This window comes from Ascidiella aspersa, chromosome 4 (assembly GCF_963924565.1).
Source record: "Ascidiella aspersa chromosome 4, kaAscAspe10.2, whole genome shotgun sequence".
In the NCBI taxonomy this organism is placed as follows: Eukaryota; Metazoa; Chordata; class Ascidiacea; order Phlebobranchia; family Ascidiidae; genus Ascidiella; species Ascidiella aspersa.
In genome coordinates this window covers 13,032,674-13,101,239 of record NC_139450.1, presented here as the reverse complement: position 1 = coordinate 13,101,239, position 68,566 = coordinate 13,032,674, and the positions used below count along the sequence as shown (strand labels likewise).

General features: G+C 43.6%; 2 protein-coding genes across 2 annotated transcripts; both read left to right on the top strand.

Annotated features, from left to right (window-relative positions):
- Positions 1-6,091: 6,091 nt before the first annotated feature.
- LOC146147979 (transcription elongation factor SPT4-like) lies at positions 6,092-9,175 on the top strand. Its single transcript, XM_083387410.1, has 4 exons — positions 6,092-6,272; positions 7,078-7,184; positions 8,120-8,175; positions 8,280-9,175. The coding sequence occupies exons 1-4, from the start codon at positions 6,201-6,203 to the stop codon at positions 8,405-8,407; spliced, it is 363 nt and encodes a 120-aa protein (XP_083243536.1). The 5' UTR covers positions 6,092-6,200; the 3' UTR covers positions 8,408-9,175.
- A 15,200-nt stretch (positions 9,176-24,375) lies between these two features.
- LOC146147978 (uncharacterized) lies at positions 24,376-66,133 on the top strand. The gene is made up of 16 exons (XM_083387396.1): positions 24,376-24,829; positions 25,596-25,793; positions 26,130-26,213; positions 27,026-27,088; positions 33,974-34,256; positions 34,708-34,894; positions 36,450-36,614; positions 44,582-44,669; positions 49,765-49,926; positions 54,970-55,312; positions 58,068-58,144; positions 61,188-61,289; positions 61,657-61,778; positions 63,220-63,301; positions 63,649-63,893; positions 64,302-66,133. Exons 1-16 carry the CDS (start codon positions 24,473-24,475, stop codon positions 64,807-64,809), a joined length of 3,066 nt encoding a protein of 1,021 aa, XP_083243522.1. The 5' UTR covers positions 24,376-24,472; the 3' UTR covers positions 64,810-66,133.
- Positions 66,134-68,566: the final 2,433 nt, after the last annotated feature.

The following is a 68,566-nucleotide window of genomic DNA, read 5'->3' as shown; positions in this document are numbered from 1 at the left end:
GCAACGCGATGGAACACGAGCATAAACATTTCCCTGAATCAAAGTTTTCAATGTCGCAATACTACTTCACAGTCGCGGATCTAGGAATTTCGTTTAGGAGGGGCCATGCATTTTTTTCATATATGACGTCACAAAGTTACAATTTTATCAAAATGGACTAGGACATTCTAGAAACATAACTAGATTCGAGGGAAGCTCGAAAAATGTTTGTATTTACTTAAAAGAAATATAGGAAAAAATACAGTTTGGGGGGTATGTCCACGTAATCCCCCCTACCTTGGATCAGCCCTGCTACTTTACGACTTCGGGAAATGCCGTATCACACATTAACTCGACAGAGTAAATAAGTAATCAGCGCACCTCGCAGTTTCTGCTTTTTTCTCTGTCCTGGCGCTGAACGAACCTCCTGCATAACTAAAGCTTCTACAACCAGCTTACCACATGTCTATTAATATATATACGCAAAAGGCCACTTTGGCTGGCATGGTGAATATTTTTCGATGTTATCGATGCTTTGAACTGTTAAGGGCTGTTGAATCTTACGTAACGCATGGGAGGCGTCTCTAAAAATGCCTCGAAGCGCTCTGGCATATTATATCGATATGAGGCAGTGGTATTGGACGGCGAGTTTTTCGCACGCGTACTACAGTATCCCAATATAATGCAACAACATTGCGTGCGGGTTGTTACTCGCGACACCTGATCTGGCCGAAGTTCGCCCTTTCGCGCCTGTTTGCACTTTCTGCAACTCGAGCCATTCGTGGGCGTGGAGGGATGCTTGCGAATTTTCACTGGCCTACAAAAAACGCAAAAAATTGAAGACATTAGCGAGGCTCGTTTAAGCGTGCCTGACAAGGCTTCTCCCGTGAGGCATGTTTCGATTTATTTAGCAGAAAACAAATTACTGATGATCTCGTATTCAACTTCCTTATCATACCACCATTGCTTAATCATGCTTCATAAAGCTGCGATCAGGTCAGCAGTTGGCATACTTGACGAAAAGAGCCTTTTTACGCTATTGTGCTATGTTATTCTTTTAAGACTGTCGTCCGGATGGACGCGGCAAATATTATAACTCCACAACCTTTGTTTGATACACGTTAATAGGGTATTAGAGTTATTCTGAATCCGGAATATCCGTTTTATATAGTTATTTGCTTATTTCGGGGAACATTTATTGAAAACATTTTCCAAGCTGTCTGGTGATTGTTAACAAATCCTTCCAACGACAACACCGGTAAACAGACAAGGCCGGGTCACTTAATGTACCTTTATTTATTGCATATTATTGGACAAAGTAACTAAGTTTACACTGAATATACAAGCTATGCTGAAATTAAACCCATGTAACCCTGTTATATATACACCGATAGTTCCGCATCGAAAGAACAGGTATTATTAAATTTACCGGAACCCTTGGCTCACCCTCACTCGTCGATTACAAGTGGACTGTTTGCCTTGCTTTTAACGGCTTAATACCAAACGCTTGCAAAACCTATGCTGCATCCAGAGCACTTGTTCTACCCTTCACCTATCAGTATCTGACGCTTTTCGTGTTCGTGCTGAAATCGCCTCGCGTTGCGACCAAGCATATCATCCGTCAACACGGCGCGGCCCCTTTCCTCAGCATTCTGCGGCATGGCCTTAACGCCACAAGGCCTCGAGCTCCGTGTACAGGTGAAAAATATAGACGCCGCGACACGGCCTATTGTTGATCGGGCGTGCGCGCGTGTAATGGCTCGGAAAGACGCCTCGCCTGTTCTTGTCCAGCAAAATAATAGGAGTCTTGGGCGCTTGATTCTCGGTAAGACCCTACACATTTGGGCAAAATGATAGGACATCGACTATCGCCCCCTATATTGCAAATTAGCACGCTCTCTTCACAAGTCACGACAGAGGCACGTTCTGGTTAAAGCCTGTCTCGCGATGCAGCAGTGCATTTGAATGCAAATGGGCGCATCGCACGACGAGATAGCTGAATTTGGTCTGCCACTTCCCGGAAAAATAAGCGAGAATACGTTATTTGTGTGGTTTTCCCGTTGCTGTCGGGAACGATCAATCGCAAATTGTGTTTACGTTGCAGGACTCACAGTAATGTAGACAATCGTGAAACGCACTACCGTAAATGCTACGTTTCCGCCCTCTGTTAATGGCGAGTTAGTAAGCTTAGCAAAGATTTCTGAGATTTACCAGGATGCTGTTCAACTTTCTATACTGTTAGGCAAAACAAACAGGACTTTTCCACAAGCACCTTAACCGGTCTTCTTATTTTGCCCTCCTCGCAACTATATTTTGTCGTTTTCGCAAATCTGTATCTATAGCAAAGTGGCGCTTTAGAGACGCAAGTAGCCATTTGGTGCTTTCCGTACAGTTATCCACTAAGCCACAACTCGCGAAGCGGAATGAGACAATTTCGTTCCAACAAAGCAATGGTTTCCATTGCCGGATATACAAGGAAACTGTGCACTAAACATTATGTAGGTAAGAAAGTGACCTACATCGATATGCAGGCAATTTAGAAAATTTCTTAACACCAAACCTTGACTCCTAAGCGTTATATCTGGCTGGTGTTCTAGCAGTTGGTATTGTCACTAAATAAAAGTTTTACCATACGCCTATGGACGTTCTAGACAACATGTGCTGGTGCCATATTCCCCAAGGCACCACATATGCTACTACAGTACAGCTGCAACAAAACCCGACACCAATTCCTATGAGCATCACCTATGAAAGTGTTAGTGTTAGACTTAATATGATGAAATAAAAAGAACATATAATTACTTAAGCAATATTGCAATAAGCAACTGTAGCAAACATTAGTGACGTATCATACGTTTAACTTTGTAATTCCTAGACATTCTGTACAAAGATACTTTTCGTCTTATACGCTGTTATATTTGTTTGCTAATTTTAGCTTCCTAAATAAAATCACTCAACTATCTATTATACCATTCAAATTGAGGCAAAGAAGCAATATTAAAGATTACACAGATATATAACACCATACACCAAATTATTACTGCGTCAAGTTTTTTTTATATTTCTATACCTTTAATTAGATGTAGGATTAATTGTCTTATTGGTTGAAAACTGCGGTAATATATTCAGATGATTTCTTTTACTTGACTTATTTTTTAAAAAACATTAAAAAAACGTCCGATTGCAGAATAAACAAAGAAATACATTTTTTTAATGAATCATTTTGACTGGAATCCCTAAATAGCAGACCAACCAACGCCATAAGTTTCCTCGTGAAATTAATTAAAGTGTCGCAAATCAAAGATTTATAATTTGGGAAATTTTTTGTCACGTTTTGTGAGAAGCAGCGTTTTGTTTTAAATTGCTAATGGCTTGTGTTATTACTACTGGGACAAAATAATTTTGTACGAACATACTGCGTTGAAGATTTAAACGTTTCAAATGTGACATTTTGGAACATTACTGTAAAGCTTTCGGGCTAATATTGAAATAACCCTACGAAAACATAAACATGAGTAGACTGTGTTTAACGCAAACCAAAGTTTAAATCATTACAAATTAGACAAGTGGACTGACCTGTTAGTACTTAAGCACTCATTTTCAAAATTTCCTAAAATGCAAAAAAATGAGAACCAAAAAATAATTTTATTCAAACCATGACCGATTCTAGACCGTTTTATACAACATTTTAAGTAGTCGAACCAGAAGTTAGCTGAATATTGAAAAAAAATCTCTACCTTAAACTTGTTTTTACGATCAATGTGTGAAATTCAGGACTTTATGGTAAACCTAGGCTACTTACAAAAGTACCTTACAACTTAAAGAAAACTTACATGAAATATGAGTTACTATACTTTAATCCAGGGACGGACAACTTCTCCAGTCGGCGGGCCTGATATGGGAAAGTAAAGTACTTGGCAGGCCGGATTCCTAATCTATATATTAATTGTAATGACATGGCCTACATGATTTGTCGAATAATGGCGGCTAATACTGTGCTCTTTAAACACGACAACGCTTTCGTTGCACAGCAAGCATACTGCTTTCTTGCCGACTTGGGTGAAAAAGTTCTTGGGCATCCAATCCTTGTTAAATTCGCAACTTTACGTTTTTTGGGAAAATCCAAGGGAAAATATTGATTGTAAATCTAATTTGGGAACAAAGAAATAATACTCAATAATAAACGACATAATAAAGCCAATTACGCAGCAATACCCACGACAGAATAAGAACTTAATCGTCTGAATAAAAGACATAAATCTGTCGGAATAAGTCATAAATTCTTCGGAATAAAGCCTTAAAGGCCACAATAACGCCTGAAACTGTAGGAAAAGGGTATGGGACGATCGGGAGCTATGGGTATGGCATCGGCCGTTTTGGTGTTGACGTTTGGGCGCCCTAGTTTGAAGGGCGCCGTTATGGCGCTTCTGTTTGGACTCCTGATTTCTGGCCCTGTGTGGGGTTATTGGTGGGCAATGGGTGGGGACGTGGGGTTAGAAAATGGGTTAGGGTTGTGGTTATCAGGGTTAGTGATGGTTAGGCAAAATGTTTTATAGCCGTGATTCTGGTCATTTAGGTGTTACTACGACGGGTTTATGACTTTTTCCGATTTAGTCAGTATTACGACTGATGTTGTTTTTATTTCGATCTTATGGCTATTTTCGATCTTATGGCCTCTAGTTTTAACCCAGAACAAAGAACTAAAGAATAACTAACAACCACTATTATTTGACGTAGTAATCAAGTAGTGGGGGATTGCGGCAGACTGTTCCGCCGGGTCCGGCCCGCGAGCCGTATGTTGCCCGCCCCTGCTTTAATCATTTATAAAAATAATAATTCTATATAGATTTACACTAAGGTTAATGTCGTGTTACTTTAACCAAAATCGGAACTTTATGAACCAGTTGAAAAACATTTTAAATTGTTTTGAATTAAAACTGTACCTCAATTTCAAAAAATCGTTTAAAACCCTAAGCCAAAAAAGTCAAACGGTTCGACTCCCTGGCTTGTCTTGTCTCTTTTGCTGAATTCTGCTCCATAGCGCCACTTGACGAGAAATGCTCAACTAGATTTTCGTTTTTTGCACAATATAAGTTGTATTTTAGGTACAGAAAACTAACTTGTAAGTGTTTCATGGTATGTTAATCGAGGGATGGAATACGGTGCAAATTACAAACATTTATTACAAGGACAGTTTGTTGACTTGAAAAAAGCAATATTCACATACTTGTCTTTGCTATAAAACTAAAAAAATGATGTGATAGTGACTACAGGGGTAAATTAAGAGTTAAACCGGTCAAAATGTCGCAAACTGCCCTACTACTAACCGAATTATCGATCAAATAGTTGTGCCACACTTTCCATTTTCGCCATGTTAAAAATTTGCGACTTCATTTAAGTCGATCCACGCGACTCCTAGTGGCGGAAACCATCCCATTATAAAGAAATTTTGTTAACACCGTAGAATTCTGACGTGATACTCACCCGATCCGTCAGAAATCAGTGCAGTTCTAAGCAAAAAGGTCTACGACAATCAGTGCATTCAAAGGATCAAAAAGTCCGACTTTTAGACTTTGAGGTCTTGGACAATGCACTAATTTGCATTAACAAATGTGCATAAGAAAATTAAGTTTAACAATACTTGACCCAACCAAACCCAAACGCTAACCAGCGCCCTAACCCAAACAATGTGCGATAATTTAATAATTATAACGCTCCAGGCCCCAATACCTCAATTTGTGACGTAATAATCTTAAATACAATGGACGAGAAACCATCTTATGCCCATCCGAGTTTGGGCCTTTTTCCCCAGCATTTAAAGAATTATTAAAATAACGCACATTATTTGGGTTAAGATTCGGGTTAGCGTTAGGGTTGAGGTAAGTCAAGTGTTATTAATCCTATCTCATACTTTTTGTTATCTTTTCTGAACTTTTAATGAATATTTTTAATTTATCTACGCCGGGAGTTTACCTAAAGGTCCAAATCAGTGCATTGCCAGGACCTCAAGGTCTAAAAGTCTAGACTTTTCTGCCTTTGGATGCCCTGATTGTCGTAGACCTTTTTGCTTAGAAATGCACTAATTTCTAACGGATCGGGTGTGATACTTATGTGTAAATTTTAAAGAAATAAAAGTTTTGTCTACGAAAGGTTTAATTTACAAATGTTCATTATTTTTTGTTTAAACACAGTTATTGCTTACAAAACCTGTGAAAGTAGTCATGGCTTCTATGGAAACTGTACCCAAAAGTCATCGCAATCAAAGAGCCTGTTTGCTCTGCTCTCTTGTTAAGGTTATCTTAGTTAGCATTTTGTATTTTTTAGCATTGTACTTTGTACCCAAACTACTTGGCCAGACATCTCGTATAACAACCATTGTGGGCAAAATATTGCGCTGGTCTAGAATCCTACCACTTTTTTTGTAACATTATTAAAAAGAGTTGTAAAATAAAATCGCCAGGCAAACACAAAAATTTGGAATAGTGTCAAGACCCAGAGATCTAGGCAAATACCTACTTCATAAAATATAAAATTCTTTGGGTAGTGCCTATTGACTTAATAGGAATAATTGTTTTCACATAAACCTTGAATGTAGGTCCTATAAATAAGTTGATCACCAGTGCCCGATTGCATTCCAGTGCCTTCCCGCCAGAGATATTTGGCGTGGAATGTTTGCCCAAAATCACGCCAGTGACGTCATTTGGCGTGAAACATCTCTGGCCTTGAGAATTTGCCTAAACAAAATAGTTTTTTTTTGGCGTATATATTGTCCAGTTTTGGCGTAGGATTTCAGCTGCAAAAATATTTGGCTTGAATCTTTGGCGGCTACAAATTGTGGAATGCAGTCAGGTCACCAGAAAAAAAACATTAATATTATATGTAGGTACATTTGCAGGCTTGAAATTTATGGACTAAATGTTTTGCTAATTTATCTTTATTGCAAAATACTTTCAATATGCCATCGCTGCATGTTGCTTTATGACGTTTTAAACTTCACCACTTTTTGCTGGCTTTTACATTCTCTTTGCAGTTTTATATATATATCAACCGGGGCTGTATAGTATAGGAAACTACACATTTATCATGTTTTCTTTGCAGACCATTGACCAGTTTGAATACGATGGTTGTGACAACTGCGATGAGTTCTTGCATATGAGAGGGAACAGAGACATGGTTTATGACTGCACAAGTTCCTCATTTGATGGGTGAGATATATTTGAGACTTTATTGACAATACAGGGTTTTCTTTGGAAAATGAATAAAATTCTGTCGTGGTTTAGGCAACTATTGTTAGGATTCCCTGTTGGACATGTTTCATAATTTAGTTATACATCTGGCATCATTATTATGTTTGGTATAAAGAAAGTTGCGGAATGGCTTGGAGAACCAGACTCATTTCAAAAGAAACCATTGGGGAATCAATAATATATGTGGCTAATATATGTGCAACATTTTTACACCCCAATTATAAAGTTGTTATTGAGCTATGTTACTCTGAATTTCTTGTATAGCTGATATCTTTAAATATTGTATAGCTAATATCTTTATATGTGACATGTTATCAGGTAATGTTATACATAATTCTGAGTTTACAATAATTTTAAGCACTAATAACTTGGCCCAACACTACTCAAGTGTGGCCATAAATGAGCCTGGATTTCGCTTTTTGAAAACAAATTAAAGTTATAGAAATTAGGCAGGTCTTATCCCAACAGCCAACACCCTAAGTTGTTTTTGTCCATTGTGAAATATTTTACCATGATAACAGACTGTATTTAAAATCTTTGTATATGGCTGTATTTGTCTAATTCTAAATAGAGGAATCAGGTGGCACTGTATAAAGACAAATTGTATTTAATTCTCGACAAACTTTCGCACAACCAAAGTATAAATTTATACTTTGACCTGATGAAGCACGGTTGTGCGAAAGCTTGTCGAGAATCAAATACAATTTGTCTTTATACAGTGCCACCTAATTCCTCTGTATTTAAAATGTATCTTGTAAAGATTATAATTAATCGCAATTAGCAAATACACAGAGACTACCTTACCTATAAATATATTTTTGTAGGCTTTGGCTTCAAATTTGTACAGTTTTTTCGTAAAGAGCCTGTTTTATTTTTTTGTCGTTTTATTTCAGCTTCATTTCAATGATGAGTCCAGATGACAGCTGGGTTGCAAAATGGCAAAGAATAAGTATGATAAGCTTCTGTTTATTTGTGCCTACAGTATCTTATAATTTAGACATAAAACGTGTGTTAGAAGTATGAAAATGTCACTGCAACAATTTTCTTTTGCAGAAAAATTCAAGCCGGGTTGTTACGCTATTAGTGTGACTGGAAGATTGCCCTCTGCAATTATCAGAGATTTAAAAGCAAGTGGCGTCATATATCGTTCCAGGGACACAAGTCAAAAAGCCACAGACTGAAACAAAGTGTATTGTGTTTTGTTTATATACAAAGGACATGTCCACCTTGCAACTGTGCTACCATTCAACCAGGATGTGTGGCATACGACTTTGGCTTACCTGACACTAAAACATCTCCAATGGAAGGTTTCTCGCATATGTCCAACAAGGCCCCCACTAACGTTGTTCACTCAAATCTTTGTTGGCCTTGTTTGTTTTGTTGACATGCATTGCATAACATTTTAAAAATTATGTTTTTATGGTGATTTGAAAGATTTGCGGGTCAAACACTTTACAAGTTTCAACAAAAAAGATTACCAAGTATCTGTCAAACAGGGTCGCACGTAAAATAATCTTATCGAAACAATGAAAAACTTTCCTACCGGAACGTATTTTTGCAGAGATACCGCTACAAATTTACGTCATAACGAGACATCCAAACTAAGTAACCTTGGCAATCCTGAGGTTATCGTTAGATGTCGTGCACAAAAAGCAACTGGAATTTTGAGTTAAATACATTAAAGTAGATGAAAGCCTGGTAAATAATAAACTGGAATGGCCTAGTAAAAAACAAAACTTTTAATTCAAGAGTGTGTATTTTCGAAGTCACCTGGCCGATCAAAAATTTTTTAATTTGAAAAATGGACGTAGTTGTTATTTTATTTCTCTGATGTCTCGCGCGAATTAAAATGTTCTTACATAGTGTAATTTTGTTGCGTGGCCACAACCGTTGGATCTTGTGTCGATCACCCCTAGTAAATTTCACTTGCACGATGTTAGATATTTTGACATGGCAAGTTTACAAACGTGAAATAAACCTTACAACATTGTTAAGTGCAGACGCCAGACAGGTATAGCTAATTTAAGATTTGTTTCTCATATTTTAATACAATATCCTTCTCAAAGAATTAAACAACCAAATATATATTTTTTTCTAGAACGCGCATGTAATGCGTTTTAACCAGGTGACAGTCTAACTTACACCAAAATGTTAGGATCAGGTGGAACAGCGGTTACCAAACTGGAGTACGTACAGCAGTTTCAGATGGTCCGCAATGAGAATTAGTCTTTATGTTTTGAAACGTTAGGTTAGGCTTTAGCCAACAGGGCTGCCATTATCAAAATAAAAAAACACATTTTTATCGCGACAATGAATGCCTATCTTTATGTCCATTTAACAACACCAGACTTTAATCAACGTAAAAATAGTTAATTTTTACGCCTGCGTGGCGTAATCGCTTTCACAAAGCCCACAATATTTGCTTGTACACATTATAATCACAATATGGGAAGTCCACATAGAATTGTTTGTACTTCAGCGGTGTTTCTAATTCATTTCACCCAACAATAGTTTCAGCATTTTCAATCATATTCCATTTGCTGCAAAAAAAGTCATAAACCCACGGACAAAATTGTGGTAGGATTTCTACCAGCGCATTAACCAGCATCGAGCCATGGACATGGGCGCCCGCACGGGGGGGAAAGGGGGGCACTTGCTCCCCTGGAATTTCAAAATGCGATTATTAGTATTATTTGTAAGTGTAATATGTATTACTTATAAAGGTTAAAAATATTATACACTATCCATTGCCCCCAGTGGCGTATCCAGGGGGGGGGGGAGTTCTTACCCCCCTTTTTGTAAGTGATATTATCGTTTTTTGGGTAATTGGGTCACGCGTCTTAATCTAATGCGAAACCAAAATTGAGCACAAAACGCCGTTTTCGTCTTTAGTTGGTCGACCGTAAACGCTGGATAGTTTTTCTCTTTCATTATTTGTTTAGGTTTAGGTTGACTGATTAGCAAGTGTGTATTCGACAATTGACAACGCTAAGTCAAACCTTATTTATTTTATACTCGCTAAAAAACGTCGAGTTATACGCAGTATGTTGCTCGTTGTTCGGTCTCTGCGCTAATATCCGATGTTGGTGTAGCATCGACATTTGTTTAACTGAAGCAGATTCTTAAAAGGAGGTATAATGGTGACTGTCGCGCGCGTTTCAAAACCTCCATTTTTAAGTAATGATAGTTAACGCAAAATTTACTCTTTAAGCATACTCTAAGACCACGTGCTGTGCAATGGACACAACTTATTTCCCCTCAATCGCAGCTTGTAATTTAGCTGACTTGGCACAGATGTTGCGCTGATCCTGGCATAATAAAACCCGGTAAAAACGATCTTCGTTTAGTATTGCACGTGGTGAAAGCCATGCTTGTAATTTAGCGCTCGTTACGTTCATGGAACTTGAAAACTGCGCTTCTGGTCGAATTATGTATTAATCTACTACAATTAATCACTCATATTTCATGGTTTTGGTTTATTTTTTCGCCTGAAGTTAACGATTGCACACTGTGGTTTCGCAGCTGGCGCCTGATAGGATTGTCGACGACGCACGTGCTCGCTTTTGCTGGACGTATTTGGCTGTTTCTGATTTTTTTTATCACGTCTTGAAATCACCATTCTATGACGTCATATTGCTACTGTTTTATGACGTCATTATTCATTTACGTCAGACGAAAAATAGGGGAATTCCCTAAGTTGAGAATTCATTACCCTCTTTTTGATTTTCTGGTTACGCCCCTGATTGCCCCCCCCTGGAAAAATTTCTGCGGGCGCCCCTGTCCATGGACGATCACCAAACGTGAACAGGGTTTCCACATTTGGTTTGAAGAAGGGAATTTCTCATTCAGAAACCGTTTTTAACGGTGGTAGCCGGGGAATAATTTAAAGTATATTACTTGATTTCAAGGTCATAACATACAACTAGATTATTTCAAAAACCACCATGAAGTAGCCATGAGCCAAGTTAGCGAATGTTTCTAAACATCTGCCATCATTATTATAGTGTTTAGTTATGCTTTAATATTCAATAATAAACCGTGTTTTATGTTGTCTTTCGTGACATCATAAAGCATACATAATGCGTGTACTATCAGCGAATCGTTTGCATAAGTTAGAATTAGAAAGTTGTTTCATTAGATTTAGAAAGAGTCGTGAATGCGCTAGTGCAGTGTTTCTTCAACAGGTGAATGGTTCACCCCCGGGTGAATAACATTTTTGCAGGGGTAAACCAAACAAAAGGGCGGAATAAGGGTGAACCGTCAGAAATCGATGATAGATTGCAAAACAACCCAAGTCATTTTGTGCTTTTATATTTAGACGAGATAGTTTTATCATATCATGAGACAAGGGTGAATGAAATCTGGAGATAGATGCTAGGGGTGAACAAAACTAAAAGAGTTGAACACTAGTGAAGAAGCACTGCACTAGTGTACTACAAGAAACCTGGGTCGACTGGCCCTGTTAGGGCAAAAAAGTGTTTTAAAGTAATGTACAAGTAGTTTAATCATTATTTTTGCAATAAGTTCTGTATTTTGCTCTTCGATTGCTCAAAACGCAAAGAATTTCAATTCAAAGTGACGAGGAGTGTGAATCGTCGACAATCGCAAAGGTTTGTTCGTGGCTAACGAATAATAATATGGAGAGATTGTGCATACGTTAGTAACAGCACTCAGTCTTTTGTTCGGTGCCAACGCAACACACCAGCAGTTCTGCTTGAACCGACGCGCACAACATGCGTCCCACCTTGTAAAGACCCTGTTTGTTAAGCTTACCACTAGAAAAGATGAAGAAATGCTACGGCAAGCAAGTAAACTAAAAAAACTCGTGTTGTGTGGCATCTTGGCCGGAACGGCTTTCGGCCGATCGGTGAGAAAGTCTCGCGCTTTTGTTGCGGGCGGCGGCGTGCCGTGATTAATCGCCGGCCACCCCTCTCCCGTCTACTCGAAGATTTTAATAAACCTTTGATGACAGGCGAAAATAAATAACATAACTCTCGCTTTGAAAGGCCACAAGCAAATGCGCGCACGGATCGCGCCCAGGATACGACAATAGATGTGTTTTGCGATCGGGCAAGAGCAAATAAAGTCCTTTTCTCCGCGGTTCCGCCCGCTACGGGCCGACGCTTCAAACGCGACTGGCGATAAGCGCCCCGGTTGTGTTTTTTCCCTGTATTTGTGGCATAATGCCTCGGGCGAAATATCACACTCGATTTCCATTGTCGCCCCTGAAAGCGCGGCCATTTGCGGTGACCGGGGGTGATTAATTGTCTCACGGCCTCCCGCGTTTTGCCCGGGATGGTGTTTGCGCGCACCGGCCTTGTTTGCCGTGTTTTTTGTTTTGCGGGGTGTGTCGCCTTCTCGGGGTGTTATCGCCCCAATTCACTCCCCCTCTCGCTGAACCCCTCTGTCCCGTCGCCGCTGTTGTGTACTTGCGAGACAGATAAAGGGAACCGGTGTTCTGCCGATTTGTGCCGAGCACGTGTTTTGCCGTCTAATATCGGCCGCGGCTATTGTCTTCGGCATATCCCGTATATTTGTTCTTTTGCGGTTTTAACGGCTAATAAAGGGCACTTTAGCTAATAGCTAGCCTTGTATATTGTTGAGTAGGGGAACGGGAATATGGAGATGTATGTAGTTTGTGGCAAACGATAGACCCCTAATTGTTATATTCAAACTTAGTTCGAATTTATTTTGTTTACCGTATATGAAAAAACGTATTCGGTTCACCAAATTAATTTATTTTCTATAAGCCCCTGTTAAAATTTGAAAAACTTTATTTGAATCGTTCCTGGCGCCAGCTACTTTCAAATGAATCAATTGTTGGCCTGTAACATGCGGAAACGAGTGTTTTTAGCACAAAACGAACCGCTATTCAAATTCCAATCAGTTCTAGTTTACCGCATTGTTTCGAAGGTGTTTTGACAACGCTGCTGAATCAGGTGCTGTGGTGACGACGAAAGAGGTAAGGGTCATCAAACAACGCCCGACGCCTCTGTTTCCCTCTTCCCCCCAGTTACCCAAGTTTGTGTTTCAACAGCGGTTGAACTTCGCCCGTTGCTTAAATTTGCATTCTTAGTTTGGAGGAACGTCATACAAGGATTGCAATAAATCTTGACGCAAGTACGCGTTGTTGATTTCGGGGATGTGCGACTGAATAAACACGAAACTGTATTTTGACTATAAAGTTGTGTTTGAACGAAAGAAAAATCTTATGTTTTTTGATAATGTTTTGAATGAGAAAAATGGTGAGAAGACTTTGTTGAAACACCATAATAAATTAAATCTGTCATATTTAACATTTTTTTATAGAAAGATATAAATTGGTGGAGTGCCAATGAACTAAACCGGTATAGACCTACATGTTTTATATGCTTTTTCCCATTATGTGCATTAAGAATAATGGTGTAGTCAGATTGTACGACAGACTTTAAAACATTAGCCTATTATTACTCTATTTGTTTTTTTATATTTGTAACAACCCTTTGATAATTGCAATTATCAAGCAATTTCCGATTTGCTCACATTTTTAAGCATGATTGTTTTACTACAAAACTATAGAAGGGTTCCTGAATGGCAGCTTCTCTCTGTAGCCTTTATCACGAATGGCTGGAAGCCCGACAACATATTTTAAACCCATTCACATAGTTTATCTGTTTAAAAGTTATAATTATCCTGCTTCGGATAAACGTCACAGCAAAAAGGAAGCCCAGGAGCCCTAAATAGCAACGCTTTCGGCGCTGAGCGTCATCTACACTCGCTTTTGACGGCACAGGGCCTGCGATGTGTGTGGGCAAAGAGGAGTCTCGCGCCACAGACAACGTGGCCGTATTGGCCGAGGAAAGAAGCCTGCGTGCCCCTGGCGAAAGATATCTCTCACAGGCCCTGGCGCACCCAGCCTTTCCCGTCTATCGTCGATTGAAGCACCCTTGACGATCGTGGCGCGTCGCTGTCCGTGTTTGTTTGTCAACTGTTGGTGTGAGAGGCGCTCGTCATCGGGCTCAACTCGCCAGGCGACAAACACAACTTGAACGCTACAGGGATAAAGAGGGAGAGAGCGGTGCACCGGGGAAGAGCGCGTGTGTGTCGTTACCGCCGTTGGCCGGCCGTTGGATCGCGCTCCCTCCCTGCCTCCCCCTGTATCGCCGCCGCATCAACTTGTCAACGCTGTTACAACACACTTGTTTGGAATACATCGACGCGCCCCGTTTTTCCCCCGCCGGCATCCATCGAGAACAAACAAGAAAGCTCCCAAACACAGCAGCCGCAGCAGTAGCACACGGCAGGCATCGTGCCGATGTGTGTGCGTCGTGTTTGTTAGTTGCGTTTTGTACTTGGGCGAGGCAGGCGGCCAACAGATCTGGCTGGAATCGAAATGGCCACGTACGGTCGATTTTCACTAAATCCAGACGATATTTGCTGTTGTAAAAGTAAACCACGTGAAAACCAGTATTTGAAGATTGCGTATTTTTATTTGTTCCTCGCTGAAAGAAAACGACAAGTCATTATGGATGACGCGAACTAAACAGGACGGGCGGCTAATATTCCTTTCCCTGTAAAATCAACACGATGAGTAAGAAAGCTAAACACTACTTTATGCGATCTAGAAAAGGTCACTTCTCCATTTCGAGGAATAGATTCCGCTAAAACTGACCGTAGTTAGTCACCGTTAGTTGTTTTATTTTCACGAGGAAATATGCCTTTCAGTCTGCTACCCTGGAGAAATGGCGAGTCGATTAGAAGTACAAGCGTGTCGGTTAGAAAAAACATCTGAATGCAAGTTAAGGAAACCCTTGGATCGTAAACAGCATTAGAACAGGTATAAAAGTTGGCTTTCAGGTATTACGTAATTCATTAATATGTCGAAAATGTGTTAACATGACTATCTAAGATATTCACACTGTTACATATAACAAATTGCCCTGGTTGTTGGTCGTCTGCCCAGGAACACGTGGTATCCATAATCTTATCGTGACTGCAAAGCACAGTCTGGCTGTCGTCATTGTCGCGCCAATGCCCTATGACGTAATTCCCGTGATCGAGAAAATGTTTTAACGACGCTTTATGGGTAGCTAACTTTCGCTTTATCTTGTGTTTAATAACAGTGTATTACAGTGTTTTAGCGTGTTATCATTTGTGGTCTCATAATGTTCTTAAAAAAAAGTTGACTCTGACTCTGTTTGTCAAATAATTTAGCTCTTGTTGCCTCTTTCATTGGTTTTTAGAAATTTGTCTCACGACATCGTCACTAATAATGTTGAAATTTTTTTAGCCTATTTATTTATATATTTTTAGTTTTTACCTATAGTTAAAAAATTGCCATCGTGTTGCGATCATGCACTCCTGTTATTTCCTTGAGTAAAACGTTTCATGTAATGCTTTTTACTGCAAATTGCTATATTATCGAAAATCGCACCAAAACCGTTTAATGAGAAATGATGCACCCATTCAGTAAAACAATAGGTGAAGATGAAGATTGTTAAGGGTTGATTACCAAAGATTAAAAAAAAATATTTTATTTAAAGCAATGTGTTGATCTCGCTGCTCAGAATCTTATAACTGTCTGTGTTTCGCTAAATCCACAAAAAGTCATTTGGTGCTCAGCGCGAACGAAAATTCCGGTTACTCGTTTTCCAGCGCGATTAAGTAAGCTCTCTCGACGGAAGGTGACGGAAAGATATTATCGGCGTTAGTTGCCAATGCCTACAACATCGCGCTTCTCCGTTGTGAATGTGGAATGCGCGTTTTCACCCTAGCTCGTCGCAGCGCGTTGATCCGTAATTTCATTAGGCGCCGGGACAATTGTTTGCCCGCCACATGGAAGTTTCGCTCTGTGAAAACAGTGTTTATAAATAAATAATGGTACACAGCTCTGTGCGCGCACCGCACTACCGTCGCTATACACTGCCACCGCTATATATATATATATATATAATGTGTGCTTGTGTTGTCTTGTTCTGTGTATGTGTTGTGTGCCGACGAGGTATTTTGCTCTCCCAATGGCCCCTATTGATCGGTGTGAGTTGCCTGTTTCTATAGCGGCCCTGTTGTCGCCTGGACGCGGCCCGCCTGTATATGGAGCGCCGCCACCCCCACGCGGGGTTTCTGGGTAAACAAACGCCCCCGATTCGATAAAGGCCCCGTCAAGCGACAACGCTGCGCACAATAGCGCCGCGCTCGATTTGCGCCTGTTTACTTTAAGGCGCAGCGGCGAAACCATATACACAGGTGTTTACGGTTGTTTGTTTATTACCGCGATGACGTTTCGCCTTTATGACGTCCCGTCGTTCGATCTTGCCCCGGCGACTTGTCGCAATATTGTCACGATCAACAAACGAGGCCATTCAGGGCGTTTTAACACGGGCCTCGAGCGGCCCGCCGAACGCTGGGCAAGGCCCATCACACACACGAGGCACAAAGGAATGCAAACGACCCTTTCATGTCCCCCTATTGTCCCGCGTAACCTGCTGTATGTTTGTGTGTGCGAGTGTGTGTGCTCTGTATATGTTTAACCAAGAAAATGCGAGTCATTTTTCGTTTGAGGCGCAACTCGGGTGACGAGAATCGAGCCCGAAAAAAAAAACGGTCGTTTTTATCTGTTCCTCGTGATTGTCGATTTAGAGACCTCCGGCATTGGAGTAGATCGGAGTTATTGCACGAAATTGCAATTGGCTGATACCGTTTTAGGCAAGAGCCATAATCGGAAAGTTGAGCGCGCCCTCAAATTGAAGCTTTTCATTGGCGTTAATATTTGCAATAAAAAAGAAACACGAGAAAGGGTTCCTGGAAAGTTGATATTTTAGGAAAAGTGAGTTCGACGAGTAGTTTTGTAGATACAATATCAAGAGATTTTGTTTGCAAATGCCTTAAAAAACATACGGAGGTCCATAGTGATTCTAAACTTAGAAGCTGTGTTTTTGTTCAAGAAGGTTTACAACGTATTTGTTGGCGCAAATTTTGGTGACGTTTTTCGAAAGCTGGGTCATGTGCCTTTGAATTGTACGTGGCGGCGCTTGTCGAAATACGCCACAGCACACACACACACCTATTTGCACGGTTCAGAGTTTCGACAAACTTCCGGATGCCACACAAAAACGGAAAAATTGCCACTCGCACAAACAAACGCGCGAAACAAAAACGGTTTGCGGCGAAACCTGGCGTACAAAGATCGTCGCGCGGTTGAAGCGGAAGTTGACGCATGCGTTTTGGCTTTAATTGAAACGCGTTTTGGCGTCCTAGTTAACGCGCCTGTCGGTGTGTAGGTACGCAAATAAAATCCACCGGCCTGTGATTTTGACCGGTGTCCGTTTACCTGGTTTTGTTTGTTGATTGAGTTTAATGCATTTTTTTTAAGTTGGTCATGGTCTAGCAGAGGACCCGAAAGCTGTGGGATTCAACTTGGTGTTGCACTTTACCGAATTGAAAGACGCGAGAGCGGGCGCATCTTGTTTTGGGTGATTTTTAAAGCTATTATTCAGTCAAAATACCGGTATGTGAAAAAAATGCGTACTATTTTTAGTAACCTGACTGACATTCTGGTGTGGATGGTGTCAGGTGAAGCATTAGTTCAAAGTAATATTTAGATCGGTTTGAATTTACTATTGAGAAAACCAAAACGGCTCCAATTGCCTTTGACAAGTCTGAGCATACTGAAAAGTGTACCGTTAATGTTGTTATTTGCCTTGCGCGCTATAAAAGTCCTCGTTGTACAAGAATTCGCTGATAAACCGTTCTGCGTAAAAGCGCTGCGTATTTTACGTTTTCTTTCGCAATAAAACAGGCAAGTAGTACAATATCAACCACTAAGAATTCCCGTTTTGATAATGGGCAGTTTTATGGCGCCGCCGATAATAAAACGTACCTCGCAAGGTTCGGAAAAATTCAGCAAACTACGAGGCAGTATGCAAACTAACCATTACAGGCGTTGGTATCATCGAGGAGAAAAGCGAAACAATGCGTCTAGTTTGATTGACAAGACCACATTTTAAAACACACACAAGTAAAAAAAATATCCGTTTATAATTGTTTTTATGTATTTCGTTGTTGTCACAGTCATATATCTGTTTCAAAAAACGAACTTTAAAACAAGGAAAATCCATTTTACAATAATATGGCGCCCCGAAGCAAGATATTGTGCACTCTATAATAACATCCTGGCGATGGCAAATATATTGCATGAATATTTAATGCTAGAGCGCGCAGTAATATTCTAACTTATTATCACATGGTTTCATATGCACACATTCAATTCTTGGTGGATTATGAGGCTATCCTTTTTGTTATTTAAGTCCCAGGTCTAAGATCGAACTGGAGCGTCCCCATCCAGTGTATATAGACTTTTGATAAGATCTTCATAGTTTCTTTGTTGTGTACGGCAGTCTGATGCAAGCCCGTGAAATTGGCAAGTGTCCCACAGGAGTAAATACTGTATGCGGACAACGTTGCCGTGCGAGGTTGACAGGTGAATGCCTGAATGGAGCAGGGGGGTTCAAACGCGACGAAACTTTTGTTTTTATTTATGATTCGTTCTACCGTATAGTGTCGTTAATAATTATGATTTTATTGAGCCTGTCGATTGGTGGCTTTTTATGTTGTTTTGTTTGAATGGCCCAATAATCACAACCTCCATTCTCGGGAGGTTTAAAATTTGTTTGGCTGCACCATGTTTGCGTGACAAATCGCAGATTGCTGCCGCGCATACATATACACACACAAAGCGTACTTTTTCGTTGCATCCGGACGACAATACAGGCCGCATAATTTCCCATGGGTTTAAAAGCGGTACAAAACTAGATCGGGCCGCCTGTAATATAGAAAGTGCGTCATCGCGACAATACGCCTAATGTATTGCGATTGTTTATTCAGCTATGGAGGCTATGTTCGCATGATATACACAAGAGTCAAAGTAATATTGATGGAACTGCGGATAAGTTGGAAAGATTTTTTTTTACTGGAAGACACCGGACAAATTCCAAACGTTACGTTTTGTGAGTGGATTAAAAACCTTGGTTTTCATTATCTCGGGAAAGTTAATGTGCACAGTGGCGATATAAGACGGTCAACGGATAAGTATTTTCATAATCAAACGTACTCTGCCATTGCTGAATCCACTTCAAGGAGGTAATAAGTTAAATCTAATATAGTGATCATTACCTTTAAAGCTGTAGCAAGAAAAAAGCAGTGCAGGAAAACCCTCTGAACGCCGCAACCAATTGAGGCCATGTGATGTTGTTTACTAGAAACGCTTACACTAGATGATTAGAACGGTGTATATTTAAACCGGCGGCAGTCCATTTGATGTTGCGAGCGACGGTGACATGCCCTCAGAGTCGAGGCTAATTATATGTACCGGGGTGCCGCGTTTGTTTGTTTATTTGTAACTTCCTAAGTAGATCGCATCTCGCCCACCCTCCTTCGCACTGCCAGAGGCGGCTAACGCTTGGACAGCTTCGGCGAAAAGTGGCAACGTTCAGAGAAGGGCTTGTCAAGAAAGGTACGGGGATCTGTGAAGTGCGCCGGGTTACTTTACCTGTTTCGCATCGTCCATCAGAGCTAATGGTTCGCCATGACACACGCGCGAACGATTAAGATCTGTCGGTCGTCAAAAATCAATAAACACACTTAGGCCGGCGCGAACTTATTTTAATCTCACTTTTTTAAATCGATACATTGGCAACAACAACAATGCTATCATTCGCTCTAATGTTTTGTTTTATAAGAGGAACGCTGTTTAGCTTTACGAATTTAGACGCGTCCGCCAGATGTCGCAAGAGAGCAAATTTTGCCCGCGTTTCTTGGCTCATTTATGCTCGTTTCGATTCGCCAACATACAAACCGACAATCGTTTACGAGGCACATTAAACGAACTAACGCGACGTGGCGCCTGCCGCGGCCCAAACCCGCCCGCCCGCCGCGCCTTTTCCCATTTCCAGAAGCGCCAGCTCTTAAAGGAAAACAATATCCGCCGTCGGGTGATTTTTCTGTCACTCGAACGATACACTTTGCTGATCGCAAAATCTGCACTGCGCCTGACCCCATGTTTGTCGACGCTCGGCACTTGTCGGGAAACGCAAATCGGTAGATTTGACATGAGGCCGCTTTTCCAGTAATGGGAAACGCTGTCGGACCGCAGCCAAGCAACAGCCATCGCTTTGCATCTGCCCTATAAATTTGACCGAGTATTATAAATGAAAACAGGATTGGATGGGAGGTGAACATTGTTGGGCCATGATTTTAAAGTTAACCTTAAAAATTGAGTCACGCGTATACTTGTTGTGCTTGTAAGTAAAATAAATAGATCAGGGCTTCATATCTTTTATTTACGCTTTAACCCATATCGAGGCAGTATTAAACTTATTTGTATGTTAATGAACTTTAAAAGTATCCAAAAATTTTTTTGAAATTAATCTTGGATTGATACTTTAATTATTCCTGCGTTTCTTTTAAATTAATTTATAAAGGTATTTAAAACAGGCCACGGTACCTATACCTGTTTTTCAAAATTACATTCTTTGATTGTTCGAAAAAAGTAAGTTGTTCAGTTTACCACACAATTAAAAGTGCAAACCGTGTCCTCCGAAGACTCTCGCGGACGCTGTTGGCTGTAAACGACGACCGACAACAACAGCAACCAAGCAACCAAGCAACCGTGCCGAGAATCGGAGCACTTAATTTGACGCCGCCCCGGTGAAGATTGATCAACAAGCGAGCGACCAGCAGCGGCCGTCGTTGTCTCCGTCGTAGATTTGGACTCGACGTTGGGCCTGCAGTTAATCGCGGCGGCAAAGTGGCTGCGCTGTCACGCGTTCCAAGTGCACGCGAAACCGCAATTTGTCAGCTTCGATTGCGTGGTGTTGTGCTATGTTCTGCAGTGGACACGCAGAGGTTACTGAATGTCATCGCAGCCTGGCAATTAACTGTGTCGCTCCGACTTCATGGCAAGGCGAATATGCGGGTGAACTCTGGCACCACCCAATAAATCGCGGCGCCCACAACTGTCTTTTCGGGCGGCCGGCCATTGAGTGTCGGATTAGGCTGTGGGGATGCCTATCCGCCCGCAGACATTTTTGGCTGCTCACCAAAAACGTATTGATGACTTCTTCCATTTTGGGGTGTTTTTAACTCTCGGCCGCGTCTCAGAGCACTACATTAGCAAAGACGCCGCTTGTTTCGCGCCTTCGGTGCAAACGAGCGTTAATGACGAACAACAAGACTCGGGTTGCGTTAAGAGGCGCTTGTCACAGGCGAGACGGTCGGCTGGCCACGCTGGGCCGATGCCTGTTGACAGGCTGGTGTCGGGTTACTGATCTGAGCTTGAAATTGCCCATTGCGGATGGCGGCCCGTCGCAGAAAGCCGTGGCTGCCTCGGAAAATGCCAGAATCGGGCAGCATGTATGGCCGTTTTAGAAACCACCCCTATTCCGTGTTTTCGCAACAGCTTTCGCACCAAATTTGGCACCACCATTTGCGATTGCCCTGTTTATTTCTGTTGTTTGATTTTAAACGGGCTAAGTAAATAACCGCAGTTGCATCTCGTCACGTGAACTGGCCTCTCTCAGAGGATGGCAGGTGCGCCGAGGCAACCGTCCAGCCAGCGCGAGCGACAGGCAGTCGGCCGCACGACGAAAACTTGTATACACAGCCCCCTTTTTTCCTTTGTTAGAGCGACGCGCTTCCAGTGCGGTGGAAACGGGCGCTTCCAGTGCGTCGTTTGCCAAAACGCTTTGGCAGCCAGGGCGGCGTAAGAGGTAGCAATATGAGCGACGCCAGCAGCAGCAGCAGCAGTAGCAATAACGTACAGTGGTATAGCCCTTGTGGTAGCGTAGGCGACTAGGCGTGCGTTTCGCGGCACGCAGTGCACGTTGCAACCGATTGGTGTGCGCGGATGCAGAGAAGTGCCGGCGAAATGCAAAGGGATTGGTGGCCGTCTCTTTAAACGCGATTCTTTATGTGGGAAATATTTTTCCTACCAGACACCGGTAAGGTTGCTGCGTTACGGCGTCCACGTGTGCACGAAAGACCGGCGGAAGCGACTGCGGACCGTTAGCGATTGACTGCCCTGCTGTGCCGTATCAGATCAGCAGTAAGTCAGCGAGAGGGGATTGATAGTGGCGGAAATGAAGCATAAGTCTACAAGTCTAACCTAGATAAAAGGGTATAAGCGTAACAACGTTTATACAACTGTTAAGTTAATGTTTTTTTTGTTTGTTTATGAAAAGTTAAACCACTTTGTAGATTACAGTGTTTTCTATTTTCGGACATAAACACTTTTAAATGTTGGCATACTAAACGTTATATGTGTTAATCTCGCGAGCAACGTTGACGAGACTGATACAGCTTTGTGAAATATCATCGGATGTTACTCGTGCGGTTATATACGCATTTTCAAACAAAGCCCGAAATAATCGTAGTGAGTTGCACTGTGCGCGCCCTGCCGCCGGCACGCACTCTAATATATACACGCGCCGCCTCTCGGGCGTTGCTGTGTATTGCCTTGCCACTGCGGCAGCAGCCGCCCGCTATAAACGTATCCTGTTTACTGGTTCGCCCGCGTGTTCTTTTGTATTAAGGTCAGTTTTCCTGTTTACCAGAAGCTCGCTTCGCGGGCGTATCGGGCGCTCGCCCATCAGCATCAAGCAGCAAATGTTAATGGCTGGTTATCTGTCCTTGGGATCTGTCAAGTCTTTGTTGTCGCAATACGTTGAGTTTGGACGCAAAAGAACCCTCGTTCGACCGTTCTGTGTTTTCACTGCAGAAGGGGGTTCAGCCGCCGTGATTTATTTTCGTCTCCGGGCACTGCAGCGTCGATACGCCGCCACGCCACTTTAATTCGCCGCGTTTTTTCCCACGGATTTGAGGCCCGAGGTCTGCCCCCAGCACTGATATAGATTGGATTGGTGATTTAATAAGATCTTTATGTAAACTGTAGTTTCCTCTTTTTGAAGATACCTATTCGCTTAGCAGTGGATCGATTGGCTGCCTGGTTAATTGGAAACGGACCAGTTGGCAGTGTGTTGGGTTAAAAAAACGTGTATTTCCGCGCGTGGTAAACAAATATTAATAGACAATTAAGGCAAATTTTGATATATGGTATGAAATCAATGTTGTCTTGTTTGTTTACTTGTGATAATGAGTCAAACAGCCTTAAAAGCATAGTTGTGCGTTGCTTCTATTGTTTACAAAATCATGGTGACGTGTTATAGATTAGTCATCTTCGGAAGGCAGTGGCGTTGTTCAGACACTCGGCTAGTTAAAAAAAACATATTTTCGTAGCGATTTGGCCTTACAGAAGTGCTTTGGTAGAAATAGGCAATGTGATACAGGAAGAAGAGTAAAGGTCAATGGCTAGGTGTCGCTTGAAGGCAGTTTATAGCCACCGTTTTCCGCAATTTGTTGAGTGGCACTTACGGTAAAAAACGTCGACAAGGGTGGATTATTATTATCATTCTCGCGCCTGTTTTCGTTGCGGTTTCTCGCCCAACAATCTAAATCATCGGCAAGCGAAGAAAAGCGCGCAGATTACGGCTTGACGTTCGGGCCTCGGATTTCAGACCTTGCAATTAGGCCCGGAACGGAAGGCCTAAGTGTCGGCCTATCGCATGTCTGTGTGATCAGGCCACGTCGCGGCATAAATTATATCGAAAACGCAACGCGAAATTGCTTGCGGTGTCCCGCGCTTAACACTGCCCGGGTCCCGCGGTGAGCTATTCGCGCACCGCAGCTGGAAGACACAGGGAGTGGCGGAGATTTTTTTCCTTTTTTGCGGACATTTCTAGTGGTCAGAATGCGCCCCGGAAAGTGTTTAGGGTTTCGGCACTTAATTGTCGCTTTTCGCATGCCCGAGAGCAATGCTTGGCAGACTAACGCGTTTGGCCGACTAGCAAAGGTTTAATCGACCAAACTGTGGATTATCCCTAACACCTGATATGACTCGGCGGAGGCCGGTACGGTATTGCATTTGATTTTTTTGTCGAAAAGCGATCAGACGTAGGTCATATTCCTAATATGGCATGTCAAAGATTTTTAGATGGTCTTAATATATAGCAGTAATTGACAGCTCTGAATATATTAGTTTTATTGTGTGCTTCGTACAAGTCAGCGCTAAAGCAGCCTAATACTGATTTGTCTTCATGTTTTTGTACGACAGGTCTCGTAATAGCTTTCGTGTTACGACACACTCCTACATATAGGCTTTGCCGTGTGCGAACACATAAGGTGTGTAATGCTGATGCGAGTGCGTCCTTTTGAGAATGCAAAGTCCTGAGATCGGCAACGAGCAGCAGCAGCATCGAGCTAGTCCCGATTCCACTTCCCCAGCGACCAGAGATCATCGTCTCTTCCAGCTCGCCAGGCTCGAAGAAGCCAGCATAAGTCATCGTCGTCAGCAAGAGCACGACCACAAGAACCATAAGACGAAGGGCAATACTTTAAACGCTAACGGAAACAACAGCAACGAACGGCGTTCGCACTCTCCATCCTACCTCAGCGCGTCACGAGATACACCCGAGAGGGGCAGCCTCGTAGCGGATTACTTCGGCAAAACTGCCAAGTCGCGAAGCAACTCCTCCGACCACAGTCTGCTCGAGATCTCTAATTGGCAAAGACAGGTAGGCCTATATTGGATAATTGAGTTTTCGAATCGTGCTGTCGGGCCGGATGGATGCCGTTGCCATTTTTCTTTACTGCAGATAGCGTTAGGGATATTGATTTTGAAGCATTATTTTCCCATTGCGGGCCTTGCGGCGCCGAATGTCATTGCTTGTTTGTTGATTGTTCTCCCGCCAAATGGCGCGAGGTAATATTTACCCCGTATTGAATGTGTTAGACGATTTTGGAAAAAAGCATGCCCGCAACACATATGGCTTTCGATCCAGCACGTTATCTAACATAAAGAAAGGCTCCGCCTCACCATTTCGACGACCTTTACTTAAGGTGTGCTTCGCAGCCGCTGTTGAGATATATTGGCTACAATTTGGCACTTGAGGAAAACACAGTTAGCGAGCAGAACTTCAAATTACATATAGAAGTCAAATTAAAACTGCGATCCTCTTACGGTATAGGATTATAATTGTGTATAGGTTATCCACATTACCCCTATGATAGATTGTCAGTTGTTAAAAGTTTTGAGCGAAACCGAGTAGCAAGTTAAATCGTTGTTTTTTTGGAACTAAAAACAAATACTCAATGCTTTTTAATAAATCACTTGAAACAGTATTAACGACTCGGTCAACAATATATGAAAATCTTCAAATAAACATGTTAAAACTAGCAGGTTCGCCCTGATTTTAAATTATTTTCATTGTCCGGATTGGAACATATTGCACACAGATATTTCTACAAAAAATGTGTTATTGAACGAAACTATCTTGGCAGGCGATGCAGTTGGCCTTCCTCCAACATCACCAGGCGTCCACGTTAAAGCAGCACGACAAGCAGAGGAGCAACGGATCGCCGCCAAGTCCGGTGGAAGACTCCAGCAACCCTGGAGCAGCCCTAAACAAGCACGCCATGGCAATGGCGATGGCCGCCGGCGTGATGCCGTCACACTCTTCTTCCATTTTGCCACATCAGGTGTGAGCATAATGCATGTGTTTCTAAATTGCTTATTGCCAATTGCGCGTTATCGTTATGCCAGTTCGAAGCTTGAAGCGATTACTTGAGAAGGAATGGCGGGTTTTCCATGCGAAGCTCTTGGAAAACGTCGAATTAATAATTAATTAATCGTTTACGACCTTTTTTTGTTGAAGAATTTTTTTGTTAAGAAGTATTATTCCTTTCATTTGTAAAATTCTCAGTTAGTGATTCGGAAAAAAGGCTAGATGCCGCTGGTAAATAACAATATTGCCTTAGCGGCGTTGCATCTCATTTAAAATTAATGAAGTATTTTGTAACCTGTTGTTCACGTAGATGCAACAGCTGCTGTCCCAGCAAGTCTTATCACCACAGCAACTGCAAGCCATGATGCAACAACAAGCGGTCTCTGCCCATCAGGTAAAACTACAGTCGTTCAAATTCGATAAATTTAGAATATCTTAGCTTGTTGTCGAATAACTATTTTTAAACCTATATCTTTTTTGAGCCAAAAAACTAAAGTCGGTTCGTCAATCATCATACGAGACAAAAATGGCAGGGGTTACGGGTAGATGTACAAACGACTGTTGAACATTTTGTTTGCTGTCACGGATGCTTTACTCACGTAAGTGGGGTAAAGTCTGTTGGCGCAATAAAGCGACCATCGGGTGAGATCGAGAACAGCACATTACCGAGCGTGCACTAGACATTCATTCCACCCTTAGTCCAAGGGTCGAATCCGTCCAAAGGTAACTTGCGTATTTGGCCGCGCTACAAAGCAAACCTGAAGGGCTACTGGATTGCTTCCAAAGTATTTTCCATTGTTTTAAACTTAATGCTTTGGTCGCGCCAATTCCTGCTGGCAATCGCCCAGCCTCGTTTTCGCGGCGCCAAAATTGGAAGGTCAGAGTTGGCCTTGTCACAATAAAGACTACGACGCTGCATTCAATTGACCCTTTGCTGAGGGTTAAAGTGTCCGCTTCCGCAATCGCGACTTAATGATCCGGCGTCTGCTTGTTTTTGTCCATATCCGTCCATACATAAACGGTTTGCTCTGGCGAGTTCACGCCGGGACGCGCAAACGGTTTTGACGCAAATGGCACGCCTGTGTGATAAAAGTGGCCTTTTCTGTTTGACCACCATATCAATATACCGTACATCCGCCAAAATTATATGCTGTCTAATGACGTCGATTACCAACATGCTAACCGCAGGCTTTCTTCTCTCTGCAGCAGGCGCAACTCCAGGAGTTCTACAGGCAGCGGCAGAAACAGATCCAAGACTTTCAAACGCAGGTTGGTGCCTTTCTACCATTTTTGCTTGATTGAGCTACGTTTCCAAATTACGTTAAGCGTACGCTGCATTGTAGACTGATCTATGATCTACAGCGATAGGTTCAGTTTGACGCAAACAAAATGACTTGAGAATCTGCGTCGCCTTGTTTCGCTTGTTTGCCTACTTTGGGTGAGTCACATCAAAGCATTAAAATGTCGGCCAAGGTGAAAACTCTCGTTGGGTCGGTTGCCTTGTCGCTGGCTCTTGTGTGTACCTTGTCGCGCACTGAATGGTGATAAATGGCGGACCGCTGTGTGCGACGGCAGATAGGCCGTGGTGATTTGCGCCTGCCGGTCACACTTGAATTTGTTTGGCGATTTGTTGATGGAGAGGGCGCGAAATTGATCTCTATAGCAGGCTGTTGCTATCGTATTTAAACAAACAGCGCAGGCAGAGTAAACCCCATGGACCACCACTGTTCCACAGATAGAGTGTTCTGCAAAAAATCCGATAAACCGACACAAAAAGACTTATCAACTGGCCTAAAAGGCGCAGTCGTGAGCCTGCGTCGAAATACGAATACCACGTGTGCTATGACAAATTAAGGGTATTAGCACAGCATAACCCCAATCGCGTATTCTTTTTTATGCTGATCGAATCCTTGGTATTGCTTTCGCCAAACCTGGGCATTCGCGCCACGCCGACGAGAGCCTAATCCCCGGTCATGCTTTTGTAGCCTTTGGGTTAAGTGCCCTCGTCCATCTTTGTTTTCAACTTCAACGGCAAAAAAACACAAGACTCTCATTTACCGCGGCTATCGTCCTAAGCCATCGGCCGCCGGGCGACTAATAAACGAGGAAAAGGGGCGGCTTGGATACCGGCAAGGTCGCGCCCCAGGGGACCTATGTGACCCGGGGTCGAGCGCCTTTTAACACTTCAAAAGTTTCGGCGGCGAAATGCAACTCTCGCTCGCTCGTTGGTCAAACTCTTTTGTAAGCTGTGTTTGTATTTATGGTAACGGACACCGTTACAGTAGCGAGCCGGCCAGTCCGCCACTTGCATCATCTACAAGCACAACAAGGGTGCTAGGTTCCTGGGGCTCATTTGGGGGGTTGTGGGGAGAGTAGCCTACCGGGAGGGGCGCGCCGAATGCTTTGGGATCGATCTTGCTCGCCTCCGCAAACAAAGATTATTATCGATGGAGAGACGCAGTGCCGTGACCGGGACCTCGCCTGCAGTTGTTCTTAGCCTAGGTCGAACATAGCTACGTCACCACCAGCCACCCCGGGTGGGGTGTGGGACTTGACCCCTAAATTAGACCGCTGTCTAGGGTTTACCCACGCCCGAGCACCGGTCAGCTCAACCCCCAGCACCTCTGACCCCGCTGTCAATCAAGGGTAAGTGTCTAGTGCATGGGGGGGTTGCGCTCGCGTTGCCGCGTTTTAGTGCCTTGTCCAGTGATGGCGATCTTTGCTTCTCCAGTTCCCGCCCCTAATTTGTTTTGGAGTGGTGGTGGACAAAGCTGCCTTGGCCAAACAAGGCTTTCGCTGTTGTGGCTGGTCTTTGCGCAAACGTGCGATCGTCACGTTGATTAATGCAGAATTAGGAGGTATTCCCAGGAATTTTTAGGAGTTGTTCTCAGGAGGTATTCCTGCGTTGTGAATAGTTTCTTTCTTTCATTGTACTGCATTTCATTAGGTTAAGTTTTTCTAAATAAAGCGCAACATTTAAAGGCTTATACTAGAAGTATGATCGCTGCAAAACATACGAATTAAAATAATAAAATTAATCTCGTTCGCTTTTAAATGACTTCCCCGTGAAAGAACGTTCCAAAATTGTCGAATTGCGCCCGATCGCGTATTGCTGAGTATTTCTGCCATTATTTGTGTGCGCTATATTTGCAGCAGTTGTTTATTTGTGCTCTATTTTCGCTTAATCGAAGCCCGCTGACAAGCAATACGTCGAGGCCGCGCGTTTATTTATATAAACCAGGTTCCTGCCCTGTTCCATGAATCGCGATTGGCGTCTGGTTCGGCATTTGACGCCTGTCAAACTATGTCGCGGCGGTTAGGGCTGCGTAATGCTTTGTCAAGCGGTTGAGAGACAAGCCGTACATTGTTGTTTGTTTCAAACCGATCTTGTTTTGAATATTAACTTGTGTATTTTCTGTTTTGTGCAATTTTGACGACATTAAGTCTTCTTAAAACAGGTTTAGATTCCGATTTAATAATTTTATTTTGTATGGACAAAAAATTAAGGAAAAATACGTAAATTAACTGTATCAGAACTAAAATAAATTCCAGTCATCAAGTCACGCGTTACCAAAATTATACCAAATAAAAAAATTGCGTTGGCATTTCAGCCTTGCCTTTCATCCTACGTATTTCCATATTTATCCTTTGTAATGGGAAAAACCGCAATACACCGACAGCTCACTGCGTCAAACAAGTTTACCGGTGTTTACGTTTGCGCAGACGTTCCCAGAAGCTCAAGCCGAATTTATCGCATTGCAACACAATCAAAACGCCGCTCGAATGATTCCAATTAGCGCGTTCGAGTGGAGCTATTTAATTTTGTCGAGTGCCTTTTCCACCGCAATGACGACCACCGCCAGTAATTGCTGCGCCACCGGCTCAGCACATCGCGGCTGTTTTGTTTTCGGAATGCCAAAATGCCAAAACGGGCCCACGCTCGTTTTGCCTTTGCTGGAAACAACAACCTAAAATTAACGCTCCGACCAAGACGCAAACTGCTTTAAGCAACATTAAGTTGTATCGTGGTAGAATCCAAAACCATCGGCGGCAGGTTTTAGCCAGTCGATCACTTCCCCGCTGACGCGTATATTAACAAGTAAAACTCATAGTTAAAAACAAAAAAAATCAGGTAAAACCTATTGGTAAAACATAAGTAGAAACAGGATCAGGCGTTTTGTTTAGAAGGAAAATATATTTCGCCAAGTGGCATCGTCAGTTCCTTATTCGAATGAATCATTCGAAATATATTTTCCTTCTAAACAAAACGTCTGATCCTGTTTTTACTCATGTTTTTACCTGTAGGTTTTACCTGATTTAAGCAACGTTAGTTGATTACCAATTCCAGTTGGAATTCACATTTCACGGCCCTTCTATAGCTTTCGGTCAATGTCCTGTCAAATCCGCTCGTGCGAGACCTCGTAGCGATTCGCGTCAGCGCGCGCGCTTACGCAGTCGTTAAGAGTGCGATAGCCCGACTGATATGACCGCCGTCATCGCGGTTCCGTTTCTTTTCCTGCGAAAGTGAATCCGTTTCCTAGTGTCTTCGTAGGTGGCGGACGGGATTGCGACCGGAACGCTCGCCCGCAGGAAATTGGATTCGCCTCTTGCCGCCTGTCTATGTGTATTTGTAAACATATCTCGGCGTGTGTCGACAACAGGTGGCCGTTTTTTAATAAGCCACCCCGAACAAATCGCTTTGAAGCCGTGGGCCGTTAACTTTACCCGGCGCGCGATCGCGTGTCGATTTCTGCAACGCCAACTTTGGATAGGAGGCGTTTTCATAAAACTCCTTTTGCGCGCTGTGCTTGTGACACGTGACGCGCATTTCCCGCTGTTTGCTTGCGCTTGATTGACGCTCGTCTGGAACCGATTGCTGTCGCTACTTGCAGGAGTTTATGTGAGGTAAATCGGTTTCTCCACACATATTCGTTCTGGCGAAAAAGTCAAGCTCTCCAAGTGCGATTCATCCGGAGAGCGAGCTTCGTTGTGTGCAGTATTCTCTTGTGTTCGCCGCCGGTCGCCTTGTATACATGAGCGTGCGCAATGTTGTTCTAAACAGCGCTTCTGGGCGTTTGCTTACGCACACACACGCCGCAAATAGGGCGAGCCGTCAACAAGGCACACACACGCACGCTCGCACGCGCTTTGTTTTGCCAATCGGCGATGCTGCTTGCCGTAAGAGCGAGAGGCTCCCGGGGCCGAGCCGGGTCGCGTCGTTTTGTTTTGTTTTGCTTATTTTTATTGCCCGCGTCCCGGGAGCGCGCGATGCCGTTTGTTTGTGACGGCGGAAGGCTGCCGCAACGAACAACCCCACGCAGAACCCGTGACGGACTCTTTGTTCCTATATCCACGAGGTCTAGAATATTGCTGGACTTTTTTGCCGCGTTTGATGTACAAAGGCACCTCGGAAACTTCACGCGGACTGGATATTGCTGTACAATGTACAAACAGGCAGCGAAAGGTTTCGCCCTACCGCCGTAAGTCCCCCCTCATTATGCCTGCAGCAATTCGGGAAGGCACGAGCTTGTCCGTTCGGTTTCGTAGCCTTTGAATGGCGGTGCCGCTGCAACCACTTCGATTGTGCTGTTCGAAACGAGGCAGCATCGGCGTAAACAGCACAATACGCCGCTTCGTCATCCAGTTTAGGATCGCTTCCTTTCGCGGACGCGCGCTGCCGTATTGTTACGGCCCTTCGTTGCAACACAAATGTGTGTATTGTTTACGCATCCACAAACGATGCCGTTTTGCATGCGCTACTCAGCGACCCGTACATCATACGCGGTGTTGTCTGCTGGCACACAGCCTTGTTACATTGATCACCCTTATGATGATTTCGCAAGTTCGGCTAAAATGACGCAGCGCAGTATTTCTACAAATACGTTTATTCCAACTTTATTCCTAAAGTTATGTTTTCTGTAAATTGCCAGGTTTGGCATAGCTTATTTAGCGATGAAACCGGAAAACATACCTTGCACGCCCTGTTTAACAGTTTTAAGTGGAACCGAGAGCTGCTAAAGGTTTAATTCCGCTCGAATCTAACCCGTGAATTGCGCACCGGGCGGCAATTACATGAAATCGCCAGCATCTTGATTAAGTCTGTCAAGGAGCTTCTACAAGATGCCACCTCAGACTATTGACGAATTTCCTTCGGCACTCGAGTCTCGCAAAGTAATTGTTTCCGACTTTTCGAAGAAGTCCGAAGTGGCCCGAAAATCGCTGATTCGAAGGCAAAGACACTCCAGGCCACTTTATATTGCGCTAGAGTTTAAGCGTACGACGTCGCGAATGAGACCGCCGATATATTTTAAACTGCTGGGCAAACTGGTGACACCACTATCTGAGGATAAATGTTAACTTCTTGCTTGATTTACATTTCTGAAGCTAAAAGTTATTGTTGTATTATCTTCGATTAGGTGTAACATGTGTGCTTGAGTCGGATTTGTACACTTACCGGTATAGGTTCGACCCACGCAAGTACCAGGGCCCAGGGTTCTGTCTTGCTCTGTTTTTTTCGCCAGCCGAATTAATCAACCCCGGCAATTCGTGTTCGCCGCTCAATTGAAACCTAGCACATCCATCATCGCGGCGTAGGCACTACCGCGCGTTTTCGTCTATTATAGTGCGCCAGAACCGACTTCCACATTCTGGCTGCGTTTGTTTTATGAGCCGGCTTGGAAAACAAGCGTCACGCGGCCTGTTTGTCAACATTCGGTCTGCCATTATACGGCCGCGTTATTGACGACCCTTTTCCGTACCGCCCTTTTTTAGGCTGCTGTGGCGCGTGTTCAAATGGCAGTCGGCAATATCCCGAAATTCTATATTAGGAACAGCTACCGTGTATAGTATAATTCGGTAGTTAAAAATGCGGAAGGTTATTCTATACACTAATAAATTTCTAGATCTACAGTTAGAATTCATTTCTCTCTCGTCAAAGAAACCCACACTTTACTTTTAATCAACGCTTCTCCCAACATATAAGGTCCACCATCGCACTGAATAGCATTGCGAATCGATAGCAAAAAGTTTACACGTTCGTTACAGTATGCGAAAACGTGGCCGCTGACTTGCGAAGTTCGGCGTTATCGACCCATTTTAAACGTTCTCGTTGCCAGACGCAGCTTATCGACCGTACCAAATTGCCAGGCTCAATAGCGACGTCGCGAATCAAAGGCAAGCTTTAAGCGGGCGCCTGTTTACGTCTTGGTTATCCGCCGCAAATAGCCGCAGCAGCCGGTTACGGAAAATCTCGATTTGAACGAAATCCCAGTCGGGCTGTCGCGACGTGATTTTGTGGTCCACCTTGCCAATAGTGCATTTTAGACTACAAACAAGGTACCCCTATTCCGCTTGTCAGCTACATAGTGAAATTCTATCCGCCACAGCGTAATAACTTTTGCGTCATTTCGTAGTTCGTTTTCGTTGAAGTGCCGAGAAAGAGTAATAGCGGCTGGTGCCAAGTCAGTTCATAGCGGTTACGCATGCCATCGCCGCTACTGGTCGGCGTATACGTCTCATGCAAAAATAGAAACCTGATCCTATATGTTTATCTTGTGTTTAGCCTTTATCAGTAAAATGAATCGATAACTAAACAAAGTTTTTTACTTTTTTTGTGCATCTCACAGTAAGAAAAATGTTTGGTGTTTGCATTTGTCTGTCGCAGCAACAATCTGCTTTCCATAGTAGATCGCATAGTGGCTGTGTGCTACTTTACAGCAATTGGCTTGGTGCGGTTGTGGTCTTGTAAATACGAGATGAAACGCAGGGATAACGCGTGGTTTATAACTTAAATGCGCTGTAATGAGAGTGTTGCAGGCGACTGCACGTAATTGTTCTCGACCCGCTTTAAATATGACATTTTCTTGCTTTGTAGTTTTAGAAGGAAAGATGTTTAACATAAGCGTTTTACATATAAACGCTGGTTTTAACGCCTTGTAGGGTTAGACTACAGCCTACAACTGCTTAAAGTCGAAAATTAACATGAAAATATGTCAATTAACAAGATAAAAAAAAAACATATTTAGTCTAGTGTTACCAGTAATGAAAGACTTCCTACGAACCAACGGCATACTTTAGCATGTTAACTGTGTCTATAAGAGCCTATACCATCGTTAAGTCTGTTCGCTGCTATAAAGTCATCCTTGTCTTTTACAGTTGCCTACTGCCAAGCAGCAACAAAAGCACCAGTCGGTCAGTAATTCTTCGAACAACAATCGAAGCAACTCGACCGGCGATTTGAACGCAAAAGACCAACAGCAGCAACAACAAATGCAACAGCAGCTGGCACTCCAGCAGCTCATGCATCTACAGCAAATTCAGCAGCAGCAGCAACAACAACAACAGCAACAAGCGGCAGCGGCGGCCCTACAGCAGCAGGGTTTAGCCGCTGCCATGGCTATGGCACAGCAGAACAGGCAACAACAACAAGCCAGTCAAGGTATCAGATCAACTTATAATTTTCTTTTTATCGGCGGGCAAATTAAGAGCTAGGGGTTGCTTGGAACCATAGGAATATAAGTCACCCGCATGAACCAACGTGTAAACCTTTCGCCCCCTCCACCTAAATAAACACAAAAAATAAATGAAAAAAACTAATCGATGCGTACCAACGCATTTTTGTGTTGCTTACATCGACAAAACTGATGCGCTTATCCAGCTCAGTAGATGTGGGAAATGTGTTCCTCGTATATAAACATTAAATTTCCGCAGATCTTATCTAACCAAAGCGGCAAATTTATTTTTTAACTTTAAACGAATTCTTATGCCTTTTTGAAACGAGCCTGGCTTCATTTATTTTTATGAAAGCGCAAATTTAATTTTTATTTTATGCGGTAACAGTACGCTAAGGCTCCAATTCGACGTTCACGAACGACCATTTTTTATTGCAGAACTGTCGCCGACGGATTTGCAAAACCTTCTCCTGAAGCACATGACGGAAAGCGTGGTGGCCTCGCGCCGAAACTCCGCGCAAGGAGCCGCGGAGAAGAACCTTACTTTCAAGCCTTACCAGGACACAAGTATAGATGACAACAGAGACTCGGGAAACGGCGGCGAGAGCATGGAAGTTGATCGAAGGTATTTTACATGAGATTACAATATATTTTAAAATAATGCAAACAGAGCCCTGGTAGGAAACTGGCTCTAAAATAAGGATATATAGAGAGATAAAACTGGCGACCAGTCAACTATGACAAAATATCATTATATAAAGAGCGACAAGAAGTTCGATGTAATTGCGAACCGCAACTTGGTAATCCGTGACTTACATGGGATAACCAGATTACATGACATGCAAGGTAAAGCGATTTGTGTCAAGTAAGGGTAAAAAGTCAACAAGTTATTGAGAGTGGCCCGCGTAATGGGTTTAGTTTAAACGAAACTGTGATTCGTTGCCAAATGCCGGGTGAACGCGTTAAATTTACGGTTCTCCGGTCAGTACACTTGTCTCATTACAAATGATAAAACGATTAAGTTGACATTCAACACAAAAATGTTTTAATGTTTATTCCACGCCTTAAATACTTTTTTCTGAATTAAGCAATGGAGAAACGAATTCTCGAACAGCCGTAATAGAGCGTAGTTTGTGTGTAATCATTATATGCCGGAGAACACAAGTTTAGCTGTCACTCAAGAAGGTTCGTTTTTAGTTCTCGCCGGTTGCGCGTGTCGGCGATGCGCGCTTGTAAATAACTAAACAGGATGGTCCAAAGTCTGCTAAACAAACCGGGATTGAACTTCGCGCTGTTGTCCAAACACAAGCAAACAACCGGTGGCAAGCTATAATAGAGAAAGACTCTTAAACGGCTTGGGATGCGAAAGGCCGTGATCGTGGCTTAAAAGTACTCCGGATGATGTAATTGCGTATCTTTTAGCGATCGACGTTTTTTACCTTGAAAGAGCCATTGTCTCACCCGTTTTGTTAAACTAGATTCCTGTATAAGGTAAAGAGAAATAACTGCCAAGTGTGCAAAACCGAAAATCAGGCAGCTCCTCTCTAGACCTTGTATGTGCTTTTCCCTGGTCCAACATTATCAGTCCTCAAATGATTACGGGCCTAATGATTTGGCCACGTAACCTGGCCGGTTGCGTCAGTCAGTTTTGCCGCGGGCTCGGTGCCATCGCGGCCCGCTTTACCAGTTGCGTAACGCGGCGCGCCGGTTTGTTGCCGAAGATCAGGGCGGCTACAAGTTGCGCTCACGACCGTTGCGCCGCGCGTAAACAGTGAGGCGCTGCAATATATCACGATCTCGCGCCCACCAAACAAACAAACAAGCCCGGGCGCGAGAAACGCGCTACAGAGCCGACTGGCGCTCCTACCGTTTTCTGTTCGATCATCCGAGGTCGTGCGCTCCTGAATAGAAATGCTGTCTTTCGCGGTCACAGGCGTAAACAACATGCACAAATATGCCAGTAATTTCTTGGGGATAACAATGGCACTGGTGCTGCTAGTTAGGCGTGAACAATGCTGCTTTAAAACTGGATCGACGTAATCATTCACACAGCCACGTGCTACTCTAAGAATTTAATTATAATGGTAAACTTGTTTTTGCTGGTACTATTCAAGCCACTTGTCCTACAGTTATTGTGTGTCTCCTTACACACTTCCAAAACATGATTGTCAAAAACGCAGGCATTCCGCGCGTCCGGCATCGAGGGAGAGCAGCCCGGAACCGAACCGTCAACCCTCGAATCGCGAGAGCAGCCCTCCGGCAGCCGCTCGACCCCTTTACGCCCACGGCGTGTGCAAGTGGCCTGGGTGCGACATGGAATGCAGCGACTCTTACTTTTTCAACAGGTGAGCAAACGTTTATTATTCGATGTGAATCGTAAAGTGCCCTTTCTTTCAGCATCCCAACCCTGTCGTTTTTTATAATACGTTGATCAGACGTTTGGTTAAGCCACATAACACGCGTTTTTGTTCGGAAATTATTCACCAATGTACTTCATGTCATTTTCGCCGCGAATAGGCGTACATCTGAGAGCTGTATTGTAGGTTAAGGATTAAAATAATCTGAAAATTAAAACAAAAAAGAAAAAATTAAAAGAAAAAAGAAAAATGACACTTGGAAACATTTATTTTGTATTGCATTGGGGACGTTTTGAAACGGAATTACAATGCATCGGCGCCATCACATTTGTGACCAATATCATACATTGAATCAAACGTGGCGTCATGCATGTGTGGAGCCTTCTTGATAAAGTTTTAAATGTTCATACTTTTACTTTTTTGGTAATACATACAAAGCCATAGACTCATAGAGCCATAAGTAGAGCCACCATGCGAGAACTTTATTTCAAACTGTATGTAATTTCAGCCAGCTTATTTGCTTTTCCGCCGCTGGGATACTAAAAAAACAAACACCTCAAACTAGTTTTCTGTTTTTCATAAAAGTTGATATTGCTGTAACTAAACATTCGGCCTTTATTTCGTGTTTATAAAGTAACAAACCCAAGGAGATTATAGATTGCCCGCTGACACTTTGACACTGGCAAGTCACACAAACAAATCTCCAATGAATCATTAAATCAGCTCCACTCCAGTGACAGCGTAATATAATTCTCATTTTGTCACGTTAGGGCGTTGTTCGTGGATTTGTATTTCTTTAGAAACAAGCAAATGAATCACTAAACACGGAAATCTTAATATAAATTTAAGCGTTTAAAACAAACAGTTGATGAATCTAACTGTCATATGATTCATTGAATAAAATCATCCTAAATTACTGGTGATTTTCAACAATCAGGAATTTTTTTGCATTTAGGACTTAAAAGATGTATGTAACGTGATCAAAACAAACCGCAAGGGTAAAAATGTATTTAAATATTGCCGATTAATCTGTTGGGTAAAGTACGATACAGGGTTGTTTAAAACGCGCCATTAAATAGGTATATATTAAGTGGAATAAACGACATAGTCTTAATGGTTCTACCTACTTCCGTTCCCAATATTCAATAGGAGAATATGCAGTGCTCAATAACTAATAAGACTCTCAAGACAAGCGGTAACCTTTCACTAACGAACTGAATTTTTAATTAAATCGGATATCACAAACCAGATTTTGACCTTCATTATGATAGTGCTAATAAGTTATTCCAATTGGCGGTTTGCTGCGATATTTTGTGGTTACCAAAAAATTTCTGCCGCCGCAACCTCGTCAACCCACTGTCAGCTAGTCGCTCATCCTTTTCCGCGCCTGGTAGAGCAAAATGGCCACCTGCGCCGCGCAAGGAATATTTGTTTTCTTTCCCGCTAATTAAAATGTCTACCAGGAAGCAGCTTTGCCGCCTATTAGCGGTTTGCCGAGATCGGGCGCCTGCCCTGGCACAGCCTTAAAACGGAGAACGACTCGACCGTAAAACGTTGGTTGTTCACCGGTGTGTGCTTCGGGTTATTGCAGCGCGCTATAGGACTTTTACTTTTTTGTTTTCGCTCTACTCTGCTTTGTCAAGCATTTTGATAAAAAAAACCTTTCATGCGAGATTTTAAAACGCTCTCATCAGCGGAAAACACAAGAAACTGAGCTACTTAAAATTTTTCAAACACATGCAGTATAGATTCAATTTTATGTTTTTTTTATAAAGTGACCTTAACGATTTGCGAATGGTGCTTCTGAAACAAATTACAGTCCAACGCATAAAGCTGACCTGAAGTACAAACGGGTGCAATAATGGCGACGTTTATTTCCCTTTCTCACTCCTGATTGCTTTTTTAAATCTCATGTTTGTTGCGTGTTTAAAGGTCGCTTGTTGCAACAACAACCAGCAACGCATAACAACGTTTAAATTTGAACATAAACATTAGCCGCTTTGCTGCACGCAAAACGACTTTTTCTCCTATGGTCAAAATGGGTATGTTGTTCGCCGGAAAGTGGATATACTGGTGGTGCTGGTAAGAGCCGTGTTTTGTGTACGGAGGCCACAGCGTTTAATTTAGAACATTACTCGGGTTTTTGCATAATACTCGTTTTTTTCGCCTTGCGAGTAATTACAAGTCGCGAAATCTCCTTCGTCTCACTTTTTGATCACCCGACCTTTGCCGATCACATGAGGCAAATCACATCACATAAGCAGACTTTTAAAAAATACATGCAACTTCGCGTTTGCTGATTTGCGGACGACTGCGTATTAATGTCGTTTCACCGAATTCAGACTAAACAAGTACTACGGATCAAAAGCAGTTGTTGTTAAAATAATAACAAATACTGTTGGCAGTAAATCAAAATACTCCGACATTTACACTTTGTTATAATTTTCCTTAAAAGGTTGTTATACGCAAAATGTATTTTCAATTTGCATGGGCGGCTGTATAGTTTCATCGAGAAAATCAAAGCGGCGAAAAAACCTGTCTCACCTTTAGAAAATGTCTTGGACCCGCGGGCATCGGCCAAAAGCAAATCGAGGAATGCGCCAAATGACACCTTCCGACGCCGATGTCAACACGCACTTGGGACGCGGACCAGACGCCTTACAAATCGCAAATGCGGCCGGCGCAAATCTCGCCTATAGTTGTCGGTTTGCCGGCGCATAAACAGCGCTTATGACAGCGAGAATCTTGCAGTCCCTCGACGATTTGGTGCCGATATAATTTGCCGACGCTGTTAAGCGCGTAAGAGATCGAAATCGAGAAGAGACAGCGACGTCAGGCGAGGCTCGAAAACCGCTTGGAATTGTTCGCATCTAATCGTTTTGTCGTCGTTGCGGCGGTTAAGGCCGTTAAGCCGTGCGCTGCGCCAAACGGTTTCCAGTCAAAACCCCGATGCGGCCGATACGTGCTATTAAGCTCGCGCGGGCAATTGGATTCCCACGCTACCATGCGGGGCCCAGATCGGGCCGCCGAGCGTAATTGAGCCCCTGAACGAACGCGCGGACCAGCCCCGTTAAAGGCTCGTACCGCGTAAACCGCTACAATGTCGCACCCGCGCGCCTGTCAGCCCTTCAGTACAACGCTGAAGGGGTCTGCTGCAATAGCGGGCCTTCGATCGGTGACCGGTTGTGCTGCAGGGCAGGAAGCGGCCGCCTGGCGCTCGCGTTTAAATTTGAACTTGCGACAGGCGCGCCCCGCGCTCGCACAACAATAATAGCGACCCGCGAACGTCGATGGTATTTAGGCCTTTTCCTCCCCCTTTCCCCGGCGACCCGAACCGCAATTAAACGCCGGATTTTCTCGGGCCGAATTTGCGTCAAAGATACAGGGCTCATCGCTGTGTTGAGCATCGCGGCACACGATTCCCAAGACCCCGCCAAAACGTCAAAATTGGAGCGCGACGGCGCAATCCGTAATTGCAGATAGGACTCGCGGAAGAGACAGAACGGTGATATTGGCGCCCTCGATCGCTGCCAAACACGCACAACCTCAACCATGAGCGTACTTGTCAATCTTCCGATTAGGTCCAACCGTTCATCGCTGTGACACCGCGGCACGCCTGGCAATTGGATTGGCTTGTTTTGTTGCAAAATGGCGCCATCGCAATTTAAAATCCCGTCCGCGGCGATTTTCGCAAATAAACAGCCGCTCTTCCCAAACAGCCGTTTCGTTTCGACAAATAAATAGCCGCGGCGAACTTCAAAAGGTCCCAGCACAAAAATAGGTCGCCCCCTCACTCTTTCGCGCCGACGAGAGCGTCGCCCCGCAGCCAGCACTCGCGCTGTTTGTTTACCTTTAGCCTGTGCGCGTAAAATTGTCGCACATCTTTTAATCTGGCCCCGATCCGCCGACGACAATTTCGCCGTTCGCGTCGTCTCGACCGCACCTGCCAGCTTTTCCGCCCAAGCGATTATGCCGAATCTTGCCCGAATATCTCCGCTGCTCGCAAGAGATCGAATCGCGATCGGAACCGCTGCGAAACCGCTGACGTCACGCTTCGGGGAAAACGCTGATTGCATTTGTCTCGTCGGTCCCATGTGTTGCCTTTCGCGGCAGGCTTTAATATTTTTTCTAGACTTCGAAATGCGTCAGCGCTTGCAGTTTGTCCACAAACAAAACTTCCCCAGATTTTCGTTAACACACTTGTACATCTGCCTCCTTTTTTGACCCCGAGTTTGCATTTTGCCGATATGTCGGCCGTAAACTAATAAGTCGCCAGCGGCTTCCCTCGCTGGCGTTTGGAAAATAGTTGCCCAGTGTTTGTGTTGGCGCAAACGAAATGAACCAGATATTAAATTTTGGTGAGGATCCAATCAAAGTAAACATTTGAAGGACAGCCACACTAAATCTCGGGCGAGTTATGTTTACATGTTGCGCCTCTCGGGTGAGGCAAAATTGTCTCCTGGTTTCGTAGGCCAAAGTTAAAAAAAAAGAAAAGTTGTAGCATAAAAAAAACAAAACTCGTTTAACTACCAACGAGGGGGATGTCAGTGACGAACCTACACCGGCTAAATGTCAGACCGAGATCGAGTCAATTTAAAAATATATATTTTTTTGATACCGCGATGCGGATCGATACAAAAGCTTTGGTATAGCAGAAAGTGTCCAGTCCAAACGTTTTCTTTACAGCGCCTATATACAGCGCATCTTAGTCGACCGATCAACAAAATGTTACGCCCCGTGTTCCGACAACGCCCTTGCTGCAACGGCCGACGCGGTCTGACGAGCATGTAATCCTATTTGACTTGCATGTCGCGCGTCGCGAACGGCGCGGACCGGACGTTTTTCGGGTCGCCGGGCGATGCGGGGCCACGTCCGTCAAGAAGGTCTTTTCTAGCTGCGGCCAACAGCTTGTTGTTGTCGTCGTCGCGATTTCGGTACATAAGCCCCAGTTTATATTAATAGCAACACGCGGCTTTTGTCGCCCCCCGATCGATACGACCAAATAAGATGAGCGCCGTTAATATAAGCCGCTCTGTGTAATGGCTTTAACGGCGGACTTTAATGACCTAATCGTTTATTCGTGATCCTGTAACGAAAATAGCATCACAAGTCGGAAGAAGTTTTGTTTTATTGATTCGACTTGGCGTTTAGCAAAAACGTTCAAATTAAAAAACAGAAACGGTAAAGGATTGAAAAACATCCTATTGTATTAAGCTCAACCAAATCTTCACCCAAATCCAAACTGGTAGTTAACTTTGTAAAGTGAAATTTTTCTGTTACAAAAGGATTTCCATTTCGGTTTACATAAAATGGCATGCATATGCAATGTTTGCCTTGCACTACATCGACAGCGTACAGGATAATCGTCCAGCGTTGTCTCCATAATCCTCTGTGTATTGTGATTGCTCTCGCGATGACGGAATCGACTCGGCGGCGGCTTATCCGCCCAGAGCGGTCGTCCGGAGTTCACAAAAGACCCACCCCCGCAAACTGCCAGCCGCTGGTTTCAGCATGACATGTAGCTCCATACTTATTATTATCTGGAATGAGTCAAAGATAGAATCAGTTGCATTTGGGACGAATATTTCGGGCCTCGCGGGAGGAACATGCTAATTTGCCTGAGACAGGATTTAGTAAAGCATGGCAAAACTACCATATTTAGACTGGTTTGCCTAACACCAGTGGTTCCTCAACCGGGGTTGAATGTTGTCCCAGTTCCGTTTATAGTGAAATTCTAGTGAATTGCCTGTAGAAACAAATTGCAGGGGTACCGCAATCTATTTGTTTTTTCTAAAGGGTGCCTCTAGCCATAAAAGTTTGAGAAACACTGCTTAAAAGCACCCATCCTCCTTGGCGGTCACCATTGACGCATTTGAAGCCTCACAGTCGTGTTGTGCAAATGTTTCGGGCATTTCAGCAGAACATCAGCCCAGGGAAACGTCTTACATCTAGCGGCGCAGCATTGGGTCACGGGCGCGCGGTAGCGGCGGCGGACAATTACGGCACAACATCCCGGCTCGCACGTCGTTTGAAGCTCGCAATTTGTTGGTAATCAGACACACCTTGTGGCCCGTGTGACGCGCACCGTTGCCCGACGCGTAATGTGCCGTCTGTGGGAATGTGCCCGCGTCCGCGCTTTAATTAGCCTTAATCCGCACGGATCGCCAAACTGTATCCAATTGAAGCGGCGGCGCACTTGTGCCAGTCTGACTCACGTGCACGTCCATCGCTTTGCGCGCACTTATAGATATTTACGTTGGCGAGAGTGTCCAACAGCAGCAGCACACCCGTACGAACTGATGAACGCCAACCGCTATACCCTTTGGCTTCTGTAACGTCACGCCCATTTGCTTACGTAGACACAGGACCGCCGCTGCAAATGGCATTTCGACGCCCCATTGTGGCGCGCGACCCCATAAGTGCTCGTTTTGCAGAGAATGTGCATGGAAAAGGTCAGCATCCCGAAGATGTTGTTGTTGCTACGTTTGCGCCAAAAATGTCAAATCGCTGCGGCCTTTACTGTTTCGACGTCTCTCCCCGTATCGAAGACGCAATGCCCTGCGGATTTTGCACGGTTGAAGCATTTGCATTTTTGGCACCAAACTCTGTTGCCTGTTTATCAATCCCAAATTTGCCCTTCTATTTGGAAACTGTTTTTAGAAACATTTCACAGCCGAAGATTTCCTGCTTATGCCGATAAATATGTAGGCGCAGTTAGTTTTTTTTTCTAAGTTTATAAAATGTGTTCAACTACCTTCTCTTAATGTATGCATGAGAGCTTGCCAAAACAATAAATGGGCGAAAATATAAAAACGCAAAAATCACATCCAGTACGAAATAAATCAAAAAAGTATTCGATTTATATAGCCTATTTTTTAATTATAAAATCGATATCATTGCATCCAACCTTTTTAAAGCCAAAGGAAAAATAAGTTTGACCGAGGTCCTATACAACCTATAAAAGCGTTCACGGAGCCGTGTGTGGCACCTTCCCCCGCACAATAGAACAGCAGACTCCCAAAGCCGCTGGTTTCTTCTAAAGTTAATGCAGGCGTTCAGAAAAAGCCTTGTTTCGCGATGCGTGCTATCTTTCGTCGCGACGCCCTTATCGCAAATGGCCATCTTGTCGGCCGCAATGAACCTCCTCTTCTCGGTTCTGTGAGTAAATAAAATATCAACAGGCGAGAGTGGCCGCCCGTCATCCGCGACCCACCGAGTGCCTTGTTGTTGTTACTCTTGGAGCGCCGTTCCTTTCGCATTTCGAGCCCGATCGATCTCGAAGCGCGATAAAGGGCGACTGCTTCTTTTTTCCCAATAAGCCAAAATTGTGCTGTTCTCTGTAGCGGCGCAGGCCGATTTTTGTAACGCCCCTTATGTATTGGATCGTTGCAGAGTTTCACTCGCTCGCTGCTACTCCGCGTTAGTTAGTTAATGACATCTATACGTCAAAAAACAGTCTTCTTTTGTAATCTTCTCAAAATCTGAGACAAGAAAATATAAATTCTTGAGCCATAGATCATTTTTTAATTACATAATAAGTAGATCGGGTATAGTTCCGTTTCAAACAAAATTTGTTAAAAAAAATTGTTTTGTAAAAAAATACGACGGGGGCATAAACTTTACAGTATCTCTACCATTTTTTTAACTCCTATTTGTTAATCACATTGATTTAGAACCAATATGTGATTAAAGGACGAACGTCATTAGTCTGCTATAATGTACTTAGTTAACCGCGCTTGTTTGAGGCTTTTCTGTCATCTTGTTGAATTGTTGTACGCGTAGTTGCGGTATAGTGATGCTAAATCTGTCAGCTCCACTTTTCGTCCGGTAAAACAAAGACAGATGCGACTAAATTTGTACGTGGCGTTGCCTTTGCGTTCCTGCGCTGTGTGTTTGCGGTAAACGGGCTCCAAAGAGACGCCCTCAGACTTCAAACGGCGCTTGTTTTGTTTCAGGCACTTGAACGCTTGTCATCGATTGGACGACAAGAGCACCGCGCAATGCCGAGTCCAAATGCAAGTCGTCGAGCAACTGGAGAAGCAGGTGATTGCTAATGTAGATTACTCATATCCCGGCAATTTTGCCACTCCTTTTTCGACTTGCAATAATTTGGAAACCGGGATAATAATTTAAAGCGATCCCTGTAGTCAAGTCCCTACTCCAATCAGTCCTTCTTTAACTGCATACAATATTTTTTACTTGTGACCGATTTTCACAAGTTTCAAATTTGTCGTATCGATTTCGCTTCAAATGCTTAAGTCTCTGAAGTCGCTTTTTTATAATTTCATAGAGGCACTTTCCATAAACACACAAATGTTACATGCTTATTTTTATCAAAAAAATTAAAATACCTTTACAAATACGTTTAACATAGCAACGTTCCTCGATTATTTTCAATACGTTCAACAGTTCAGTTAAACAAACACGATTACTACTTAAACTAAAGCATTTGCAGGAGGCACCGCGGTTATGTAGCAAAACGTGTTGTATCACCTTACCAAATATCCGCTTAGCGTTCGCGGCTCTAAAAGCTTTAAAGTGCAAACGTTCGACTCAAAACCTGACCGGCGCGTCGGATTTGAAAAGTTTCGGCAGCTGCTATTGTAGCGAGGTGTCGCCCGGGTCGGCAAACTCGCGCCTGGGTAGGAAATGGGTCGAGTGCATTTTCCGCACCCAAACACAAGCAGCACTGTCACAACACGACGCGGGACGGAAGATAAACATTCTGGTGGCTGTTGGACTTCATAGTTTTCAGCCCGCTCTTTGGAGTGCGACGTCACGAAAGAGAAATCCTCGGTGTTTCATTTCGCCCGTTTTCCGGATTCGATGCTGATGGTTGCACGGTGTTTTGATGTTCCGAAGGATTTGTGGTCTGTTTTCGCGGGAAATGCGTTTGATTCCGAGTGTATAAAAAACGCCTTTGGAAAAACTTTGTTTTTGTATTGTGATATCTCGGACGAGAAAACTGTGCTCCAGCACATTAATGAGTCATATAATTCTGTGAACGCTTTGCGCGAGATTTTTAGGGTTCGCGACGCTTGTTTCATTTTTAGGATATCTAATATAGGCAACCACTTCCGTCTATTTTACTTAAATGGCGTTTATGGCGAATTCCAGGCTTCCTAAAACGGAACTGACCAGTGGTTTTGGAACGCCTGCTTGTTGATGGACGTACTTTACTGGCCAGCCTGGACAGCTCCGCATTTGGCTTAGCGTTGTGCAGAGCGGCGATTAACGCCCGAAAGCCGCCTCTCAAACATGTAATTCGGTCAGGCTTTTTCGTCACGTAGCAGCGGCATTGCGCCCAGCCCTGGCCCGGTTATGCGCTAACAACAATTATAAAAATACGCCTTTTCGCGGCCTGTGCGATCGCCTTCGCCAGCAGCTTAATAACAGGGGCAGCTAGGAAGCGCCCGACCGTAAATTGTTATAGGCGCTTCCGCGACGGCCGCCTCCTTTAAGCGGTGATGTTTATTGATAACGATTAGCCGACTGCTGCTGCCTGCTGCTGGCTGTGGTGTCCGGCCCGCCTAATTCCGATGAACCACTTCAAGCGTGCACGAGTTTTTTTAGCGACGCAGGTGCGTCCCAGTCGAACCCGTCGCCCTTTTCTGACGATTCGTAAAAAGGCTTTTCCGCTTCGCATCTCGCCTTTTTACGATCTTCCCGAACGCTGTTTACGGCGGCCGAGAAATGCCCGACAAGAAGTATACAACAGTCAATTTACCGGGAAATCTACTTTGGTGCCTGCGCAAACAGACGTAAACACAGGCGGGCGGACCGCGCGCCCAAAGACCCCATAGTCCCACCGGTAGCGCAATAAACCAGCGCGAGCATCTTTAACGGGATGCTGCATAACAAGGGCCGTAAAACATTCGGAGAGGCGGCCTTATTTACTCGCGGGCCTCTGTATTTTCGTGTCAGAACAATAAAATCAGCTCCCGCATTTTTGTTGCAACTTTAATTCGGGCTCCGCCTTTTTTAATACCGCACCGTAAAGACCCTCCGCGCGCGCATTCGCCCGCTTTGATACTGTTTTAATGCCTTGTCGCTATTTGTTTATCCTGTGGCGTTCCGCTGGTACGGGGCGCATTCACCTCTGATCCCCTCCACCACAAGGCAATAAAAACTAGTCTGCGTACATCGATCGCTCGTATACTCTCCAAGAGCTGGGCCGTTGTTTTGTCCCTGCTTTTCTTCAAGAACTGCGGCTTGTTGCAATCACTCCCGCTTCGCATATTGGTGTCCGCTGTGCTGCGGTTAGCTGGTGGTGAAAGGTTTTACGACAAGTTTGGTCTCCACTGGGAGAACATCCTGCGAGTTCGACCCAGTATACAGTTAAACGACGTTTTGGGATTTGGCGAATCTCGTAATTGCTGTTAAACGAAAAACTTTGCTTCTAGTTTAATTTAAATTTGGTAACCGTTATTTTTGGAAACGCCTCGTCTTTTCAATTATGATTTGATTTTATATAAAGCATGACATGAAATGCGATGTATTTCGCTTAAAGTTAGTATAACGCGACCTGTTAAACTCTTCGTGTATCTTTCGTCGAACTTAGTTGTTAATGGCGACAACATCACACTCGGCAGAGCTACAAGTTGCAAGTGATGACTGCGAACCGACTCCCAACTTTCATGGCAGACTATTTACTGTACGAAATTGTGCCGGCGCGAACGTGAGAGCCAAGTCTGGGGCCGACAGCATCTGTGCAAACTCACCTCGAAAAATAATGCACTGTCTGGGCATAGGCGCGGGCGTGAGAAGGTCGACGGCTGACCGACGGGCGGATTATCAATCTTCGGGCCACCTGTCGCTCGCCGAAGACTTGATTTCACCATTAAACCCAACGCGCCACAAATAGACGTTAGCCGTTGCGCAAACCAAAAGACGGCTGCGCTGAATGTCGCCTTTACCGCTTGCCTTGACACGAGGCGTTAACTCGGATGCATTTAGATGCGAGGCAACGCTTTTAGGGCCGAGAAGCTGTTGTCTCGACGCCTTTCCACCGGTGTAGGATTACTACCGTCGGAGTGTCCGGCCAGCAGCCAACAGACAGTGAACTGCATTTGCCACTTCGCCTTTCGACGGCCAGACGCGCATTCTCAGCCGACCAAGTTGCTGTTTGTTCAATTAAAGGCCAACGCTCTTGGCGCGGTCACGGCTGTCAGGATTGATACTCTACTGCTGTTGTTGCAGACGGTAAGCACTGCAACCCAACCCCGGGCACGAAACGCAAGTCCGCCGTTACTGCTCATAGCTACTTTTCGGCGTGTCTTCAAGCGAACAAACCCACAATGGCCGCTGGCCGTTACGCAATTAGGCCTGAGGGCCAGCTTTGTTCGTTGAAGGTCAGTTCCAGGTGCTGACCGGTGTGGGGCCACCCTGGCGGCCACTTGACTTCATGTGAGCCTTCTCTTTTAGGCGATGACCACTCGTGGGGGCGAGGGGTGGGAATTGTTCTAAGCTGAGGAGTACTCGCCTATTATTATTATTTGTAATTTGACCACCTTTCTAAATAGCCACACTTTAAAAAGTTATGAAGTTTGTAGCTTATATTGATTTCAGTTAAGATCAAAACTTGTTCTGAAAATTCTTGCATTAAATTCCTAATACTTAAAAAATAGTTGTTTGGAGCGCTTTATGACGTTGTCTGCATTACAAGATTTCTAGTTTTTCTGTAATTCTGTAAGGTATTTTTATATGCGTTCATATAGTTGTCTTCCTGTAACGACGGCATCCAGGTAATGCCATTACATTTGTTCAAAGTATTGTGACGTTTGTAACGGCGGTGTGTTCATGGAAAAGCATGGCAAAACGATCGCAAAAAACAACTCTTTTTACCAAGCGACTGGCTTGTGAAGATATGAAAATGAAAAGATTGTAAGTGCTGGCGAAATTGGCAGACCATTTGTTTGTGTTATTTTTACGGGTGCCGTCCCTATTCGACACGAAGTGCGGAAAGACAAAGTAATAATGAACGCTTAAAAACGATAACGAGGCCTTTCAAACTCCCGCTAAAGGTTAAACGATTTCGGCCGTTTCATTCCTCCCATCGTTTTGGGCGTCTTCTTATTCCTTTCGACTTCCGGGAAGTTACTTACTAAGGCAAATCGCCGGTCAACCGCCGGTTCAGCCTTTAATCGTATTGCGCGGCAACACAGTCCGTCGTCCGGCGTTTATTTGTACAAGTCAACGATTTCCGCAGAATTTGCCTGGCCTGTTGAAGTGTTAAGTAACCTTTGGATTTCACGACGAATGGGGTGAATTACTGTTGAATAAGAGGTGTCACCGTATAGCAAAGGGACGACCAAATAAATTTAAAACAGGGCAATAAATTTGTTATGCATTTTTGTGAGTTAATTATACTTCGTATATGTAGTCTTTAAACCGGTATAAATCTGAAAGCAAGAAAAATAGGAAAATATGCACCACTGCATTTCAGAAACAATCTAGGGCCGTTGCGAAAGATGCACCAAGTGCATCTTCGGGTTTATAAATATTTACCGCGGCTGACGCTGTTATATCGATCAAATAAAAGCGGCGCCGCCAGAACCGGGCCCTGCAATTTTCCGGCAGCGATATATACGTTGTTTTTCCAGCCCTGTTATTTTCGCCCTCCAGCGTATTGGATTATTTGAATATAAGATAGGCGCTTTGGTCGCGAAGAGGCTGGTGCTGCTTTTGTTGACGAAGTTGAGCCGATCTTATCAATAATTAAATAAACGGTTTATGAAGCCAAAACTTCACACGCGACTGCTATACACAAAAAGTATGGAAAAGTAGGAGCGTTTATGCCATACTGCTCGCTAAAAAATACGTTTTAAATATGCGGAAAAGTTGCTGCAAAGCGATGCAAAACTACATAAAATCGCCACTATTTGCAAAAAAAGTTAGTTCTACATGCGGTTTTAAAAACCTTTGTATGTGGTGTATTTATGTTTTACATTTTTTTACTCATCTATGTTAGAAATGACACAGCTAATATCTGTCAGCCAAGCAAAATTATGCGACTGCGAATATATAACACTGTAACATACAAACGGATACGTTTGAACGTTTTATAACTTTTTATTTTTTACCTATTAAAAAAAAGTTTAACATTTAAAAAACAAGGGTGTTTTTAATGTTTTATTAGCTCAACCAAGAGCGTGAGCGTCTCGAAGCGATGATGACACATCTGCAGATGGATGGCAAAGATCGGAGGTCGGAGTCACGTGAAGGTTCCTCCGAGGGACTTTCCGGCGGCCAAAATAAGACGGAAGCGAACGTCAACGGGCGCGTCAACTCCGCCAATCAGGTAAAGAATCTGCAACAAACAGCATTTAACATAATTGCTACAGTTGTAATTTGACTCGTAATTATGCCAGTTTCTTATGGAATTTTAGACCACTTAAAAATGGAACTATTGTTATTTTTTTAATTTTTTACAGCGATCTGGTACGCGGCGTTATGTACCCGGTTCCAAATATATTTTTTGGGGAGATTAAGATGTGCTATTCCCTCTTAAATCGGTGTGAAAAAGTTGTACCGAGTTTCCTGGCTGGTCCGTTTCTCGGGCTGCGTCGAGACGTCCTCCCAAGAATGTTGCAAAATAAACAAGTTTCGCGCCTACTCGATCTACAAGTTGGGGGGTCTACTCGATCTACGTTCAACTCGAAAAGAGTGTTGTTTGGGCGCGAAGCGGCTGGTAATCGTGACGAGCCGAATTCTGTTCGGCGTAATGAACCCCCTTCAGATCTGTCTTCGCCCCTCGAAACAGGCCGTTACTAAAACACGGCGCACCTGGCTCTCGGCTGTTGGCATTTTGTTAGGGTACTTCGCCCAACAAACAACAATCGTCCGCCTTCAATTCCCTGAAGAGCGTTGGTGTTGCGCAAAGCGCCGTTTAACGCAACAAGCGAACCCTCCAGAAGCGTCGATTGTTGTTGTTGTTGCTGTTTGTGGCTGCTTTGATGCGTGCTTGGCGGCTTTTAAGCTGGGTAAGTCGCAACGCAGTCTTTTAATTGAAACTTGTTTAATTTTGAAAGGTTCTATTTATTCTTTTATCGCTTATTTAAAATTAATGTTTGCATAAGGCGGTTCTTAAACCTCGGTCGATGGATCCATTGGGGGTCCGTTAACTAGTTTTAGGGGTTCCATAAAGCCTACTTAAACTATTAGTGTATATTTAAGAGGTAATCATTTTTTTAAAGAAAAAGTTTAATTAAAAATAAAACGGTTTTGCACTGAATCCTATTTAGACTCCATTTTATTTTCGTAATTTGGACCGAAATTGGCCGATTTATGAAGTCTATATGTACTGTGACGTCAATTTATGACATCATTTTGAAAATTTTTTTCGCCTGCCGTGGTCAACGCGAGGCAAAAAAAATTACGGGTCCGCGGTAAAAAATGTTTAAGAACCCCTGGCAAACGGTGTTAAGTGGGCGACTTCTCACGGCTCATGACCTTGCCTCGTGTCGTTTTAAAAGAGACGATTTATATTGCTTTGCTACGTGGCATGCCAAAGTACAGTGCTATCGGCAAGCAGGCGGTTTCCTTTTGGTTGCTGAGACTGGCGGGTTCGTCACATGTGGAGGACTCTGACAGTCCGCTGCTGCAATTACCCAGCGCGCCTAATCGGCCATTAACAACGCGAAACAACAGCTTTATGGGTTCTTTTGAAACTGTCGGAAACAAGGACAAGGACGGTTTTGGCGGTAGGCACGGCGCGCCTTTCTCCCGATTTGACATTTAAAAACATTTCCGAGGCTGACGAATTGGAATAGTTCTTTTGCTGATGCAACAGGGTTATAATTAAAGTGGGTATATCTGTATAATATCAATGAAAACTGTAAGTTCGCAGTCACGTTTGTCAAGACGTTAATTACAGCATGCTTTTAAATTAATGGGCATACCATGACCTTCAGACTATAAGTACACGTATAGCTTGATTATGCTAATGTGAATCATCCACCGTATACAATCACGAAAATACAGCTTTAAATGTACGAAACAGACAGATACATAGCAATAAAAATACACGTATCGAGGCCTTGAGCTTGGCTCATTCCATTGAGCTTACTCACAGTTGTAATTCTCTCCAACGATTATTTTAAAACTGTTAAGCTTTCATGCGTTTTTAGCAAGATATTTGTAGTCCAAAACTAATAGTATTCGAAATCTGCATAGTATACATTGGCAACAGAGGTTTCCGACAAACAACACCATTCCAACGAGCGAAGCGTGAAGATTTGCTAAAAGCATAAGCTGGGATACTTCGACAAATGGACTCCCGGATTCTCAACCTACCGCTGTGTCGTGGGATGAAGTTTATGTACAACGTTGATAAGCCGCCCTAATACGCTCCCGCCAAGGGCAGCATCTTTAAACCAACTTTAAAGGACGAGTCTGCACCGGGAAAGTTTTTGGACTAGTACGAAGCCAAGTGGCTGGTGTTTAGTCGCACCGCGTTTCGTCCAATGAGTGGAAGGATTACCCGACTCAGCGTGATATGTTGTGATGCGTCCCTAGCCTCCTTTGATTTTGTCTTGACTTCAAGGCGTGCTCGTCTCTCAAGAGCTGTGTATACCCTGCTGGTCTGTGATGCTTTAAGCGGTCCCATTAACTTGAAATATTCTAAAATTGTCGTGTCGAAAATGTGGGATGGAATAATATTTTGATTTCCTTTGTTACATGTGGAAAATAGCAATGTGAACTATTACATTTTGCTCATTGCATAAGTAAATCGTTTACGTTTGATTTCGTATTGTTAGAACCAGAAGTCAGCAGATAAAGATAACTACTGCAGCTTTTGTTCAATGAAATTTTAAAAGCGGGTAATCAAAGTAATCACAGTAACATACAGAATGTATAACATTGAACGTCAGCACATGATCATATTGTGTGGTCGAAACACAATGAAAACGCCTATATGGGGATTTCGGCCAATTGGACGTTTACACACTTGCGCATGCGGCGACAATACGAAACGCAAACACAAAGTCGGCGACTTTCGATTTCGGCACAGTGGTACAGTCGCCCTTGGGCAAAAATTGCGCCATTGTGCCAACGCGCATACAAGGGTGCTCGAGTCTGGGACCGCTTGACACAGCTCTAAACAACAGCGACAACACCGCGCGTAAACAGAGGCGCGTGTTCTTCGAGTCCGGAGGGCCTGGCGACGAGCTACCGCGCGATGCTTGAGGCCAGCTTGGCGTGTTGTTTCGTCGCCCTTGCTCGGGGACCCCGGCAACTTGACCTCTCGTCAGCGGCGAAAGCTGCGACAACAAACTAATTTGTCGCTTCTTTTTTTGTTAGTTCACCTCCTGTTTAGCCTCAATGCTCTTCATGTTAGGCCACTCTCTCTTTTCTCTTCGACTGTTGACGATGCCGATTCGGGCTGCATAACGCTCGCTCTGCTGTCTGTCATTGCTCCCGCCAGAGCTGCTCGAGAGGCTTGTGGGGGGAGGGAGGGGGCAAGGGGGACGAACGTGATGGAACTCGGGTGCTTTTGTTGTTGCCTCGGGTGTGCCGCTGACGTTGCCGAGTACCGACGGCGATAACTACTTTGTGTCGTGTCTGTTTGGGCAATACACGCTTTAAGAACGGGAAGGATGATATAAGTTGGACAACGACCAGGTCCGGATATGTCGAACTAAACTTAAGTTGGAATGCAATGGATCCATCACAAATGTTTTATGTGTGATATTAAATAAAAAATATTGCACTATAAGCAGATTAAAATGCATCACTAAATATCTTTCCCTGATTTGATTTTGCAAATTGTCTCACGTCTTTTACAGTTTTTTATTGTAACAGTTTTTTAAAGGCAAAGCTATCAAAAAACTTAAACCTAAAACATGTTTACGATTTTCGTTTAAAACAAGCCTCTTTTTTTATATTGAACTATAAGCAGATAACAATAATCACTAAATATCTTTAACTGATCTGATTTTGCAAATTATTTCACGTCTTTTACAGTTTTTTTATTGTCACTGTAACGTTTTTATGGCAAAGCTATCACCAAATTTAAACCCAAAACATATTTACGATATTCTTGTGAAACCAAACCTATTTTTGGCAAAATTCAGTCGAAAACATTTTCGTGACAACGCCCGAGAGTCAACATTAGCATCTCGCGCGGACTGAAACGAGCAATTTGGCCGGCGTCTACAAATGGAAATGTTGTGTTCGCCTGGCGTTGTGACGGCTACAGGCTGAATATTTCTCGCCGCATAAATAATAGTGTCCCCGCGGCAGACGGCCGGTGCGCGTTTGATCGTCCGAGCGCGGACCGCAGGGGATCAAAGATGCTTCCCGGTGTGTGTTTCTCCGGCTGGGCTTTGAATAATTAATCGACTGCACTGGGCAGCGCCTTGCGAGTCTTAGCGTCCCCCTTGCATCTAAATAAACTGTTTGGTTTACTGAGTGGAATTACGTCGGGACACGCCGCCCGGTGTCTAAAGCGCGACCGCGCACCTAAGATGCCGACCGTTTATAAATACACCTTCGCTTTTCTAAGGTTTCTAATCTGGTGCACGTCCGCCCCACCAAAGGGAATGCATTAAAGTAAACATACTTAGTGCCTCCGTCGCTGCGCGATGACGTCAATTCGGGTTGGAATTCTGCGACGAAAAAAGCGTCGCAATCGAAATTGGTCGGACGGCGCTCGTAAAGCCACGAACGTGATGCTCTGGTCCCGAAAGTCGTGTAACGCTATATTGTTGTTTGTCTCCTCGGGCGAACGGCGCGAACGCGTCGTGAATTTCTTTACGACACTTTTGCGGAAAGTGCCTTCGTCGCATCGAAGGTGAACGACATTTCTGCCGCTGAGTTTTATTCGCTCGCAGCTGACAGTTGGCCTTTTGCCACCCAGGACAATATCCCTTAGTTTTATAGCTTTTTTAAATGGCTCGCTACCTGCGTTTTATACAAGTTTGGCATTTGTTCGTTAATAACTGCCCACTGGAACACGTCTGGAGTAAGTTATTCAAACTACATTCAATATTAATCGTAATATGTTGACTAAGATTTCTAATTGTAACACTTGGTTGTCGGGTTGCGTTACGGCAATGATAATAAAATAAGTTTCAAATGCGTCAAACTTCGCAGAATTTACTTGTACATCTTTTTGTCCAAACAATGCACTGTTTTGATTTTCTTTACGCTGTTTCAAACATTTATGCTGTTTAATTGAATCGTTGGACAATCTATTATTAAGAAAACATTAAATTGTGCCAAACATAAAAAGTTATATTTACTTGTTCATCCATCGAGTAATTCAATCATTTACGCTATTCAATATACCGATCAGCGTATATAAGCTCCCAAAATATAAAATAACACCAAACAAACGCAGATGTTCCAGTCGCCGAACCTCTCAGTCGCCGCGGCGGCAGCAATCAGCAACGGTCACCACCAGCTGGCACTTGCCTTTCCGTCTCCAACAACCAACAACACCGGAGGAAGCAACTCATCGCTGTCGAGTCGATCGCAGAACCCACTGAGTCTTCCCTCGAGTCCGATATCCGCTCATCAGCTCTCCAGTTTCCCTGCTGCTCTCTATCCTTCACCCGCCGCCACCGCCTCCGTGCCATCGTCCCCGCCCCTTTTTGGACCCTCGCTGCTGGCCAATCAGGCGACGAGTAACGGATCACGTGACTCGAAGCGGCGTCACTCGGCAGGCGTGCCTATTTCAGCAGGTAAGCTTCGAAGTTTCCACTAGCATAGGAAGATATTTCTACCTTTTTTATCCACCTTTGGGTGGTTAACGGAAAATAGAACCTAGGGGCATAAAAATTGATTCTCTAACGAAAGAAGATATTTCCACCTTTTTAGTTTACAATGCAGTCATCAAAAACTGTTTAAAAATTCGCTGTCATATGTTTAAGTTATAAAAATGTACACGGGGCAAATAGTGTTAAACTTTTATGGCCAAGTTTAGAAGTGTCGCGTTCTGGCAGTGCGCCATATTATTTTGTCTTCGAAATTACAACGATAGACGACACCGGGAATTGAACAACTGCCATTTCGACAATGGCAAGCGAGAAATGTCGACCTGCTGCCTAATTGTGACAAATATAACTCCTTAGAAACATAAACATTTACGACAGTGCCGCCCGTCCCCGGCTTCGTCGCTTCGATTTTTTTGCGGATTCGCTCAAAATCGATATAATCGCCGTATAGAATCGGCAACACAAACGGCCTGAAAATGGCATTGGTGATTTACGTCATTTGCCATGTCGTGCCTTGCACAAACAAGCGCCAACATCAAAAGCGCCTTCTTAATTTGGGCGTCAACCACCCAGGATTTCTAGAGACGCCCCGCCCAGAAGAAGAATTCAAAGCGTGGCGGTTATTTTTGTTCGTCGCGCGCAAAAAAGGTCGTGTTTTTGCGAGCGACGACACTATGGCCGCCTTGGCAAAGTAAATTGCGTTTCCGTGCGGTAAATTATAAATGAGAAGCCATTAGTGCCCCCAGCCGCGGAAGCGACCAGCGCTCGCAGCCGCGTCCCTTTCTTATCTCCCTATATCCGCACATACATCGTTGTTCCCGATCGCATACAGCACTCTATACGTATATAAGCTGCACATAGGCGCGGAATGACAGATGGGCCTCACTCGTTTGTTGGCACGTCTTGCGAGAAGTTTTGTCCCGGTTGTTTTTCTGCCCGATGCAAAGTGCAATTGCACGCTGTGTCTGCGAAGGTGCGCGGCCGCTAACAACCTCCTCGGCACTTTCAGACTCTTGTTGTTCTCCGGGTGAATAATTAATGCCTGTTTTCGTTGTTAAATAATGCATCTCGGTGCTCGGAGGCCGCCTCTTGCCTGTGCCCCTCCGCTCCGTAGGGATGTTGATGCTATATTTCCCTTATCCACCTTTTAAAAACAAGGCTGGTAACCACTTGCCCATGCTCCTGTTATCTGATGTTGCGGGCATTACTTTGCGAAGCCGGTCTGCACGCGAAAGTAGCAGAAAAATATACATACAATGTGGTAATGTGACGACCTATGTGATAATAAATGTTTAACAAATTCCAAAGCTTTTTTTAGGAAGTAGCAAGTTTAAACACGATTAAGCTTCGAGATCGTTAAGACATATTTCTAGAAGACGCCTTGGTACTATTTGATCGTTTTGTTTAATCCCGGTTGCGTATGCGCACATTTAATGCGATTAGATTATGTACCTTATTGTCAAACGTAAATCCCGGCCTCCGACCCTCGAAAGGTTCCGCTGCCCCACAAAAAAAAAAAAAGGATTATCAACGATTCCCCGGCGATTTGAATTTCCCATTAAACAAGCGCGTTTGCCGCAAACACGCTTTGCATGTTGCAAACCCGGCGCGCCACCAACTCTGCTTAACCGGGTCACGGGCGAAAACAAGCATCTTGCGGCCTTGTCTGCGACGCCCTCTGGGACCCCGGCTGCGGATGCGACCTGAAGACACGCGCGCGCGTTGATGCTTGTCGACGACATTAATAAATTAGTCCGCTCCGACCTGCCGCGCTACTGGCGCCCTTCCAAACCACGCTGCCGACGAACCCGTGGGTGCACCACCACATTGCCTGGTTCTTTCCCCGGCTGGGGAAAGCCGGTGATACAATGAGCCCTTGAATTTTTTGCTAACCAAGATGAAGCGGATTTTTAATTACCACTTGAATAAAACCAGTACCCCGACCGCCTTTAAGATAGCCATATAACTCGGCTGTTAAAGACACTAAAAATAACTCTTTTGAGGTAAAATGGCAGGTAAAATAAAGGCTAAATTATAGACTTTTAAGGGTACATTTTAATGTAACTAAGTTGCTTTATATTAAAAAAAAACATAGAAAAAAATCGAGGTTGGTAAAACGTCCAAAAAAGTGACCGAATATAGTTGTTTAAAGAACTAGCTGTACAGTTTACCTCTTCTGCCACCGACGGTCCGCTTGTAATCGGATGTCTAGAGGGGGTGCCTCTCTGCTGCTTATAATTTGCGAGCAAGCCAACACGGATGTAACTTGCTTGCGCTCGCTTATAGCTCCAAACTCAATTAGCAACTTAGTTCGCGTATCGGGTGTCAGGCACAGGGGCATTTTACCATGTAACGTCGCGCGCAGTTTTCCTAACAGACCGGGATCCCGTAACTCGATTTAGCATAAATGCTTTTATCATTTTTCCATATTGAAGGCTGCTTAGTGGTACGCCAGCCATGTAAAAAAATTGTAATCTAATCGAAATTCAATTTGCCATGGTGAACGAACAGCATGACTCCATCTTAATTCGCCGGTTATGCGGGTATTAAACAAGTGAAATGTGCTCAAATATGTTAAAGTAAATTTTAGGGAGATACTTTATAAAAAACAGTGCTTCTTTTAAAGGTTTATACATTTATTGACATTTTAATGCAGCTTTATACGTTTAGTGCCCTTTAACCTTATGTCTCGAGCTTATGTGCTGTTTTTTCTTGTTTCCAGACCTCACCCAAAATCAGGAGTTTTATCGGAATGCGGATGTCCGACCACCCTTCACCTACGCTTCGCTCATTCGACAGGTGAGATCGAGGTCGCCGTTAACTTGCATTTTCAGCTGTTGAAAAACGTGGTCGTTTCGCAACCTCCGCGACCCTGAGGTGGCACTTTCGACGCGGATTCGATATGACATCGTAAAGTCGCGCGGGCCTGCACGTTGGACAAACAAACGACCCGTGAAAGTGCCAAAGCTCCTCGCTCGCCCGGCTGTGGCCTACCACGTTCGGGGCCTTCCCGCTCCCGCACAAAATGTCGCACGACCAGGCGCTTTTAGCCGTCAGGTTTGTCCCGAGCTTGCTTTTTTACGACCCTTATTCGCGGTACTTGATTGACGTTTATTGTTGAAAATCGCAAGAGGGGCACGATTTGCCGTCCTGTGGATATTTGTTAGAACATCGCTTTGCGCATCACTTTAGGCAAGCGACTGGTGTGTAACGAAGCGCACGTTCAATTGCCATTTGACTAAGTAAAACAGTGATAGCTGAGGTATGGCATGTAATATTACCCCAATTAAACAAAAACACAGCCCCTACGTTATTTTTTCACCTTAATATTTTACCCCCGGCTTAACGTAAAACGGCGTAATTCTTAATGCTTATAGTATCTCAACGCTCCATCTCGAAACTTGTATGCTTATGAGACGCCGCAGTCGTGGGTTAGGTTACTTTCCCGACTGCGTCCACGGAAAAGGTTCGCTATATGTTTATTTAAATGTTACAGTATGCTCATGTCGCCGACATTCCAACGTGCAGATATCCTTCCGATAAGGAAGAATGCCTGAAGATGAGTTGACCCTTATGCACTGCTTAACAAGACTAACGCACTATATCCTTTTTCCGATTCAAATCTTGCCATATTTAACCTCATGATCATATATTTTTTTATTTGACAGTATTGGTCGTTTGGTTGGTATTACGTTATACGGACCTAAAATCCTTATTTACTGTTATAATGGTTTGAACCAACTTTCGCCGAAAAACAATCGATTAGGCGTTGGAATTAGTGGAAAGTTTTTTTGAGATGTGGATTAGGCTGCTTAATCACGGAATAAATTCGTTTCATTTCCCTTTGATTATTTCCTTCTTCGTTTAACTCCACAGCGAAACCTAGCGACACAACCAGAAAGTTTTCGTCGTTAAGCTCCTTGGCTCATCGCAAGGCACGTAGTGATCTGAATTAACGGCGTCCATTCGCCTATTTAGTTGTTACGAGTGTTTCGCGACCCGCCCTCATAACCCTGGATTAGACCAGGTGCCGAGGCCCCGATGGGCGGGCCAGACCATTGTGAGTAAAGCGCCTCGGAAAATCGGGAACAAAACCTAATCCCGCCGTCGCTCGACACGTTCGATTTTCCGCCCATTGTCCGGACAACAGTGCCTCGCTGTTTAGCTGCTCCTCGGTCGTCGAGAGTAAATAGCGACAATAAACAACAAGGCGCGCACAGCAAGTCGGTAAACTTCACCTTCGGCTGACTCGCAGCCGAAATTTGTCGGCGGCCGTCGCTGCCCGGGCGACGCGAAGACGCGGCCGGGCAACAATAGATTCTCGCGCGAGCAAACACGCCGTGTTTTCACCGCGCTTTTCACGTTCGCGCCCCGCGGTCGTGTATTATGTATGGCTTTGTAGGACTGTCACGTACGCCAGCGAGACGCGCCCGTCGTTTTTGGAATCTTTCGGGTACACTTTTTGGGCTAAGAGAATCCATTCAGGGTTGCCTGATGTGTCAGTGCTAAACAATACCGAAGGTAACCTTTTAAGATGATTGTGAATACTTTGTTTTCCTTATAATGTAGACCTATAGTGCCTGCTTAGTGGACATTTTTGTTTTCCCATCTATTATCAACATAACAAACTGAAACTCTGACAAAAGTTCTGATAAACGACTCACCAGATCATCAGTATAATATAAAAATGTGGAAATTCAATAAAATGGAAGAAATAAAGCATTTTTTACCTGACTATTATTTTTGGTGAAGGAACAGTTCCACTCCTCCTTATGTCAATACACGACTGTTTGTGTTTGGTTTCGGTTTGTCTCGAATGCAGTCCGTGCGAAACGAAAAACAAAACAAAACTTCAAGGCGGTGTGGTGCAATGACACTCGACCGTACTTTTAAATATAGATGAATGTAACCCGGTGTGTCGGTCTTACTTCTAGCACTTGACTTTAAATATGATAAATTGTAAAAAGGTGCGTGTAGGTTATGTGGACTATCTTTGTAGATATTTGCTTATTTGCCAATTGGTCGTCTAGCCAAACATTCTAAGTTAACCCTTTCAAACATCAGTCCTCATACTTTCAATTTTGCAACTTTTCGTCTAAAACTCCTTTGGCTGGCGACAGGGTTTCCGTTCACTGTTACTGTCTAACGGCATGCAGCTCCAACTTGGCAGGCTATGAAACGAAACTCAGGCGGTAATACTCATGTGGGTCACTCGTAAAGATTCAATACTGTGGGTCATCCAAAATAATTTGGTCTGATGTGTTTGTTTATATTCACCAATTTTTTCTTATTAGTTTTTTTACTTGTGGGTAAGAAAGTTTAGTTTTGAGTCATGAATTACATATTTCTTATTGCCAATGTTGCTCTTCTCCTTAACGATCACATGCTGTTACCTACGGTATTATTCGCTAATAGCCAGTTGCCAAGTGTTTGCGATGCTTCATAAAACCATAAATACACAGCAGTAAATTTTTGTATCGAGCGGATAAATTTTTGTATCGAGTTGTTTACGTTTAGGCTACTAGACTAAATGGAGTCGAACCACACAATTTGTTTGGGCCGATTAAGTAGATTTAATTTCCGCCTGTCTAGCCCACGGGCGTTGTCAATAATTGCCAACCCTAAGTTTGTATTGCACGACTAACAATACCAACAACAAGCAACATTGCCACGGGTTGGAGCAATGTTTTAAACCGTTTGAGCCACGACCCTTGTGAAACTTTATCATTTGATTGCAGGTTTGCTAGGTTATTTGTTCAACAATTTCCACCGTACATTTTCGGAAGCATAGGGGTTTGGCACAAATAGTACAATACATATAAAAGTATTGCTTTCTCCGTAGGCAATCATTGAGGCACCCGACAATCAAATGACTCTCAACGAGATCTACAACTGGTTTCAGAAAAAGTTCGCATATTTCAGGAGGAATGCTCCCACGTGGAAGGTATGGCGACCAAGTGCAACCAAACTTTAGTAATGCAGTATTCCCAGATATCCATTATCCAAATTCAACAGGTTTATTAATTAACAAAGCGAATACAGATTTTGCCTAAATGCGGTAGGTTCAAAAGGGGAGTTTTAATTACCTTTCGTATTTATCCGAAGCGGCAGAGAAACTTTAGGCTTGAAACATTACACTATATTTTCACCGTCAGCTAAAAAGGAAAGCGATTAAGCGTGGAAACCGGTATTAGTTATAGCCTCCACTAGGTATGGGTGATGAACAAAATGTTAGCGAAAATGTTCCGACCAGCAAGGTCCGCGTGCGTGCCTTGACAATGATGACGAAACTGCATCCTCTCTATGTATAGAACGCCGTCCGGCACAATCTCAGCCTGCACAAGTGCTTTGTGCGGGTCGAAAATGTTAAGGGAGCGGTTTGGACGGTGGACGAGAGCGAGTACCAGAAGCGACGGCCGCAAAAGTTCTCAGGGTATGCCCTCCCCCGCTCTAGCGACGGGCTGTGCTACACCGCTTCTGTTTTTTTATGTTTGTTGCAACCTGGTTTCTCTGCTCGTGCTGCTCGAATGGTTTCTCTGCCACCTTTAACTATACTACTATACTACTATTACATTTAGTGCGTCGTGTGTTTTTAGTTTATTTTGTTTTTCGACGCCCTTGCGGCGCCGCCATGCTTTTGCTTTTGGTGTGCTTCTTGCCATATTTACTTACACCGTCAACCAAACGGTCCTGGTATGACACGCGCAGCCTGTAAAGCTATGACGACACACGCTGATGCAGTTGCGACGCGCCTGCACTTGATCCGAACACGCACAACGCAAAAATTTAGCGCCCGCACGCCACGCTTTGTCTTGGCTTAAGGCGAAGTTTAATCAAACGCGTCGGGAGGGCCGTTGAGTTCTGTCAAAATATGATCGGTTTGTGCTACCACCAAATACTTAATGCATTTGGACGGACTGTTTATGAAAAAAAAAATTAGAGGCTAACCTAAACAAAACATGTAAATAGTGTATTTCTTAGACTACCTGAAAACAGTAATATTTACAATAAATGGTGGTATCATTAACCAGTTATAAAACAGTATTGACAACAGGACTAGAGGAAAGGTTAAGCTGCTCTTGACGATTCGTTGCACACAGGCCCACGTGCTAGGGCTTCACGCGCGCAGTTAGAAACCCAATGCAAATTTCTTGTTTGGTATCGCCCGCAGAGCGCCATTCGCACCAACCTGTCGCTGCATAAGTGCTTTAAGCGGTGCGAGGACGTAATGGGCTCCTACTGGACCGTGGACGACCGCGAGTTCCGCAAGGGCCGACATCTGAAGCGCGGACGACCACGCAAGTACAACGAACGGGATGCGGCCCTCGCGGCCCGTGCCCAGTAAGCATCCGTCGGACACGAAATTTGCGACCGGCACCGACTGACCTTTATACTCCACCTCGCACCACACGTGCCACAACACGTGTACATTCCTAATTATAATGTCTATAGAAACCTCCTCGTCTTGCCTCCTTCTTTTGTCCCACACTACGGATTACGCTCCAGCACGTTACTATACACAACGCTAGTACTACTGCCTCGAATCAGATCTGTCCCTCTTCTCTCCCTTTGTGCCCGATTTATGTACAACAAAGCACCACTCACCGGTCGACAAATCTCGTTTAATTTGACGCGAAAAACAACCAAAGCTTGAAGGCCTAATTGCCATACCAGGCTTCTGTTTTCAAATAGTTGTTGCTTGGCTTCGGCTGCGTTGGCTTTCTGCATGCTCCTTTCTCTTTCTGCACGCCCTAATCCTGCTTTTATGCATGCTGCTTGTTGCTTGTGTGTGTTGGTAACGATTTGCTTTTAACATGTTGCTAACTGTCGCTATGTGAAGGGTAAAGTGATGCTAAATTATATTTTTCATGCAGTAGTCCCTCGATTCGGAATCGCATTGACTCAAGTTCCAACCAGGGATTCTATGGTGCGCCGATGAACCTTGCTGGCATGCAGGTAAGTCATTGTAAACGTTTTGCTTCGACTGTTCAAATGGATGCACTTTTTAGCAAAAAAAATTAGGACCTAAACATCTTTGTTTTGTAACTTAGTAGTACTGCCGAAACAAAAGCTAATTCGGAACGCAATTGTAAACAGTGGCGTATAGTACACACTGGTGTTCTGTTGGTGTTTTTGAACGAGTTACATAATTGACTTTTACAATATAAATGCGCGGCCTGTGTCGACATATGGTCTTAGAACATTCCTTCTGTATTTGAACGACTAACTTTATATTCAAGTTTATCGCAGTTTCCAATTTTTTGTTTCGAGTTTTAAAAAAGAAAATTTTGTTTTAATTTCAGATGTCATTCGGTGACGCAGCACAGCTCGCCTCCCAAGCGATGTTCGGTTCCAATCCCCTTTCCAACTACGGGGGTTTTGTTCCCGGTGGGTTCGGGGGAATTTCCCACAGCCTGTCCTCGGACGCTTCGATGTCCATCGATCCGGCCGAGGCTGTTTCCAATCTGACGTCGCTGATGGGCGCACGTCATCAGAGCCTTTCGCCGGTTACCACCAGCAACCACAGCTACAAAGAAGATGTGCACAGGTGGGTTGAACTTTTTAAAGTTAATCCGAAAAAAAAATTAAATACATTTTCTTTTGCACATTCGACGAAGAGCTATTGCTTTGCGTATATTGTGCTGGTATAACTTTATGCCCAAGGAATAAATATCGATGTTATGTTTTCAGTATGAATCTCTTTCTACTTCGCAACCCACATTAATTAACTTTATGCGCTCAGCGGTTCACTTTTACCAAAAGTTAATTTAGCGCAACAATGCAGGGATTAGCATACATTTAATTTTATCAAAGCTTTACAAAAAACTCGTAAAAATAGGTTAAAGCTTATGTTATCCAATGCCCAAGCAGTCTGTAACGTTTTTGGAACCAGCCAATACTCTTGCACTTTTACTAGATCATATTCATTTATTTTTTCTTGTTTCATCACCACCAGAGAACCGTTCCTGAGCTCGCAGCAACGCGTAAAGTTGGAAATGATCGAAGACGCTTCACAGCATCAACAGCAGCAGCAGCAACAACAACAGCAGCAACAACTGCAGCAGTCCTCTGCGGTGAACGACCTGATAGAGCACCAAAAGGAACGCCAGCGACAGGCCAGCGAGATGGCGACGGCTACGTCGGCCGAGAGAAAGTCTCCTCTCTACAGCAAGGACGGCTTTGCCCTGAACCGGAGCAGTCCTCAACATTCGGACGACGCTAAGACCTACAGCAGCGGCAGCCCATCGGCTCGCGTGTCACGTGACGAAGACATGGAGGAGAGGACCAGCGGAGGATCGACCTTGTCTTCCGACGCATCCGGCGGCGACGACGTCGACAATAAGCCCCTGGATTTGCACCACAGAGATCGACAGGCTGCCGAAGGCGCCATGGCAAGGCCAACCAGCCTTCTTTCGGCCCGTGGATCCTTTACAATGCTACACGACCAATCCGCTGCCGAGTGATATAGCTCTGGATTACCGCCTGGACATCGAATTCGCTTAACTTCTATACATTCCCTTAAATATACCGCCTTCGTGTGCGCCGTTGTCTCGTTTGTTTGAAAGTCGAGCGCGGCTCTGTTTCAAGAGTTAGCCATGACCATGTTTTAAAGATCCCCAGCGAGCGTTTCTCAAGTATTTATTGCCCAAAGCTGTCCGCACTCCAGCCGTCGTGTCTTGGTACCTCGTGGTGCGACTACCGACTATCACGAGCTATTCGGCCGCTTTGTGCATTTGTGTTAAACCCACCCTTTCGCTTATTCGCTATTAGTTTTTGCATGCGCCACGCCAACCGTAGATACCCGTGCACCGACTCGCTTTTGTACTGTTTTACTGCGCGACGCCACTTGTTTCCGTTAACTCCGTGTTCCATGTTTAAATCCCCCGTGGTTCATCCAAGTAGCGTTTACTGCGCGTGTTTTTTTTTGGGTGCTAAACGTAATTGTTTCACTTAAAAAACTCAGCTTTGTCCTCGGCGTTAATTGCGCTGTTCGTTTATAATCATCGCCATCGTAATTTGACTCTATATGATATCGTAATGTACAGGAACCCATATAGTTGCGGTGCTGTAGAGTGGTAGAAAAAACATATCTCGTAGCGCCGTTCTTTCGTGTTCCCGTGTAACCATTTAAGTTACGCGCCGCCAAATCTCGTTTTCTATTTACACACAGACCGACACACAGACAAACATCGACCCCAAAATCCCACACACGTCTGTTGTAAGCGTCACGAACTACGTTCATGCCCAATGTCACATTACAGCTAAGCAGCGGTGAGCTGTTGCAAGCCAAAAACGAAAAGACCACACTTTGTACTCTCGTTCGCACTTCACTTTGCACGTTATTTTTCTATACAAATAAATTGCCTCCGAACAACACGTGCTTCGCATTGGTGGGTCACATGTTATATAGTTGTGCGCGTTTGTACCAAATTGCTGCTGCCTGTTCTAGGTGCTCGTTTTAAGTGTGTTCCCGGACCATAAACCCTCCACCCTATCCGCTCTACGCTTTCTGGTATATTTACATGTCATCGTTCGTTTGGATTTTGAAATGTCCCGTTCTGTTTCCGTTTACCGTTATTCCGTTGTTTCACCGGTGCCCATAAAAATTCACTGCTCGTTGTTCCGCCGTATCCGTTTTCAAACTCGTGTCAAAAATGTCTAATAGCAGCAAATATGTAATCTCGTACACGGAGATTTTGGATACTTTATATTCTGTTTGTTTTGTTTTAGTTTGAGAAATTAGCGAGAAAATAGGTTATAACAGTTTGTCTGTTGAAAGTTATCTATAATATATCCTTACGCAGTTTTTTAACATTCAACACATTAAAGCATTTATAATAATAAGTAGCCAAAGTCAAAATAATTTAAATGACTATTTACGTAAAAACTAGATTACTGAAACTACATTATGACTTGTTTCTGTCCGATGGAAAAGTAAAATTGAAATTTCTCTGTATTAATAACAAAAACGTTTGTTGATAAAAAAATAAAAACAAACACGAACAAATTTGTCATATTATGAGAAAACCGTTTTGCTTAAACACATCGATGAAATTCCGCCTGTAACCAAATTTGTTTCCAGCCTCCAAAACTATATATATAATACCCGACGGTTTGCTCGTAAACAATAACGGATTGATTTTTTACATATAGTGAACTCGTTTGTTAAAAATAGTTATGTTCTTATTCCCATGCTTTAAATGGCTGATAACGGCATGACAAATAGGAAGTTTGTAACAATAAAATATAAGCTAGTCCAAAAAAAAAAGTGTCACGTTTGTTTTTATAGAATATCACACTTATAAAATTGTATAACATGATACGCAACCAGCAAATTAAGACTCACGGTCGATGTTAAGGGGAAAATATGAAAGACGTCGAACAGACATAGCAAAGGATCGCTTAAATGTAAAACTTGTAAATTGTGTAAAAGTTGTTTGTGATCTGTGTTTTCTTTAGCTAAACGTTGTAAGGGCCAGTAAAAGTCATTAAAGTCATATGTTTTCGGTAGTACAGAAAGTTGTGAAACTGATAACAACGAAAGAACTACGTTATCATAAGCTTGTGGGTTTGACCACAATGTAACAACATTTTTTGTGTATAATCAAAACAGTACTTGCAAGTTTACTTGTGGTACGTTTAATAATTCACCTCAGTAAAAGTGTGCGATCATAACTCACGTGTAAACAGAAAATGAGGCTGCTAATTTTGGCATCAAATGCCATCACTTAAATAATTACATTACAGATGGCGGTAGGTAAATTTCGTGGCAACACGTAGAACACCAAACCAATAGTACAGGAAGTTCTAGAGTATAGACAATTACCTGTTTAACGGGAAATAGGTTGTCATATTGAATGATGCATACCGGCAGGTAGTTGGCGTTACAAGAGGCTGTTCGTACAGAATGAGCAGAGTTTGACCCGATAATATGGAGCAGGCCGCTACAAGCTTTATTTGAGAAGTTATAAAATTGTAAAAAGTCAACTCCACATGAGAACAGCATAAGATAAATGCTAATTTTGGCATCAAATGCCATCACTTAAATAACACATTCCGGTAAATAAAATGGGTAATTAAATTTCGTGACAATACACGTTCAAACATCAAACCAAAAGTACAAAACATTCTGGATATTAACTGTGCAGTGGAAAAGAGTTTTGACCCTAATATGGAGCAAGCCGCTACATAACACTCTACTCGCCTTTTAGATTGAAAGGTCCGGAGAAATTCTATCATTGTCTTCCTCCTTCTGGATGTCAAACAGTTTTTATTGGATAATAATGTCCTCCTTGTTGATCGGTTCATTGTAGCAGAAGTCATGAGGTGAGGCGGCCCTCCAAGACGTAGATAACTGCATAGTTGTCCGGCTGGATGAAGCTTACTTCGCACAAACTGCTTTGGCAGTCAAAGAGATGAAGCTGAACTGCTGCTTTGTGTTCGACGATCCCACCGTTATCGAACCGGTTCGTTGTTGCTGAACGATCTGTGTAAAAATACTAACACCGACGATTAACAACATGCGAATACACAAGCAATGTAGCCTTCAAATCAGAAAAAGAGCCGTAAAAACCGTAATGTTAATATACAAAGGCAAAGCCGTCAGTGGAATGCCTAGAAATCCGTTCTGACTCTAGCTAGAGTACCAAAATGGAGAAAGTTAAAAGGTGCTAACTCTTAAACTCGAAACCAAACTTAACGCCTTGTCCATATTTAAGTATCCCTAAAATGACAGACATTTTAACCTTGGCGTAAATCTTAATCTAAAAAGTTGCATCATGCAAGCTTGTAACCCAAATGACATGTAACGGCATGTATAGGCCGACTGAATGGTGAACAGGCATCACGTGGCCTACATAAAATCATCGGGATCTCTGCCCCGAATTCAAACAAAACGGTCAGGTTATTCTTGATGTGATATCTTTATTCATTTCACCGTAAACCATAGGACCAGAAGGCAGGTAAGCCGCAAAAGGTATAGGGCACTTCAAGAAGCGCAACTTCTGTAAGTGTAAGAGATAAGTATATCTGAAGGGCGGCAACTTAAAGAGAAAAAAGAGGCGTGTTGCGCAAAATTATAAACAAGTCATTTAATAATAACTCATAAAAATGCATAACGTTAAAAAAGTAGAAATAAAGCCATCCATACGAAATGAGCCTATAGGTATAATACCATTTGATTTTGTAAGGCCCATCCCTGCCTTAACGGTAACTATAGTA

What these genes read in the sequence shown, in the direction of transcription:
- LOC146147979 (XM_083387410.1), top strand. Translation starts at nt 6,201, where the DNA reads ATGGCTTCTATGGAAACTGTACCCAAAAGTCATCGCAATCAAAGAGCC. An exon ending in ACAAGTTCCTCATTTGATGG is followed by an intron (nt 7,185 to 8,119) that starts GTGAGATATATT and finishes GTTTTATTTCAG; the next exon opens with CTTCATTTCAATGATGAGTC. An exon ending in TGCAAAATGGCAAAGAATAA is followed by an intron (nt 8,176 to 8,279) that starts GTATGATAAGCT and finishes TTTCTTTTGCAG; the next exon opens with AAAAATTCAAGCCGGGTTGT.
- LOC146147978 (XM_083387396.1), top strand. Translation starts at nt 24,473, where the DNA reads ATGCAAAGTCCTGAGATCGGCAACGAGCAGCAGCAGCATCGAGCTAGT. An exon ending in TCTCTAATTGGCAAAGACAG is followed by an intron (nt 24,830 to 25,595) that starts GTAGGCCTATAT and finishes CTATCTTGGCAG; the next exon opens with GCGATGCAGTTGGCCTTCCT. An exon ending in GGAATGCTCCCACGTGGAAG is followed by an intron (nt 61,290 to 61,656) that starts GTATGGCGACCA and finishes CTCTATGTATAG; the next exon opens with AACGCCGTCCGGCACAATCT.